Raw genomic sequence first — 72,089 nt, forward strand, 5'->3', positions numbered from 1 at the left:
CGGAGCCTACCCATACTTCTTGACTTGATCGAAGGGATATATATAAGAAAAGTCTTTCCAACGTCTATAGACGAAATTGAATAGTGATTTTACCTACCCTCATCACCGTCCAAATTTCATTGCGCGATCACGATTGTTTGATAGTGTTTTATTTTTCTACAAATCAAAATGACCTGAAATTTGAAAGATATATACATCTTACTGAAACACATCTAATAAAAATATAAAAAAAAATTATTCACAAAAAATAAATTGACCAAAATACCCTCAAAACTTTTCGAAGGTATTTTGGTCGATTCTTTTCATGTAAAATATTTTTTTTATAATTATCGAAGATTTCTCTATTTTTGATGAATGCACACTCTAAATTTCAAGTCATTCTGATTTGTAAAAAAAAAATGAAACACTACCAGACAACTGCGACCGAACGATGAACTTTGAACAGTGATGAACATAGGGGAAATCACTGTTCATTTTTGCATATAGGCGTTGCATAGTATTTTCCATATACCTATATGCGAAAATGAACAGTGATTTCGCCTATGCTCATCACCGTCCAAAGTTCATCGCACGGTCACAGTTGTCCGGTAGTGTTTCAATTTTCATTTTTTTTTTTTACGAATCAGAATGATCTGAAATTTGAAGCGTGTATTTATAAAAAATAAGAGAATCTAAAAAAATATAAAAAAATAATTTACAAAATATTAATTGACCAAAATACTTTTAAAAATTTACGAGGGTATTTTAATCAATTTATATTATACAAAAGATTTTTTTTCATATTTTTAATAAGTACGTCTCACTGTACACACGCTTCAAATATCAGATTATTCCAATTTATAAAAAAAAATGAAAATTGAAATACTACAAGACAATCGTGACCGTGCGAAAAACTTTGAACGATGATGAAAATGAAAGAAATCACTGTTTATTTTCGCCTATAAACATTGGAAAGACTTTTCTTTTATATATATATATAGATGCATCAAAGGACGCAACCATCCATCTTTAAGAAGGATTGCAGAAAAGGTCCCTCCAACAAAAAAATTAAAAAGATGGGGCAATAACTTTATAATTTTAAAATCTAATATTTTTCTTATTTAGACTCATGGTTGTCATGGTCATCAAACGCTCATGTTTTGGATCCAAATTCATCTCTACGATTGATTTTGGAGGTGGGATGCATGTGAAAGATGACCCAGTTGATTCAACAACACCATATCACACACACACACATAATTATATCATTAATGAATATACAAATAAAACTACCCATCACAGACATGTAGGAGCAACTTGTGGAGTGGTAGAACGAGGTTTTTATTCGCCATGTCCCCAGTTCACGCATCCAAGCTTGAACTTCTTGATATATTTTACTATAATAAATTCTACCCTTGTCTAGAGATGTTGACATGTGTGCACATGCCCTGTGGTGGAATGTCGAGGTAATAAAAGGGGAACTTAAAAGCCTGGAATCTGAAATTCTACAATAAGAGGACGAGGGAACATTTGGGTAGGAGATGCTCAGATGAGGGGCATACAAGCTTTTTGTTTTCAAGGGTTCAGATGGTATTTTGTTCATCCCTAAAACAAAATCCCAATTCAACTTTGCAACTGGAAGGAGCAATTAAAACACACCAGTCAATGTTATGGGAAGCAAATCAAGTGCGTTTGATGACAAAATCAGTAACTCTTACAATATATGAATTTCTAAAACCCCACAACAAACTGATGTGATATTCATCTCATACTGACACATGAAGTCTTAGCCCCAAAAGAGCATTAGAATCATCGTAATGATATTTGCAAGTATAAGAGGATACCTCCAATATCGACTAGAATATATGAACCCGACAACCTGGGCTTTTAAAGATTTTGTCCTGCCACCCATGACTTCTGACGGGGTCCACCCCCGAGGTGCAAGAAACCGATCTTCATTGAGTATGGCCACCGCATTTGCAAGAAGTAGACAGCCTTCAAGCAAGGTCCAAAGACCCATTCCTGTATAAAAATTCAGATGGCAGCTTTAGAATTCCACATGTGTAAATGGTTTCTTTACATATAAGCTAACCATCATCGAATAATGTACTAAATGACCTCATCAACTGACATGGTATTGCAGGGTGTGTGTGTGTGCATATTCCTCATTTGGAAACCCCCATTTGTTCAATGGTTCCTGATAGAGAAATTGACTTCAAAGTCCAGCATTGAGCAGAGTCAAAAGTAAAAATTTTCAAAATAGTTTTGGAGCAAGAGAATCTATGATATAAATAAATACAATGCATGTTCCTCATTGAAAGCCCAGAGAAACCCATTCGTTGAAAGGTCCTCAAGAGAGTGGAATTGACTTCCTACTCTGCCCAGCAGTTAGCAGTGGGTGATAGTAAAGTTTTCGAAATTGTTTTGAAGCAAGACTTAAAATTACCTTGAAAAGCATTAAACCTTTAAAGAGCTAAAGTTTGAATTTCCACGTTTCCATTGTTTTGAGTAAATGGTTTTGCATTCACAAAGGCAAATATCCTACTCAACTGAAAAGTAAACAGCTCCGAATTGGCTGCCCAAGTTCAAATCTCCAAATACCTGTCAGATGTGCTTGAACAAACTTCTCAGAGCAGCTGGCGAGATTAGTTTACACAATTTGGGTAAAACTGCCTGAAATGATAACACAATATCCATGAGTAAAAGCAACATGACATGTATACTTACTGACCAGAAAAAGAAAAGCATGATATACATAGTTGTACATAGTTGCACTGAGGATTAATTCAATCAATAGCAGGACAGACAACTCTCACTCTCTCTCTCTCTCTCTCTCTCTCTCTCTCTCTCTCTCTTTCTCTCTCTCTCACAGCTTCCTAATTCTTCAGAAAGGAGAGGCCTATAAATATTATCAAATATTCAGTTTCAGGAAATTCAAATGCATTCTACACCATAGGGGAGTCTAGCACTATGCACCCAAATTCCAATGTGTGTGTGTGTGAGAGAGAGAGAGAGAAAGAGAGAAAGAGAGAGAGAGATGAACCATTTATATTTGAAAAAAAAGGCTGTAAGATGGGAATGTAATATCTTATAAATTAAAAATATACTATGGGTTAGTATAGCGTCCACATTATATGGATGCTCAAATGATGCACAAGAACACTCCAACAGTTCAGATTAGAAGGGAAGAAAATGGACTGCTGTGATTATATGAAGTCTTTGAATTTTAGTTTTTTCCTTTTCTTTTCTACATATGGATTGACATGAGATTTTGAAGGTGTGTCCACCATGCTTATGCACACCTAAAAAATACAAAGAAAATGATACAAAAAAAATAAATTGATCAAAATACCTCTGAATGTTTTAGGGGTATTTTGGTCCATTTATGTTTTGTAAATCTTATTTATTTATTTATTTAGGTGTGCCTGATTGAGAAGTGTGGAAGCCCATAATTTAAAGTTATTCCAATTTGTAGAAAAAATAAAATAAAAAAATAAATGTATTTGTGGTCGTCGATATTTTTTCCTTCCTAATCCAAACCATTGGAGGGTGCTTGTGCATATCTACAAGGCTATCTAATTGACGGCTAGGGTTTCGTTCCTTAGCTCAAATATATTGAAAATCTAAATAGATTTTGAGTAGAGGGAACGACAACTCCCAACCATCCACTACTGACATCACATGGTTGAGGGACCGGTTAATAGCTAAGTATCTATACAAGATATAAACAAGTATACGATACAGACCGGACCCATTATTGAATAGCTCATTCAAAGAACTTAATTTGAGATTAAATAGCTAATAGAGTTCCGAGTGTCTCAAGATGTAGGTCACAACACAAGCATCACAAACGCCTCAAAATGTGAGGATGAGAGGCACAAAGAAACATAGACGATATGTTACATACAAAGTTTTGCCTCATGCCTTTAAGGCCAAAGTGCGCGCCTTCAACTTGAAAGAAGAAATAAGAGTAGTTTAAAGCTTTTTCTTTTGATAAATGGCCAATTATTAAAATGTCAGAGAGATGGCAAGAAAAGCAGCTCATTGACGACAAAGGACCGCCCCCCAAAGAACTCAACTAATGATCTTATCACCATCATCTCGCTTTAGCAAAGGACATCTTAAACATCGATAGCCTCAAATTGCCGCAATAGCAACAACCAAAGTAGAGCTTCGAATACCCATGCAGCCAAAAGGTTCAACCTCAAACCAAGGCAAGGAGAGGGAAAATAGCTGAGCCTCTAAACCATCCAGAGATCTGTCAACCAAATACTAGTAAAGTCTGGCTCTATGGAACTTGGACATGCATTGCTCAATCTCACTTTCAATCCCACCTCCCTCCTTACCATGATGTCAGATGCATTACATCAAAAAGAGAAAATTTTGGGATTAGCATTTCTAACACTTGTGCCTATGTCGAACACCGATGCATATCCATATTGATAACATAGTTCTGAAAGGGAAATTGACTCACTGATCCTTATGCATCTCCCTTAAATTGATCCCTTTGAAATTATAATTATTGTGTTCCTTCCACATGCCCCAAAGGATAGGGAGAAAGCTCATTCTCCATAAAAGGAAGCATTTGGGAGTCAACAGAACGCAAGCCCGGCATGCCGAAAGACCTCTAGGAGAGATTGTCGTACCTCAGGAGAAATCATGCAACTCATGTAAGACTAAAATAACCTGGCCACCCTACAATTGGGAGTAGAAGATGGCTATTAGATTCAGCATCCTCTCGTCAAATAGCACACATTTTAGGGATCTGGATTCCTCACCACCAAGATATATTGCAGGCTCAACTACACCAAAGCTTATGCTACTTGGAGTAACAGGGATCTGGATCCCTTACTCTTAGTGATATTCACTGTCAAGATATTTTGCAGGCTCAACCCCACAAATGCATGTACCATTTGGAGTTACATACCAAGTGAACTATGGAAGAATGATTGAATCCTAATATCAAGCCCGTATAGAATGATCCCGAATTGAACATGATGCGATTCTTCCACACCCAAGTTCTGTATCTTTTTTTTCTTCTTAATAATTGAAGTATGCTATCTATTTCCCTCCTAATAATGTAAATATCCAAAGAGCTTGAAACATAGTTACCAGGATCTCCCAAGAAGGTGGTCGCTCCAGTTCCAGAAGCTCGATCTTCCACTCTGGGACAAGGGATCTCGATTTCAGACATTTTCTGAATTTAGGGATCTCAATCTGCAAAATTGGGGATCTAGTTCCCTGGTTAATGGGATCCAGATCCTCTCATCCAAATCATAGGTCCATGAGTAATTGGAATCGAACCTCCACCAACATGGAATTGAGTTTCTTTTACATTGGCACCGAAGATCACTAGCACATTTTGAGTCTCATGCACTGAACAAACCCCTCTTTCCCCACCTATCCACTCTCTAACTCACTAGCCCATAATCTCTCACCCCCCCTACCTCTCTCTCTCTCAGACAATAGTTCTCCAAAAATTCTGAAATCTGAATTGGCTTTCAATATAGAGATAACCAATTGAGAAACAATTCCAATACCTACAACGGCAACCACGGTTTGAAGCTTGAAATATGAACTTTGAACTTGTAAGTCAAGAAAATAAACACCAAAACATACAAGCTGTTGCGGTATTATGTTATGGAACCCGAAGATGATGAAGGTGACCAGTTGCAAAGCTACAGCTTCGCCATGTCCTACCCTAAATGAATTTCATTCATTTATTGGAAGCTCTATAAGATTAGACAATTGCTCATTGTCTCTAATGCCCTCTTATTGACCATATCCACCACCGCAGAGATCTTTGCAGGTTGAACCTTTCTTTGCTTCTAGACCTTTTTTTTTCCCTTTGAATCTAGAGAGCATTTGACCAGTTGCATGCCTAATCACATGTAAGGACCCAAACGAGGGAAAGCAAAGACATTGCATTTTCATGAAACACAAGAGCTTCTTTCATGCCTGAGGACTGAAATTTAAATCCTCACTTTGGGCTTTCAATTTTACTTCTCACTGAAGAAACACACTCCAATGATAACAAAAAATTAAAAATGTTTTAAAAGTAGGATTCTTTGTATTTAATGATACTTTGGTTTTCGAGTTCAGAAAACATATTTATCAAATTGTTCACAGGATTTCATTCCCAAGCTAGAGTCCCTAGTTAAGTGCTCTTGGGGAGCCTCGGTTCTGAGTTCAATGGATCTCAATCCCATATATTTTATCATTTGATCCTGGACAAATTTGGACCGCACTCCCTTCATATTGGGATCACGAACACTTTAAGTTACGGTGTATGGATCTCGATCACTATCCCATGGATCTTCATGCATCTCTCAAACTCGCAGTTCCCGATCCCGATCTAGGATCTAATCTCACTACCAATCACATTAACTATGGCTCAAAACACTTTATTTGAGGTTTCAATGGAAGTGCAAACACCAAATCATACCTATCTTGTATATACCCTCACACTAGCCTCTAAATTGTTGCAAATTGCAGAATGTTAGAAACTTAACCCCAAGTGCTGATCTGAAACGCAATCCATTGCCAAAAAAAAAAAAGTGACACTACTACCATTTCCACCAAAAATATAATAGCTCCGGAGTTCCAAACCTAGCAATTATTACCACCTGTTCCAAACCCCCACCCAGATGATTTCTGGAGAACTCATTGTAACAGAGTGAGTAATTTAAATTTTACTTAAATTGAACTTCAAACACTAGCTTCAAATAACAAACACCATATACCGCCCACGCTTTCAACATAGATCAATATAACTTTCAAGTGTTAACAATTAAAGCGACCACTCAATCAAGGATTCCTCAAAGTTTTAGTGGCCCATATAAGTTAAAATTCATAAAATAAAGGTTTAGAATTGAAATCAATCTTTTCAATCGGCCCTTAGCCCGATCTCGCATTCTCACTAGCTCGGACACTATAATTTATGGGTCTCTACAGTATTTCTCTTAGATCTTTAATGATTATATTGTACTCTTTGATACATGATGAATTGATTGATAAGACAACTAATATATTTCTAGTTTCAATTTGTTCACAATGAATTTCTTTTGTTTCACAATAAATTTTTATGGAAAAAAAATTATCAAAATGGTACATGGCAAAAAAAATAAAAATAAAAATAAAAATAAAACTAAAAAGAGCCAAAATAATGGCATGGACACCCAAAACACATACGATATCAAGTGGCATCACTCTAGCACGATAACTAACTTTGTGATGAGCATTCCATGGTTTTCGTCAACTTTGATTTCCTAAAATTCATACACCAGCCTCCATGTAATCAGTCCCTCATTGATGGCCTATTCATTGAGTTGTCTTCAATGAACTAAGGCAAATAGAACCTGAGGAAAACCTACTCCACAAATTAGAGCTCTGGCATCTGCCTTACCGGAATTTACACACCAAATAGCCTTCTAACGATACCTGATTCATGCTTAGTTAAACCCCCCCTTCCCACCCCACTCCCCCACCAAAACTGACATAGAAAAAAGGTAGTCAATCCCTCATAGGACCAAAGATAGGACCACCTTCCAAGAACATAGGGCCAAAGATAGGACCAGGAAAAACCTACTCCACGAATTAGAGCATCGACCTGTACCTTACTGGAATTTACACACCCAATCATTCATGCAGAAAGCCTTTCAAAATGACACCTGCTAAATACCTTGTTGAACCCACATACTCTTCCTGTTTTTTTTTTTTTGAAAGTTCCACATACTCTTCCTGTCACAAAAGAAAAGACCAATCACTCTTGGATTCCCCACAAAGATCCCACAAAAAGTAAGTAGCAACCTCCTCAAAAACAAATAAATGCTTCCAAAAACAAATGAATACTTCCCCCAAATCTATCATGAGATAATTCACTCCCAAAACCTAATATCTTCACAATATGACACCCCATGACTGCACCCTAACCTGAACACTTTTAACACATATACATTCTCCTCTCTTTCCATGCCACTGATAACCTAGGAAACCTTCCCCTATCACCAATCATGCCTCAGTTGAACCATACTAAACCCCAATGGTAATTCTCCACAAAACCATTTCCTATACTCAGAATCTCTGTTAAAGCTCAAATCTCAAGTTCTCAATTAGATGCTTACCTTAATGCAAATGAACCATATGTATGTAGGCCTAAGCTCTTTATTTCCTTATTCATCCATCCCCCTTTGTTCTGAAAACCCATTCGCAACTGCACAAATGATTTTGTGAAGCATCCGTCCCCGATTCAGTCCAACTCCCATAAATTCTAACTTCTCCATCATCATCATCACCATCACCATCTCAAAAAATGTATTGAATTGCTGGCCATTGTTTCCTAAATGAGCACCACATGATCTTCAAGAGAGAGATACTAGCCTTTCAAGAAGAAAACTTACTCCAGAAATTCTCAAACACTGGTTCCATAAAAACGTCGAGGGCTTCTAGATGCAACGCAGCAACCAAATCACAAATACAAAAGCTCTATGGAATATGAACAAATTGATTGAAGTAGATAAGTATTAGATGCCAATACAAGCTCAATGCTTTAAAGTAAAACCTTCTTGACATTGAATGATGGCCAAAGAAGTATTGTAAAACTTGAAAGTTGAAACAAAATATAGATAATGGAAACAAAAACCCAAAAAAGCAGACAAAGGTAAAATAGCTTATTAAGAATCCTACTAATAATAAAGCTGAGAAAATCAGCTCACATAATCATCCAAAGACAATCTTTCACCTTTTTATCAGAGAACAATCAACCATCCAAAAAAGGGTAAAAAACAAACCCCATCAATTGTCCATGAATTACAATCGTAACAGACATAAAATAGATAGGAAACCCTAAAAAACACCCAATTTCTGGAACCAAACAAAAAATGTATACCTTTCGTTGGTAATATGATTTTACAGAGAGAGAGGTGGTCGATCTGCAGCTTTGCTCTTTTTGTTGGTAATCTGATTTTAGAGAGAGAGGTGGTCGATCTGCGTCTAGAGAGAAAGAGAGGGGAGGGAGAGACGGCTTTATGAAAGAGAGGGCTTTGTGAGCGAGGCCAGACAAAGAAATGAGAGGTGCGAGAGAGCGAGGAGAAAGAAACAGGACTCGAAATCGGGTAATTGCTGAATCGGTTGACTTGCCGGTTCAACAGGCCATAGAATTGAATATGGGCCGGGCTTTATTAGATAAAATTAAATAAAACCAATAAAATAAAATAAAATAAGAGTCGGGTCGGGCCACTCATGTCTTGGCCAAGGACCTCGTTTTAGGGCCGGGGCAGGCCTCTCGTGCCTTGGCCTATGCCCTAGCTTTTTTGGGCTGGGCCGATCGGGTTGGGTCACTAAGCCCATTGCTACCCCTACAAGGCAAGTCCCGACTGGTCCAAAAAATGTTAAATATATATATATAAGTAATGATCCTATGATACCCTTTCACATCCATGTAATAATTTTTCTAGATATCTATGCTAAATTTAATCGGTCCATTAAATTTAACATAGATATCTAGAAAAATTATCACATGGGTGTGGGGCTTGACTCTTCTAAAGATCTGTGTCAAATTTAATAGTGATCCTTTCGGTCTTACACACATGGATGTGAGAGAGTCTCATAGGATCACTGCAAATATAAAAAATATATTTAAAATATAATTAAACAAAACACATCCAAATAAACTTGAAAATTAGTTAAAAAACAAATTTTTAAAAATTGATTTGTGCCCAAAAGTATTTTTAAATTTTTTTAGAAAAGATGGGAAATGTAAAAATAAGTTTTCATGGCCCAACAATTTTCAATCTTTGCCAAAATGATAAAAAAACTTTTAAAAACACATTACTAATAAATCCTTATTTTTTGAGATTTATATAATTTTCTTTTAAATTATATAAATCTAATTTAGCCCGGCCAACCAGATCAGCCCGTGCCTAATTCCGATTTGACCGGTCAGTTCCGAATTAGATCAGTCGAATTTGCAAACACTAGTTAAGACTAAGAGAGAGGGAGTGGGGAAGAGGTGTAGGTATTTTTGGATGAAGGTACAAGTTAAGAGAGAGACGTTTGGAGATTCGTTATATAATTCGTGCTTTCCGGCCGGATGCAGTCTCAAATGCTAGAACCGGGCCGGAAAATATATTGGTTTCATTTAAGCCCGAATATGTTTGCGGCTCCATGTACCCAAAAGGTATTGGTTTTTATAAAATTGTTAATGGTTTTTTCAATGCTCTAGGTGATAATGGAAGCTTAAACATTAGTAGAAGCACAAGTGGTGCTACCACCATGAACCCAACCCCATTCTCATTTCTAAGTGGTATTCTGATGTCCCATAATAAGAAGTCAATTACTTTCAAGAAAATATTTATATAGAGCCGAGGATCTAAACAATCAAATTAGAGCCCACCTCAAAATTTTCACTAGAAAACGTTGTTTTGATGCCCAAATACCCTCAAATTGATCATATTGACATCAAGATGCATGGACGTGAGAAAAAAATGGATTTCAAGATATGGAAATAGTACATCTTGTAACTCATTTTTGGACCATCAATTTTCAAAATTTTAAAGTTTTCATAGACGTGCTCGATCTACATTATTTTTTAAGCTTTAAATTTTATAATTAAAGATAAAAATATATTTTAAGGCTATCACAAAGATTTATAGTATTGAAACCACATTCCTCGACATTATTTGAATGTGAGCTTTACTTTGATTGTTTAAAGCATCATCTCTATACAAACGTTTATATCCATACATGGATTCGATATATCTGGGACTTAATATATATATCCGTACAAAGGTATTTCGATAATTTGTACCATTTATCTGAGACTTGATATATATTATTGCTATTGGAGGTTCATCAAGGGTTAAGGAAAAAACACAGATTTCTTTGTAATTAGATAAAAACAAAGAGGTGTGAGGAAGAGAGCAAATTGTAACCCTATTTTCCATTGCCATTAAAGAAGCTCTAATCTCCTGTGGACATAGGCACGTTGCCGAACGACGCATATCTTTGCGTTGTGATTGGTTGTCTCTTTCTTTTGCGTTTGTTTCTTCTTTCTTGTTTTCATATATTGCTTTTCGTTTGAAATATACACTCTTTTCATTCTAATGAACAATCACAAAAAAGGAAAATTTGAAAACGCAACCTAGAAAGTGTTTTTTTAGCCCAATTAACATAGGCTGCCTATTTTGGTGAGATGCTTAGATATAGGCTTTAGAAAGATTTTTTTTCTTTTTCATTTTTTTTAGATGGCTATATTATCGTTAGATGAACAATGTGAAAAAAGAAAAAAAATGATTTTGAGTTTGTAAAGGCTAAGATCTTGAAATTCAACAAATGAATGGTCTAGATTTGTTGTTGGAGGGGGCTCATTTTGACCATATCGATGGTTCAAATCGAGCTTTTATTGTTTTGAGATTGATTATTGAGATAAAGAGAGTGTGTATGCAAATTTTGGGGTCCTACAAATACCACAAACATAGTTTTCTAAAAGTATAGTTACATTATACTATGATACAACCATTGCATGAAATTACTACCCTATTTAGTTATTCGCTTTTAGAGAGCGAATAACTATTTATTTGAAGAAGTTTTTAACCGCACTTTCGCTCACTGCCAACCCTATAATGTCCTTTTAGTCGTTCAGTTCAAATTATGCTGGTAAACTTGTACAAGTAGGAGTAATGAAATGAATTGGGGAGCTGATTTTTCTTGTTTTAGATTTAGGTTTTGAAATTGTTGAATGGACACTTTGGGCTGATGCTTCATGTTTTAGATTAAGCTTAGGATTTGTTCTTGCTGAATAGGTATAGTTTTGAGGTATGGGATTATATACGATGAGACCATTTATCTTTGTTATGAGGATGTCACATTTACTTCTAGCCATTAGATATCAAATTGGATGATTTAGGGTGTGTCACAAAGTTCTATAATTTTTTTTTTTAGTCTAATCAATGACACTCTTACAACCACTTAATTTGAAATTTGACAGACAAGAGTGATAGTGACCTCTTTGAACTAAGAGTAAATGGTCTTTGTGTATACTTTTCCCTGGCATTATATGGCACCAGCTATGACCCTTAGTACTGCTGCTTATGCTCCAAAGTCGCTTAGGATTTTGGGCTTCTTTTCTAACCATGAGGATTCTTCTAAGCCATCATTTTCGATTCAAATTTGATATCTAATTTTAAATATGTGAATTATTGCTTTGGTAGATTGCTTATTTACCTATTTATATTTGGAAGCACAAAATAAGAGAAGAGAAGTTGATTGGGTTTGAAGAAAATGAGAGAACTCTTGGGTTTGAAAAAGGTGAGGAGAGAGTAGATGAAGAGTTCTTCCATGGAGATTCCATATACCATATTGGGCTCTGACTCAACTTCATCTTTGTTATTTACCAAGTAGAGCTGAGTGGTATTAATATATTTGTCGAGAGTCATCACTCTGACTTCTGCTAAGTTGAAATTAAGTATTATTTGTGCGAATCCAAAGCACTCATATTTTTATTTATACTTTGTTATGTTCTATGTTATTACTCAGTTTAGAGACATGAAAGCAGGCAATTCACTCATGCTATATGTGAAAGGAGATAATATGGGTGAAAGGAGGTAGTTCACTCACATTTCAAGTAAAAAGGAGGTAATTCATGAATAACGATAAAAGTAAAGGAGATAAATTCATGAGAAAAAGTGTTAGTCTTATATTCTCTTTTGACTTTTCTCTCATAAGTTTACATTGTTTTAGAGTGAGAAATAGTGTGAAAGAAGAAGAAAGTGGGAAAGCTTTCATAGGGTTTTGTTGTGCCCTGTTTTGCCTTACTTTGTAGAGAAAAAAAAAACAAAATTCAAACAAGATAGGAAAGTTGTATTGTTCTTTCCTTTTGAGAGGACAATGAAACCAGATAGGAAAGTGTCTATTGCCTAGATAGGAAAAGATTAGAAACAATTATGCCCCACACTAATTTGTGGTGGTTCTTTTCATTGTGTATGTAATGGTGATACAATGGTATAATATACAATTTACTATCTAGGCAATATACACTTTCCTATCTTTTCCTATCTAGGTAATAGACACTTTCTTATCTTGTTTCATTCTCCTGATACAACTTTCCTATCTTGTTTGAATTTTGTTTCTATTACTTTTGCTGGGTCTTTAAAGCCCTATTGTAGGCTTTGTTTTGGTGAGTGAGAGTCAAGGATCAACCCATTTTATGTGTGCTTTGGGTTCTGTATTAACAGAAAGAAGGCTGCTGTAAATTGAAGTATTGGGCATTGTATTCATCTTGTAGATTTTTTAAATTAATAAGTAAAGTTTCACATCATCCTCTTGTGGATGTAGGTAACGATTTGTGGTCGAACCACGCAAATCTTGTGTCTTTAATAGTTGTTTTTCATGATTGAGGTTTTGATTGTATGATGATGCACATTGTTTCATTGCTTGTTTGTGTGATGGTAATGCATAATAACTGTTAAATGTGATGCACCCTTGCTGTTTTCTCACCACCATTGGTCCACAACAACATTTAGGAGGATGTTAGTCCACTTGTTTTGAGCCAATTTCTAGTGAGAAAAGATAAGGTATTTTGCTTCTTTATTTCTTTGATCCATACAAAGTTTTGACAAGTATTACACAAGAAGTTAAAGATTTTACGGGAAAAAGATGTATATCCCCTATCTAAAAGTATATCTAAACTAACCCCTGGTCTTTGAAGAGCCTATGGACACCCTTCAAGTGAAAAGAAAAGCTTTTGTGCCTTTTTTATTGTCTAGATTACAATATTATTTTTTAAAATTTTTTTAATGACCCTTTCTTTTTCGAAACCCTGTTAAACCTCCCATGTTCATTCTCTCTCTTCCTCACTTGTGAACCTGTTAGTCCCTCTCTCTCTTTCAACCTCCCATGAACCCTCATATCGCTCTCATATCGTGAACTTTAAGTAGAGATTAAAAGAGGTATCTCAAATTTTATTTATAAGATGGGGTTATTGTTGGGTTTATGTGGCCTTTAAAAGCATTGTGAGAGCTTGCATGAGCATTTTATATAGTGAAACATAAAGTTAGTGGGAATGTAGTCATCTTGTGGGCCATACTAGGCAAATACGATTTACCGATACTCGGACTAAGCCCGACGTGCTCAGCCAGCCGAGTTTGGAAAAACCCAAGATACATGTGCATAGGAATCTACCGAGAAAAGTTTAGTGGGTTAACCCTTGATGAGGTTGGAGTATTCCCAGATAAGAGCCAAAGAATTGTGTGGCCCTTGCGTGTGATAAATAGTTTTTAGAGACAAGGCTAAAACCTCATCATTATATCATTGCACGGTATATACATAGATAGCCATTTTAAAATTCGCCAATGAGGGTGGAGCGTGTATATATGCGAGAGATTACCCCTATGCACCATATAGTCATGGTTCATCATGATCTTGAGGATCATGATTTTTTTTTCTCTAGGGGAGAACCTGAAATCCATAAACTGTGATTGCATCCCCTAGTCTATTGACTGATTTTGGTGGTTCAATCATGAGCCACTGCAATGGAATGTGTGTAATGGGAATTACTGGGTCAATTTGAAAAAACTAGGTGAATCGTGGTCCGCAGTTGAAGGTGGAGTGCTCCCGTATATTGATAAATTCTTAAATCTAACAGATCTGATTCCCATCAAAATTAATTAGCTTTAACTAATTTTATGATATATGAACTTTAGAATGTTTATTTGAATTTTTATGAATCTTTTGATATTTTATTTTTGTCATTTGGATTTATAAATTAAAATAAATTATTTTTTAAATATTTTAAATAAAATATAAGATTTAAAATTTTAAATACAAAATAAAACATTTTTTAAAATTATCTGGGACCCTCCATAAATATAAGTGCCCAATTTAGAACATGTGGGATTGGGTGGAGCTCACGTGTGACTACCAAAGGGTGGCACGCCCCACATAGGGACTAACTTGTTCTCCAAGATCCAAGATTGGGTGATAGTTATCCCATTGTTTGTTGGTTTTTCTTTTGGGTATAGCCAACTTATAAGGTTGAATATTTGAAATATTTAGTAAATATTTGAATCTTGATGGATCCAAGAAATAAGGATAGCATATACTAAAATAGAAAATAAGATATATAATTTCTTTATATAAAGATTTGATGCAAATATATATTGGAAATGAAAGATAAAGCTCTAGCTCATTTCTTTGAATATTAATGGTGGATTAAGACCCAAGGCATACAAAATCTATATAAAGAGGCTATCGCACCTCATAAAATCTCAACACCTATTATCTCATCTCTCTAAGGGTTTATCTCTCTCTCTCAAAGATCTCTCTATAAGTAGCACGCCCCCACCTAGGGTTTCAAGATCTCTCATAAGTTTTCAAGATATCCCCTAAGGCTTCAAGTTCTCTCCTAAATTTTCAAGATCTCTTTCAAGTTTTTCTAAATGGGGCACACCCCAACCAAAATATCTCTCAAGCCATAATCTCTCTCTCATTTCTAGGTGGCACGCCCCCAACCAAAATCTCTCTCAAGCCAAAGGGGAGCGCTCAATTAATCTCTCTCTCTCATTTTTAAGTGGCACACCCAAGCTAAGGTTAGCTTGTGGTGGTTTGATTTTTGGGTAGCTCGTTTCTAGGTGGCACGCCCAAGCTAATGTTGGCTTGTGGTGGTTTGATTTTTGGGTAGCAATATTTGATTTTAGGTAACAAAGGGGAGAATCACATTACTAAGGTTAGCTTATCGTGGTTTGATTTTTAGATAGCAAAAACGAGGATCACATTGCTAGTAGATCTCTTCCACTCTCTTTGGTAGTTGGTTCTAGATTTAAATCCATGGATCTAAAGATCAAACAAAAAGGACAAAAAAAAGCTTGACCAAGACTAAAGCATTGATGAGAGGCTTTAGGTAGTTGGTTTTAGATTGAGATCCATATGTCATTGAGAGGGTTTTGCCATATATAGGAGAATCAAGAGACCGATTATAGATCCCGAGGGTTTTGCCATATATAGGAGAATCAAGAGACTGATTATAGATCCCGAGCACCACGGGGAGGAAGAGGCTCGATGTGGGAAGGAGACTCAGTGTGGGGTGTAGTAAGCCTGATTGAGGCAATCTCTGACAATTTTACTTCTTTAAATCTTTATTTGTGATTTGATATTCTCTTCCCATAAAGCAATAAGTTAAGGTTTTGATTTAAGAAATTATATTCAATAGTGGTAGCAAGTGAGAACATGTTTCTTTTCTTTTATTTATTTGTTTCAAAAGTTATTTGTTTATAATTTAACATTGTGAGTGGTCTTGCCGGTATAAGTAATAAGAAAAATAAGAAAAAATTCAATTATATACATCGTGCTTGATCGCATAGTCCAACTTTCAGTTATTAGAAAAAGGAAAAAAAAAAAAAGAAGTTAAATATTATAATTTAGACAATAAAGAAAGTAATGAGTAAACATCTTTTTCTTTTTACTGGAAGGGGGTTTTTTGGGCTTTGGAATTATGATTTTGGAAAAGGAGGTATACTTATTTTTTCAAGATTTAAAATCTATAATCAAAATAGGCATAGAAAGATTTTAGAAATCCTTCTCTGTTATTGGTAATTCAGTGGAGATGACAGGGCCCTATCTTTTTTTTTTTGTCAGAGGGAATAAAATTCATAACATGCAACTAAAGTATGGGGTGGGCTACCACTACGACCTCAGCCCCTTTTCTATTCTAAGAATCATTTTATCATGAGATCTCATGTATTAGTAGTTAACATTATCTCTTTAGAAAGAGGAAACAATTGTACGTATTTAGCATGAGTGCTCAGAGTGTATTTTCTTGTATGCGCAATCCTTCTTTGGTATGATTCTATGATATTCATGATTACTTATTTATGTGATTATATTAATTAGTTAATTAATTTTTGTTTTTTCTCTATTGATTGATGATAGTTCCCTAATGATGATTTCTTTTGTTAAAAAGATTATAACCATATTAATGCATGGGATTTAGTTAAAAACTATCTTAAACCAATGTTTTTTATGATATGGCATTTTCAAGTGAGAAAAGTGAATGACTTCACCATCTTCAGTTATTAGATATTACACTGTTCTCAGCTTCCATAGGCAACTTTCACTTCTGGTGTTCCATTGTAGAAAGTGCCACATTTCTTTCGAATTTAACGAGAAATTGACAACAAAAAGGTGTAATGTTGAGGTAGGACTTCATAGTTATTTCTTATAGCGATTGTGTCCACCTTTGTTTTGCACTCTCTACAAGAGTGTACAGATATGAGATTGTATACTATCTGACTATTTATTTTTCTTACAAATAGGTCATAATTACTCCTAGCCATCATTTGTCAAATGAGAAGACTTGAGGAGTGTTACAAAGTTTGAGATTTTTTTTTTTTTAACTAAAAGTCTGTCAATAATACACATGCAACCACCTGATTTGTAATCTAAAGGATAAGAATAATTGTGACTTCCTTATATTAAAAGTCAATGGTCTCTTTGTATACTTTTTCTAAATATTTTGTCCCAAATTTTATCAAAACCTATCTTTAGCTTCTACCGGAAACTCTACTTGCCCATTACAAAGAGTATTGGATTTCGTCAGACTTCTATACTCTATAGTATGCACTTTCATGGTTCTTGTATCTCATTGATTTCATCCACTTGTGCTTACTAATGGCAAGTAATTATGTCTCAAAAACCTTTATAGAATCCATGATCAAACCCCTCCCTTTATGCTATTTTAATAATTTTGTTTTTGGACTAACTTATTTCCCCACTTCGATGTTACGTTTACATTTTTTGTTTCTTTCTTATTCTAAAACTACCTTCCCCCCACCCCGGGGTGGGGATGGGGATGGGGTTGTTGCGCTCTAAGTTCTTTTAATAATTTTTTTAATTACGAGATTGTCTACAAAGAGATCATTTATCTTTTGTACATGGATGTCACAATACTATTTCTTAAATTTCAAAATAGGCGGTTATACGAGTGTCATTGAATAGACACAAAGTTCAAAAAAAAAAAACAACTCTCAAACAGTTTCATTGAATAGACACAAATTTTCAAAAAAAAAATCTCTCGGACTTTGTGACTCACCCCAAGTTACCAAATTTGGAGTGGGAATGAATGTGTCATCTATGTATAAAAGATAAATGGTTTCTTTGTATGTGGATGTCGCAATCATTATTGTCCTTTAAATTTCAAAATGGATGGTTGTAAACGTATCATTGAATAGACTTAAAGTTTCATAAAAAAATTCTTGAACTTTGTAACACTACAATGGTTGCATCCAGGGACACAACTGAACCGTACCCAACATACAATAACAATGTTTGGATTTTCTTGAGTAATTATTGTTGTACTAATATTTTGAATGTGTATTAAATGGAAAGGAGATTTTTTAGTGTTAATTTTTTTTTAGTTTTAAAAATAAAATAAAAGGTGTTCAATAAGTAAAAACAACCCAATAATTAAAGGAAAAAGTTTATATAAGGTTGCAACCTTAAAATGTAGAATTATATATGCACCTAAAAAATCCATTGGAAAAAGTTGTTTTAATATTGAAAAACCTTCTAATTAATCATCTCGATACTGAGGTATAAGAATATGAAAAAAAATAAGATTTTGAGTGCAAGAAATAGTGCATCTTGCAACACATTATCTAGACCGTCTATTTTCAAGATTTTCATATGTTTATATATTTGCATGAGTTTAACTATTTTTAGAGTTTAAAATTTTATAATTAAATATGAAAATAGATTTTGATATCATCCTAAGAATTTTTACATCAAAATTACATATTATGATAAAAATTTGACGTGTGCTTTAATTGGATTGTTTAATGTTGCAACCTTATAGAAACCACACCCATAATTAAAAGGATTGTCTACAAAGAGACTATAAGATCTTTAGGTACATAGATATCACAATCATTCCCACTCATGAGATTTCAAATTGGGTGGGTTGGGCTGAGTTACAATGTCCAAATTTTTTTTTTTGGGAATTTTGTATCTATTCAATGACATTCTTACAACCACCTATTCTGAAATTTAAAGGACAATAATGATTGTGACCTCCATGTAAAAAAGATAAATGGTATCTTTATAGACAATCTTATATTTATCTCCTATATTTCATTAGAAACATTCATTTGACCACTTCAAAGATCATAGAATTTACAACATGGTTGATGCGGAAATGGACCAGCCTCATTTAGGATTTGTTTCAACTTTCAAGTAGAGTTTAATAATATGGTGTCAAGCTCGTACTCGTCACGGCCCCGAATTCCAGTCAGAGTCAGATAAATTCACATATTTTAATGTGACTCGGGACATTTTAAGAAGTAACAACAATATCCCTAGCCTAGAGAGATTTGCCTAATTTTTGACTATCTAAAATTCCTAAATATCATAATTTGGGCCAACTCGAACGATTTTGAATCTACTCAACAAGTGTATACATCCTCTCCGTCTTTTAGCCTCTCTCTCCATATTCTCAATAGGCCACACACAAGTTGTTATGATACATGCATTAGAGACTCATATTCACGCGAGGCATGCAAGAGGAACACACAAGGTTCACATGCCCATGCACCTCACACGTTTGTTTTTACAGCATTGTTGACTTCACGTGCTTCTTTGTTTGGTGTCAAAGTCGTTGACACGAGCGACCAAATATTCCCCCTCCCTCTATCCGATTGTATTCTCTTTCCGGTCTCCGGATATGAGTAGGGCGACAGCGGGTCGGGTCTGGATTGGGCCCGACCCATACTCGGACCCAAAAAAGTATTATGGGATTCGGATCAAGATCCGATCGGATCCGAAGTCACAGGACCTAGATCTGAAAGTATAATGTGGGACCCAGACCTGGATTTGATCAGAACCGACCCAAAAGATAAAATTTCACGAGAAGAGGTTGTTTTGATGCTCAAATATCCTTAAATTGATCATCTAGAAATCAAGATACATGGATACGAGAAAAAAATGGATTTCAAGCTTTGAAAATAATGTATTTTGTAATGCATTTTTGGATCATCAATTTTCAATATTTTCAAGTTTTCATAGATCTGTCGATCTACACTATTTTTTAAGCTTTAAACTTTATAAATAAAGTTGAAAATATATTTTAAGATTTTCAGTTTTGAAACCACATTTATCGATACTATTTGAAGTTTTGTTACTAGAAGGTCTAATTACTCGATATTAAGGTACTAACTCTGATTAATTGGGGTGGACTATAAAGGTTGAAAATTTTAGGGCTTTGACCAAGTTGGTATATCTTTAACCCCTAATTTCACATCTAAGGGCTGAAAATAACCGTGACTTGTATTAAAGTTAAATATTCTTATTGTATATATTTCTTACTAAAATTGAATTTTGGTATCGTTAAGAAATTTGAATGGCAATGTGACAGGCTTGGCCTTGCCTAGCCTACGGCCTACTTTGAGCCGAAAACAAATAAAAAAAAAAGTAAAAGCAAAAATAAGAAAAAAAGAGGGCCGGGTCGGGCTGGCATTACCCCTAGCCCGGCCCTCGGGTGACAGTTTATGGCCCAACCCTCATTTTTTAGGACCGGGTAGTGTCGACAATCTCGACCTCAAGATGTATGGACATAATAAAAATTGAATTTCAAATCTTGGAATAATCCATCTTGTAATGTATCTCGTTAATTTTCACGATTTTTCAAGTGTTTATAGATATGTGCGATCTACACTATTTTTTAAGATTTAAGTTTTATAATTGGATATAAAAAATAAAGTTTTAAGCCATCACAAAGATTTCCAGTACCGAAAAACATATTCCGACAATATTGAAAGGTACTTTATTTTTTGGGGCTTCAGCGTTATACAAACCACACCCTTTAAGAAACAGCCCAGAAGTGTTAGAGATATTTGAGGATACTTGCCGAATCTTTTCCATATGGGTTTCATCAAATGTGGACTTAAAGGCATGTGGGTGGCTACGGTTTTAGGGGTTTTCAAGCTTAAGATGGGAGTTCGTTAGGAACCCTGGTCTCGCGGACTTTGGAGGAGTGGTTAGAAATTGGAATGGAGATGTTATTTTTATATATGCAAGGCCTCTCGGGGTGAGGATTACAAATTATGCCGAAATCTATGGACGGTTACATAGCCTGCGATTTTTGGTGGCAAGGAATCTGGGTTTATTATTGAAGGTGAATCTTTGAATGTTATAAATTGGTGTAAAAGGGAGCAGAAGGCACCTTGGGAGTCGAGATCTGCGTTACTACAGATTTCGGACATTTCAAGACCATTTACTTTCACTTCATGCATGTTTATTGGGAAGCTAATGTGTTGGTTGATTACCTTGTCAAATGGGATACTTTCTTATATGAGACTGCTGTATTTGACTCTGTAATCTCGTTTTGAGTTAATAATATTGTGGAACTCCTTCAAAAAATATATATATATTTGAGGATACGATGGTGGTCCTAATGTGTTTTCATTTTATTTTCATGATGCTATTTAAACGCCCCTTTTGAGGGAGGTAGGAACCAGGGCTTGCATTGTTCTTAAATTTATGAATATTGTCCCATTTCACTGCTATGTTTTTAAATTCAAGAGGTCGTTTGTATGTTTGGAAATACATTTTTAGAAATGTGTTGCAGGGAGATGAGACATTTCTAATATTTGGATCAAAATTATGGGATTGAAAAGTATTTCAGCCCGTAATGATTTTCCTCATTTCAAACCAAAAATAAAGGAATCTTAATTGTGCACAGTTCGCTTTTTCAGTATTATGCGGCTGCTCAAATTCCTGGTACCTAACTACGCCTTGCTCACAAATCTAGACTTCACTTAACAAGTAGTAGAAAACAACGCAATAAAACTTGAACAAATCAATTTTCATTGCTTGTTTTTAATGAAAGCAAAGACGATAATAACTAATTTTTTGCTCTTAAGATATACCTAGTTACCTCAAAAGAAACAAGGAAAATATATAATTAAGGAGACAAATTTTTTAACAAAATCATTAGGGTCAAAAGATCACATTTACCACTTACGAATTTGCTTTTTAATTTTCATTTCAATCAGGTACCTTCTTAAAAAATATATTAAAAAAATGTCTCTGAACTAGAAAGCCTAAACAAGAAGGTGCGGTGCAATAATTTTGCCCACCTAAGAGACTCCAATGAAATGAGAGGAGTACCCTTGCTTGTTTTAGGTCAACTTTCATGAATGTCCTGGTTATTCAAGTTTCCCAACCATAGATAAGAGCAATTTAGGTATTTTTAGATATATTATTTACTTGATGCAAATAAAAAATTAAAAATAAAACCTATGATAGTAATTTAGATATTTTGGTCCCCCATTGTGATCCCACATAAAAGTTTTATCCCTTGAATGTTATTTTCTGGGACCTGAACCTAGGACCAAGAGTTAAATACATAGATATTTAAATTTTAGGTTGGGTTTGGGTGGGAGTCCCTTACTATATTTTCGGGTCAGGATTCAAGTCCTATATCATGGGTTTGGGTCTGGACTGGGACCGGACTCGACCCATTGCCACCCCTAGTAAAGCATTTGTTTTATACAGTTGTGTTTCAAATGTTGCTACAAAAACCAACACCGAACAATTATGATCGTGCGATGAAGTTTGGATGGTGATGAAGGTAGGCGAAATCACTGTTCATTTTCACCGATAGGCGCTGGGAAGAGTTTTCATATATATATATATATATATATGGGTGCAGTTTGCATACCGATGCATCAGTAGGTGTAGGGGTAAGGTGCACCTTCAAATTTTATCCTGGTATATAATTTTGTTGTAAAATATTCTTAGGATTATTTTAAAATCTATTTTTATATCTAATTATAAAATTTGAAATTTCAAAAATAGTTAAAATCAAGTAGATCTATATACATATGAAAATCTTGAAAATGGACGGTGTAGATAATATGTTGTAAAATGCACTATTTTTTAGACTTAAAATCTTTGTATTTTTCATAGTCATACATGTCGATGTCGAGATGATCAATCAAAGCGTTTTTTAACATTAAAACTTCCTTTTCCGATGGATTTTTGAGGGGCATCCGTAGTTCTACATTATAAGGTAGCATCTTTATATAAAACTTTTTCATATATATATATAGATATATATATATGGACCCGGTTTCTATGCAGCCAAGCTCGCATTGCTAGAAATGCGGGCCTATTAATACATCTATTTTTTAGATTGATTTTTGGACTTAATTTTTAAGGACATGTAATCTCTAACATGGAGGTCATGAATATGAAAAAATAAATAAATTTTAAAAATTAAAAATAATAATTCTAGTAAGAAAACATTTGGATCGTTAATTTTCATTGTTTTTAGATGGAACTTTTTAAATGGAACACCTACTTGCATCAATCTTTAAGATGAATGATTTATACTCTTTTGAATGGATGCTTTATACTTTTTGGACCGCATATGTAGTTATGTGGTCTATCCCGCATGAAACAATTTTCCTATATATATTCAATCATCACATCCTCATGAATCGTGGATTTAAATAAATAAAAAAATTAAGCTTGTCAATCTTGCTACCGCCTCTCTAGGTTGTTCATATCCACCATACATGACTGCTATGGAGCTTCAAGTTCTACATTAACTAAATCGCAGGCCATTTCAAGGTTTAGGTTAAGGGGACAGTTCGCACACGGATGCGTCCGTTGCTGTAAAGGTAAGGTGGACCTTCAAACTTTATCATGCCATATAATTTTGATGTAAAATATTCTTAGGATTATCTCTAAATCTAATTTTATATCTAATTATAAAATTTTAAATTTTAAAAATGATTAAAATCAAGTAGATCTATAGACATGAAAATCTTGAAATTGGATATTGTAGATAATATGTTGTAAAATGCACTATTTGAGACTTAAAATTTTTTTATTTTTCATTGTCAAACATCTCGATGTTGAGATGATCAATCAAAGGGTTTTTAAACATTAAAACTAACTTTTCCAATGTATTTGTGAGGTGCATCTGCAGTTCTACATTATAAGGTTACATCCTTATGTCAACGTTTTCCTTTTCGTTAAGGGAAAAGTTTGTGTAGAGCCTAAGCTCCAAACAATCAAATTCTACCTCAAAAATTTCATTTGAATAGGTTGTTTTGATGCTCAAATATCATTGAATTGATCATCTCGACATCAAGATGCGTGGACATGAGAAGAAAATAGATTTCAAGTTTCGAAAATAATGCATCTTATACTTGACCGTCAATATTCAAGATTTTCATATTTTCATAGATATACTTGATCTACACTATTTTTTAAGTTTTAAATTTTATAATTAAAAACGAAAGTATATTTGAAGTCTATTACAAACAATTTCAATATTGAAACCATATTTCTCGACACTATTTGATGGGGGGCTCTAATTTGATTGTTTAGAACCGCACCCTTTGGATTACGCAATTTCATTTTCAAGGGGAGTTGTAAGTAGGGGTGGTCCACGTGGCCCTGAATAGTTAGGGCTTGGATAAAAAGTGTGGTTTGAGGGCGGGTCATCACAAGCGAAAGGTAGGTCTGGCCAGGCATGGGCTTGGACTATGACATGTTTAGGTTGCACTGATGTCTGGCCTAGTTCAGCTCGGCCCGACACTTATTCTTTTCATTTATTTTTCTTTGATTCTATTTGGCTTGGATTGACCCTACCGTTTTTTTTTCCTTTATTTTTTATTTGATTCTATGTGGCTTCGTCCGGCCCTCATAAGCTAGGGCTAGGCTTGGGCTGAGGTTGCTTTGGTTAGGTTAAGGGTGGGCCAGTCTTGGGCTGCCCCCAAAGGGACTAGCTTGGCCAAAGGACAGGGGTGGCTGGGTCTGTAGCTACTAGCCCTAGTTTTAAGATGCGGCTTCATCAAAAGTATATAAATTTGCGGCACAAAAGAAATAGGGAAAAAAAAAGAAATTTATCAAACTACCTATGAACAATTTATTAATATTTTACACATTTATAAACTATTCCAACTCAAACTCATGTGTTTTGATAGATATTTAAAAATTAAATATGAGTATATAAAAAAAATTTAAATAATTCATCTTATAAGTATTTGAAATAATTAAATAATTCATCTTATAAGGATTTATCAAACTACCTATGAACAATGTATTAATCACTCTTGTTTATCGGATTTCAAATTGGATAACTGTGATTATGTCACTGATTATACTCAAAATTAAAAAAAAAATTCTCAAACTTTATAAGACACCTTAAGCCATCCTAAGAACAAACTAAGGACAATTAGCAATTGTGGCCTCCTTATAATAAAAGGAAAAGTTCATTTAAAGCCAACGTTCTAAACAATTAAATTTGAGCCTACTTCATAAATTTCATTAGAAGAGGTTGTTTTCATTCTCAAGTATTTTCAAATTGATCATCTCAACATAAAAGTGCATAGACATGAGAAAAAAATGGATTTCAAGTTTTGGAAATAGTGTATTTTGTAATGTATTGTTGGACCATCAATTTTTAAAATTTTCAAGTTTTCATAGATCTATCGATCTACACTATTTTTGAAGCTTTAAACTTTATAAATGAATATAAAATATATATTAAAGCTATTACAAAGATTTCCAATATTAAAATCATATTTCCCAATACTATTTGAAGATAGGCTCTAATTTGATTGTTTAGAGCCTGGGCTCTATACAAACCACACCCTATAATAAAAGATAAAATGCCTCGTGGTATAAAAACTAAGTATATTAGTCATTTTAATACTTTATTCAACACGCTTTTCAAAGGAAGCGGTCTTCTAATTCAAGAGCTACCATGAATGTGGATAGTGGTGGCAATGGAATCGGATCCAATTGTTAGAACCAACCCAGCTCCGGGTACAGGTTTAGGTTCGGATTCAAATCTTGGACCCAATTATTGTTTGGAATGTGGTCTCACATTTTTCAATTTATAAAAATATGAAAAATATTTAAATATATAGATATTTTAATTTTGAATCAGGTTCAATTGAGCCCGATTAAGTCCAGGTCCCACATAATATTTTCTGGTCTGGATTCCATAATATTTTTGGGTTCGAGTCTGGCTAGACCCGGATCCGACCCGACCTGTTGCAAACGCCTATGTGGCCTCACAATTGGGACATTTTCCATTTTTTCGAAAAATGTGAGGGGCAAACCGACCTGACCAAAAAAAAAGGGGGCAATTTCGACCTTTCCCTCAAACGAGGAGAGCAGGATGATTGACGCACAGCAGGATAACCTAACGAAAGGGACTCGACAAAAGGGCCGAAGTAGGGGCAATTTCGTCCTTTCTATGTCATGGAAGCTAACGCCCACACAACGCGACACGTGCCCCGTCCCAGCGTACCAATCGTCCTACGTGGAACTCTTTACCTATCTTCGAAGGTTTACAATCGATAAAACATTGGCGTTTTGCCGAGTAGGCGATGACATGGCCATTTATGCCACCTCATAGAGAGGTAGTTTGACACGTGGCGCTGGCGAAATGGCATTAAAGGCCAAGGAATCGGGTGTTCTTTGCATGTCCCTCTTATTTATTAGGTTTTTTTTTTTGCCCCCTTTTTTTTTTTTTTCCTTAAATCCTTTTTTTCCTCCATTTATTTTCGCCTCAATTTAGTTTATTTTGTTATTTTCCTTCTTTCCACTTCTTTAATTTTGGGCGATACTTACCCCACGATGGCGCTAAGACGCCTGCAGAAAAAAGAGCTCTCTCTCTCTCTCTCTCTCTCTCTCTAAAAAAACCTCTCTCTCTCTCTAAAAAAACCTCTCTCTCTCTCTAGATTTCTCTCTGAAGAACCCCTCTCTCTCTCTAGATTTCTCTCTGAAGAACCTCTCTCTCTCTCTAGATTTCTCTCTGAAGAACCTCTCTCTCTCTCTAGATTTCTCTCTGAAGAACCTCTCTCTCTGTGAAGATCTCTCTCTCATTCTGTGAAGAACTCTCTCTCTCCATCGATTTTTCTCTCTAAAGAAACTATTATCTGAAACTTTATGGCGGCCTTTGAAAACCACTCGAGAAAACCGCTTTTGAAGAAACCAACTTCTGCGAAGAAACCAGAGTATCGAAACCTAAGACGAAGCGCTTGATCGAGGAGTGAGGCGTACAAGAAATGGAGGAAAGTATCCACCAGAGAAAGGTAAGTTCTTCATCCGCTCAGTTCCTGGTTTCTGGTGCCGATTCCTGTGTTTCTTTCATCAAAGGCCATTCCAGTGCTCAAACGCACCTGAGAACGATCATAAGCACCATTTTGCTGGCTGGATCTTCTTCTTGTTCAGGGAATTTAACACAGCCCGAAAATTTCTTGGAAGAATCAAGTTCCCTGAAATTTAAGACTCAGTGGCCGGAAAACGCGACGGAAAATGAGTTTTATCGTCAGAAAAATGTTCTGGGAATCGACCTTAACCTAAGGCTAGGGTTCTGTGATGATAAAGGTGTCGGGATTATTGGAGAAGAGGGAGTATTATGTAGTGATTCAGCTTGGAGTGGAGTAGGAGGAGAAGAGAAATCAAGCGTCGAGGTCCATTACTCCTCTGTAGATTCAGGTCAAATTTCCGTTCAAAAAAGCTCGTCAGAAGGCGAATGCGATCCCAAATCCGGCCAAAAGTCACCGGAAAAAACGGTCGGAGAATTTTCCGGGGTCACGAACCAAGTCTCCAAACCAGTAATTGGAGAGAGCTTTAACGGAACGGATTCACGCCCCTGTTCTGATCAAACGGTCAGGATCGTTTATCAAGACGACCTCGAGCCTTCTGATATAGGAAAAAGCACACTGACTTTGACCTCTTCCTTTACAAAAGAGGGCTGTTCCCTTGAGTTTCAGAGAGAAGAGACTCGAGAAGAGGCCGATATGGCCGCTGGTTTCGAGTTCCAGAGTGAGAAAGTAAGAGAGTTTAAGAGAGAGAAAGTCCGAAAAGAAGCCATTAGAGCCTCTAGTTTCGAGCTTGGCAAAGAGAAAGTTAGTGAAGAAGGCTGTCTAGGGTTACTTTTAGAGGCTGTTCGTCTAGTTTCAGGTGATTTTGATGATTCATTGGACACCAACGACGGAGAAGAGGAGCAAAAACCAGAGGAAAACAGAGAGACAAAGGATCCTGCGGTCAAGATTGAAGCAAAGGCGTCGAGAAACAACAAGCGCCGTTGGATGGTGGATTTCTACTCTGGGTTCGAGGACTTTGAACTCGCTCCAGTCGTGAAGTCCAAAAGAGGAAGGAACCAGGTCCTTCCAAGAAAGTATAGAGACTCTGTTCTCGAGCCATGGAAGAGGCTCCCTCGCTAAGGTTTCAAGCTCAAAACCCTAAGGATCTCGCCTTCTCATTCTCCTTCAAATGCCGTCATATTCTGCGGATCCATTTCCGGAGCCGTACATTATCAGGTCGCCATTCTTCCTTTTCATTCAACATGTTATCAGTTAGGGTTTTATATTCTCCCCATAGGGATGGAGGAATTCGAGGACGCGATGAAAGAGAGGACACAGCTTTTCGTCGAGTTCAGTACTTTCAGAGGCCTGTCTAACTTCGAGGTATTTATTTTTTTACCCCTTTTTTAACCTCCGTTACATCCTTGCATTTCTTCTTTTTTACTGTTTATGTTAAAGATGATGTTATTGCTTTCGCTCAAAAGGCATGAATTCCTCGAATTTCTTCCGAAGAAACCCGATATTGCTCTCTCTCTCTCTCTCTCTCTCTCTCTCAGTAGCCTGAATTTCTCTCACTGTGGGTTTGAAACACAGACACTCTCTCTCTGCCTGCCTGAATTTCTCGTACTCTCTCCGGCCTGAAACACACATGCACTCTCTCTCTCTGCCTGCCTGAATTTCTCGTACTCTCTCCGGCCTGAAAACACACATGCACTCTCTCTCTCTACCTGCCTGAATTTCTCGTGCTCTCTCCGGCCTGAAAACACACATGCATTCTCTCTTCTCTCGCTGGGCACCTGAAATTCTGTCGCTCTCCTACTCTGTAGGCCTGAAATTCTCTCTACTCATCTCTCTGTAGGCCTGAACTTCTCTCTACCCATCTCATTGTAGGCCTAAATCTCTCTCTCACTCATCCTCTTCAGTCCTGAAATTTGGCACTCTATTCATAAACTGTCTTCTCTCTCTCTCATTCTCGAGTTTCTATTGGAACCTCATTTTTCCCTCTCTACGGCAGGTCTCTCTCGCTCTAGAAAAACGAATTGGTTGTTGGGTTAATATTCATGGTGCTATTTGTTATGAGGGATTAAAATATCTAGAGTTTGGATAATACTATTTTTAGTTTGTTAGACTGGCATATTATTTTTATTGAGGTCTTAATCCAAAAAAACGCATAATACAATCCAAAATTTTCGCTAATGCTTCAAAATGAATTCGCCATATTTAGTGGGATTATCAAAATAAATTCCAAATATTCCAACCAAAAAACAATAAACATGGTAACGCTATATTGAGATTTGGCATTTACATAGGTTTTTTCTCAAACGGTGAGGTTTGTATGAGGCGTAAACCTTATATTATTGACGTAAGGTGTACGCTAAAACTATGCTGAAAATGCGCTTTCGGTGTCACAAAGACTTGTGAGGATACAAAGATCTATTATTGTCCTTAATTATGAAATTTAAAGTTCTAAAAACAGTGACGATCAAGCAGATTTATAAACACTAAAAAATATTGACGGTCCAAATAATATTTTAGAAGAACTACTTTTAGGACTAAAAATCCCGTTTTTTCATTTATATGAATCTGAACCTGATCGAGATATTCAATTTGGGAGGTTTTTCAGCATAGGATCAACCTTCTCTCACCTTACTCGTACAATCTAAGGTTTGACACCTTATATAAACTTTTTCCTTTCCCAAAATGCAAGGGCTTTTGTTTTGGGGTGCAGTTATATGGTCAGATATTTTGCCCCCACTAATTTTAGCATTTTTCTTTTTGTAAAGTGAGTATCATACCAGGTACCCATTCGATATTTGGGGTTAAACACTTAAGGTCACGCGTGGGAATTTGCCTGTGTCGTTGCGTGTGGTACGAGAGAGAGAGCCGCGTTAATTGCGACATCTTGTTTGAAGTTTCTATAAGGCTCAGGATAAATTAAGGTATATTTTTTATAATATGTTTTTATGAAAGTAAAATAAAATCTCACCTTAAATCCTCATCTATTTTGTACTTTCAGTAACAAAAATATTTATGATGGATTTAAATCAATGAATTTAAAAAATGTCGGTACAAAATCGTTCGATCCGACCTAAAAATTTATGTCGGTACAAGATTATCCGGTCCGATTTAAGAATCAATCGACCTGTTCCGGTTATGCGTATATATAAAAAACTGCTGAGTTATTCAATAACGGAGTGCGATGATATGAAGTTTTCCAAGACACTTGTGTGAGAGAGCATTCACTTCACTTACTAACGAAGTGAGGACTACTATATGAATTATTCCAAAAAAAAAAAAAAAAAAAAGAAAAAAAAGAAAAAAAAGAAGAAGAGAGATGGGGATTCTTCTATAAGAGAGGGGGGAACGACGATTTTGAAGTTTTATGAGGAAATCCAAAAATTCGTTGCGAGAGAGAGAGGAGGGCCATATCGGTTTTCCAACAAAAAACCAAAAAATTCGTTGGTGCGACGACTCTGTATACATAGAGAGGGACGCGAGAGAGAGGATTCTTCAACAACGAAGTGATGAGAGAGACAGAATTCTCAAACAATGTGAGGAGAGAGAGAGAGAGAGGGAGAGAGAAAGTTCTTGAAAAAACGATGTGCGAAACCCATTTAAGCTGTCTTGTCTTGACCGCTTCGACGACGGTCTAACGTTCTCTCACAAGAAAACCACAAAAAAAGAAAGAAGAAAAAAAAGAAAGTAAAAAGTGGACATGGAGCCTCATGCTCTAACCAATCAAATCAGATCCCACCTCAAAAATTTTACTAGGAAAGCTCGTTTTAAAGTCCAAATATCTTCAAAATGATTATCCGTATATCAAGATGTATAGACATAAAAAAAAATGGATTTCAATTTTTGAAAATAATGCATCTTGTAATGTATTTTTTGGACAATCAATATTTAAAAATTTCAAATTTGTATAGACATGCTCTATTTATATTATTTTTGAAGTTTTAAATTTTATAATTAAAAATAAAAATATATTTTAAAACTGACACAAATATTTTTAATATTAAAACCAAAGTTCTCGATACTATTTGAAAGTGCACTTTACTTTGATTGTTTAGATCCTCGGTTCTATACGAACGACATCAAAAAAAAAAACCTCCCTACTCAAAAGAAAACAGCAAAGTTTCGCTCCAAGCAGAGGATACACGGTGGTTTCTTTGACTGGCCTATGTAATACTCTATAAGCTTAATTTAAGATTTTTTCCTCTCACGTGCAAGACAAGCACGTGCGATACAGGTTACATAGGGATGGGTGGGTAATGGCCCGGATCGACGGGCTTGGGGTCCAGGTCTGGGTCATATTTATGTACCCCATTGGTCTGGTACGGGTCCAAAAGTATGGACCTGACATCAAGTCAAGTCGGGTTTGGCCTAGCTTCGCCCAACCTGCCCAACTTGAATATTTTAGATGCACTATTGATTATAATAATACTGTATATTATATAATCTACTATTATTTTATTATAGATTATATGATATAATTTTTAATAAACATACTATTATATAAGGAAAATTTTTCCATGTGGGTTAGACCTCATCACTACATTATGCGGTCCAAAAAGTGTAAAGCATCCATCTTAAAGATGGATGCTTGAGATGGATGCAAGCAGGTGTTCTATCTAAAAACAATGAAAACTAACAGTCCAAATGTTTTTTTACTAGAATTATTATTTCTAGTTTTCAAAATTTATTTATTTTTTCATATTTATGATCTCCATGTTAGATATTACATGTCTTTAAAAATTAAGTGTAAAAATCCATCTCAAAAATAGATTTATTAATAGGCCCGTATTTCTAAACTAACAGTCTAAATGTTTTTTTACTAGAATTATTATCTCTAGTTTTCAAAATTTATTTATTTTTTCATATTTATGATCTCCATGTTAGATATTACATGTCCTTAAAAATTAAGTGTAAAAATCCATCTCAAAAATAGATTTATTAATAGGCTCGTATTTCTATCTATGTGGGCTTGGCAGCATAGAAACCGGGTCCATCGTATAATAATATCTTATCATCAAAAGATCAAAGGAATTCTTTTTAATAAATGTACTATTATATTATTTCTCACTCTTCGCTTTGATTATTTTTTTCGAGTTAGGGGTGAGAGAGAGAGAATTCTGAAAAATAAGCATTGACCTTGCTTGGTCCAGATAGGGTCTAGGTCACTTGACCTTGATTAACCAAACGGAATATATTACTATAAATTATTTATAAATACAATTAATTATATAATATAAATATATAAAATAATTTATTAATATTTTTTATTTATAGACTTGGATCTGGCCGAACCCAGCCCAAATCGTTGGGTCGAGTCTGAGAGCGGGTCCGAGTCTAACTTAGACCTAGACGGATCGGGTCTAGGTCCCCAACCTGATCCACCCCTACGAGTTATGCCACTATTGGGCTTGTGGATAGACGGCTACGATTCGGAGATTCGTGGTAATCAATAGGAAATGTATACAATTAGACCATTTACTTTTGATATTAGGGGGTCACAATTTTCATTGACTATTAGTTTTGAAATTGGGTGGTTGATGATGTGTCATTGTTTAAGCACAAAATCCAAAATAAATTTTTTTGAATGTTGTAACATATTTTTACCTATTGGATTTTACATCTAATGACACAAAATGATTGTGACCGCCTTGTGCTCAAAATAAATGTTCTCATAGCATACAATCCATCTTCACTTGTAAGCTTCTAAAATGATTTTAAAGGTGTAGTTTCTATAAACCCTAGGCTTTGGGAAAACATAGTAAAGCCTCACTTTGAATTCTCCTCTGGAAAACACTTTGAGTATTTATGAGAGCTATAAAATTAATTTTCGACACTTACTATAAAATTTGAAACAAAAAATAATACAGATCTTGCAAATCTATGAGCACTCATTCTTAGGGAGAATCAACGGGTTAGATAATGCGTTATAATATAAACTATTTTTAGTGCTTGAAATCTTATTTATTTTCATAACCACAATGGTCAGGGCCAAGATGATCGATCTGAAGATTTTTCGATGTGAGAATTGCCATCTTTGGTTAGTTTTGGGGTGAGCCTTTTCTTCTTATGATTGGACTACAACCCTCTCAAAACATTTTCCTAATTCTAAAGGATCAACTTTAAAACGTTTTTTATTTAAATTGCCACTAGGATTGTCATAGGGTGGGCCGCCTAACTCTAAGCTCGGCCCAGGCTAGGCCCAAATTCATGATGATGAGGCTTGACCCCCAAAATATGCAGCTAGCCTGGCATAAATATATGGATTTTCTTTAAAAAAAAAGTGTATTAAAAAATTGGATAAATATTAAATAAGGTTGCAGCCTTATACTATAGAAGTAAGGTTCCCTCAAATATCTAGTACAAAAGAATGTGTTAAAGTTGCAAAACCTTTAAGCGATCATCTCAACCTCGAGATTTATGGATATTAAGAAAAAGAATTTTTAGTACTAAAATTAGTGCATCTTAACAAGTCTTCTCTCTATTTCTAATTATTTATAGATTTGCTCGATCTTGAATGATTTTTAAATATTAAATTTCATAATTAAGATTCAACATGGATTTTCAGGCGTTTGCCACCTTATGCAAAACTCATTCTAAAAAAATTTGGGGTGGGTTCAGGCTAGACTAGAATGCCTAAAAATTACTTGAGCCTACCAAGGCCAACCTCGGCCCGGCTAGCAAGACTTAACATGTAGCTTGATCCTAGGCTGGAACTGGGCCCTGCCTAAGGGTGGCAATGGGCTGGGGCTAGGCTGGGCCGGCCCTGGCCTTGGTCCGGCTCTTATCCCTATAGGACTAGCTTTATTAGGGCCAGGTCAGGCCAAAAACAAATGAAGAAAAAAAAAAAAAGTTCAGGCTGGGCCAACCGGGCCAGCACTAGCCCTGGCCTGGTCATCGGGCCATGGTTTGTAGCCAAGGTCTACTTTTTTAGGGCTGGGCTGACTGGGCTGCCTTGCCAATTGCTAGCCCTGTCCCCAGACTTGTTAACAATCCTTACTGCGGTACAGATCAACAATCAAGTTTTATGGCTGAATCTGTTGGTAGAATTTGTGAGGAAAAATGCATGTGCTAGTGTGCGAGTTCGAGCTTGATTTTGAAACATTTTCTATACAAACTATATTCCAAACACTCTTGAATGCAAAAATATGTTTGTGGTTTTTTACTGGAGCAACTTTTAACTGCAGAAGAAACCTCAAGCACAAGCATCACGCCTTCATCTTTCACTTTAGACAAGTTGACATGATCAGTGATGCATGTCCTCTTACTGTGGATGGCTTTGTTGATTTTTGACATAGATTGAGTGAGCTCAAAAGTTGGCTTCATATGTAAATTTTCAGTCACTCAGTACTTTTTGTCAGTACTTTTCCTCTTAATACCTACCCACTTAAAGTGAGTAATAATGGAATATTGTGAATGCCCTCGCTATAAACAACTATCATTTCTGTTACAAGAGTCTTAGAGAAATCTTATTATAGAGAAGAAACTGTGTAGGAACTTGGACTCAGCTTGAAGGTTGAGTTTTGCAAGCTTCTCTAAGTTTTTTTTTTTTTTCGAGAAAGGATTGCTTAAATCGTTTGAGAACCTAAATCAAGATAGGCCAAGTCAAACGTATCCTTGTACTCCTAGAAGGTTCTCTCAAGAGCTCAACTCAGATAATACTTGAGTGAGTGAGTGTGTTACTCGGCTCAGTTGAATCTCGGGAGGTGATTCAAAATAAAGAAATGTGTTGCTTGTCTAGTCTTTTGTTTTTGTAAGTAGGTACTACAATACTTTTTCTCCATTTATTTGGTATTTTCTTTGTTCTCAACACCATGTTGAACAACTTGATCAGCCAGTCAATTCCAATCTCTCCATGTACTTCTAAACCTCTATTGGTATACCATTTGGTCTTACAACATTTCCTATTTTCATTCTCTTCAAAGCTTCTTTCACCTTTGATATCCTAATACTATGAATGCATATATGACCTCTACCATCATTTATGCCGATGGTTCCTTTTATCGTTTTTTTCCCATCTTGTTCGTCATTTAATAATTTTGTAAAATACACTCTTCACTTTTTGTTGGTCTTAGAAGAGTAAGGATTTTTAAACTTTTCTTTAACCCGTCCCAAGCTTGGGCAGGAGGTGGGTTGTGTTAGGTAAGCAACCAACATAGAACTTTGCCAAAACTTTCTATGAATCCGGAATCTACTTTATCTACTTATGAACATAGTCTTCTATGGTTTATAATTCAATTTGAGTTTTGCCTACAAGGCATCTCATATAAAACTTGCAGAAAGCAACTCTAGGTTATGAAAGTGAAAAACACCAAGCTGCAATTCCATACCATAACACTCAGTCTCCCGCTAACACAGCCTTCCACACCGCTCACAATGCTCAAACTACCTGTGCGCACATCAAATACAACAACTAGCTCTCGAGTTAGAGCTTTCGAAAATTGTTTTGATTATGCGTCAGGACAACTCATAAGCACACAATTGTCGATCCTATTCATGAGGTATTACATACCTTCATCTCGGCACGCCCCTAGACATATACATAATTGTGCGAACTATCGACAGTTCAAACTTATGAGTCACTCTATGAAGCTGTGGGAGAGAGTGATTGAGCAATGACTAAGGTATAAAATGAGTGTATCAGAAAATCAATTTGGCTTTATGTCAGAGAGGTCAAGAATTGAGGAATTTTCCTACTTAGACAACTAATTGAGAAGTTTAGGGCGAAGGAAAAGACCTTAGGTCTTTATTGATATATAGAAAGTTGAGATTTGATTTGGCGGGTGTTGGAAAAGAAATGAATCTTGATTTGGTGGGTGTTGGAAAAAAAAGGAATCTCCAAGCACTACATCGACTTGGTGAAAAATCTGTACGAGAGAGTGCTAACTAATGTACGATCCACTAGTGGAGAGATAAGTGAGTTTCAATAACAATAGATTTATATCAAGGGTCAACATTAAGCACATACGTCTTTGTCTTAATTATAGATAACTTAACTAGGCACCTACAAATGAGGTAGCGTCGTGCATGTTGTTCGCGGATGACATAGTTTTGATCGGTGAGACTCGAAACAACTTCAACACAAAATTAGAACTTTGGAGAATGCTCAAGAATCTAAATGATTTAAAATTAGCCGGACTAAGACAAAATATATGGAATGTAAGTTTTTGGTAATAATAGGAGTAGATATGAAGAAGTAGTTAAGATTGACGGCAAAGAAATACCAAGAAGAGTATAATTTTGTTATCGTTGGTCGATAATTCAAGAAAATGAAGAGATTGAGGAAGATGTTGTACATAAAATTACAGCTGGGTAAGCAAAGTAGAGATGTGCAAACCAATTTTATATGATTGCCATATAACAATGAAGCTGAAGAGTAAGTTCTATATGACAGTTATGAGATTAGCTTTGTTTTATGGGATAAAATGTTGGGCGGTTAAGATACAACATACCCATAGAATTGGTTTAGCTGAGATGGATGAGTGGCAAAGACAATAAGGGATAGAATTTGAAATAAATACATTCGGAAGAATTTAGGTGTGGCACCAATAAGTGATAAGATGAGATAAAGTAGATTTAGGTAGGCTGGCCATGTGTGGCACATACCCAATACAGTATTTCTTACGAGGTGTAAATTAGTTCAAGTAGAAGGCTCAAAAAGGGCAAAGGGTAAGCCCAAAAGGACATGGTTGGAAGTAGTGAGAAAAGATATGAAATCTTATATCCTCAGTAAGGGTATGACATTTAATAGAGTAGAATGACATACCATAATTTATACAGCTTACCCCAATTAGTTGAAAAAAAGCTTTAATGATGATGATGATAATACTACGATCATAAAGAGGTTTCGACCTAAATCAACTTCTCCTTGTTTTAGGCTTTAAAGGTTTGCTCTTACTATTTAAGAGTTTTCTCTCACCATGAATCCTCACTATTAAGTGAGTTTAGTTGCAGTTTATACCTAAGCAAGAGTGCAAGAGACAACTCTTAGTTTCTTATACTTACTTGTCTGGAGAAAGAAATGCTTGCTGGATTTTGACAGCAGACATCCTAGTTTCTCTTCGAAGTAGAACACAGTTAGCAAAGCACTGCTAAAGTTTTAATCATAAAAGATATTAAAGATTTTTTTTGTAGATCGCATATAGCACATTTATGTGAATTTTGAAGACATCAAACTGATTGGCTGCAACAGCTTGAATTTGCCACTTTCGACTGCAGAACATTTTGAACTTACATATTTAGCTTCCTACAAACTTCTAACTGAGGATCAATGACTCTGTAATTTTACATGGTTGATATGGTTAGTTTTGGAGGGTGTTTCAGAGTTGATATGGTTAGTTTTGGAGGGTGTTTCAGATACGCTGTTCAAATCGTAACCTCCTAGTTAGAGTGGAACTGACCTGTTTTGGTTTAGGCCGGTTTGGTGAAACGGTCAGGTATTCAAAAAATTTAAAAATTTAAAAATGATATAAAATCCCAAAAAAATAGGGGATTTTGTTTGTAATAGATATTTTCTTAATGTTTTTCATCATTTTGAAAAAGATTGGAAATTGTTTTGGCTATTAATACTTAATTTTACATTTTTCCATTGTTTTATAAAAATTTAAAAATACCCTTAGACACAACACTCAGGTTTTTGGGCTGAATTTGTTGGTAGAACTTGTAAAGAATGATGTTGTGCTAGTGCTTGGGTTTGGACTCATTCTTATAAAGGTCATCTTTATAGGACCCGGTTTCTATACAGGCAAGCCCGGGTATGTAGAAATGCAGACCTTTTAATAAATCTATTTTTGAAATGGATTTTAAGACTCAATTTTTACGGACATGTAATATCTAACATAGAGATCATGAATATGAAAAAATAAATAAAATTTTAAAACTAAAAATAATAATTCTAATAAGAAAACATTTGAACGGTTAGTTTACATTGTTTTTAAATGGAACACCTACTTGCATCCATCTTTAAGATGGATGCTTTACATTTTCCGGACTGCATATGTAGAAATGTGGTCCGGCAAATGTGGTCCAGCTCGTATGAAACAATTTTCCATATATATATATATATATATATAGGAAAAAGTTTATATAAGGATGCTACCTTATAATGTAGAACTACGGATGCCCCACAAAAATCCATCGAAAGAGATAGTTTTAATGTTGAAAAACCCTTTGATTGATCATCTCAACATCGAGATGTATGGCTATGAAAAATAAAAATATTTTAAGTCTCAGAAATAGTGCATTTTACAACATATTATCTACACCGCCCATTTTCAAGATTTTCATATGTTTATAGATCTACTTGATTTTAATCATTTTTTATATTTACAATTTTATAATTAGATATAAAAATAGATTTTGAGATAATCCTTATAAAATTTTACATCAAAATTATCTACCATGATAATCGCCGTACCCTAACACCTACGGAGGCGTCCGTATGCTTACTGCACAATATATATATATATATATATATATATATATATATATATATATATATATATATATATATATATATATATATATATATATATATATATATTGGAAATTCTTCCCAACGTTTATAGGCGAAAATGAATAGTGATTTCGTCTACGCTCATCACCGTCCAAATTTCATCGCACGGTCACGATTATCCGATAGTATTTTATTTTAATTATTTTCAACACATTAGAATGACCTAAAATTTGGAGGGTATGTACATCTTACTGAGGTGCATCTAATAATAATAATAAAAAAATTCGTAAAAATAAATTGACCAAAATACCCCTAAAACATTTTGGGGGGTATTTTGGTCAATTTTTTTCATATAAAATATATTTTTTGTATTTTTTGAAGATTCTCCTATTTTTGATGAATACATGTTCCAAATTTTGTCATTCTGATTTAAAAAAAAAAAAAATTAAAAATGAAACACTAACGGACAATCGTGACCGCGCGATGAACTTTGGACGGTGATGAGGGTAAGCGAGATCAGTGTTCATTTTCTCCTATAGGCGTTGCGTAGTATTTTCCATATATATATATATTCAAGCACTACCGGACTTCCATGATCGTCAAATCGGCCCAGATTCAATTTGGGCCATTGGTCTCATGTGTTCATATGAGCTAGTGGGCTAACCCCAGATTTTTTCATATATATATATATATATATATATATACATATATATATATATATATATATATATATATATATGTTCATATGAGCTAGTGGGCTAACCCCAGATTTTTTCATATATATATATATATACATATATATATATATATATATATATATATGTATATATATATATATGTATATATATATATCTATATATATATATGAGCAATGATCCAATGCAACGGTTGTATCATGGTATAATGAAACGACACTTCTAGAAAATAATGTTTGTGGTATTTGTATGACTCCAAATTTTGCATACATACTCTCTTCATCTCAATAATCAATCGCCCCCAAAAAAAATTTCAATTTGAACCCTAGATATGGTCAAAATGACTCCTATCCAAAAACAAATCTAAACCATTCATTTTGTGAATTTTAAGATCTTAGCCATTATAAACTCAAAATCATTTTTTTTGCTTTTTTAACGTTGTTCATCTAACGATAATAAAGCCATCCAAAAAAAATGGAAATGAAAAAATCCTTTTAAGGCCTAAATTTAAGCATCTCACCAAAATGAACGGCCTATGTTATTTGGGCTAAAAAATGGTTTCTAGGTTGTGTTTTCAATTTTTTTTCTTTTTTTGTGATTGTTCGTTAGAACGAAAAGAGTGAATATTTCAAAATTTGGATCAAACAAATGACCATAAGATGCTTTTTTAAGATTGTTGCATCATATTACTATACAATGGTTGCATGAAATCATTGCCTATACATATAGAGAAATGATCCTATAGGACGCTCTCCTACCTATGTGTGTAGGACCTTTAAAGGATCACCATTAAAGTTGGCACAAATATCTAGAAAAGTCAAGTCTCGCACCCATGTGATAATTTTTTTAGAGATTCATGTCAATTTTAATAGTGATCTTTTAGGGTTCTACACAAATGGGTGGAGGAGAGTTTTATATGATCATTACTTGTATATATATATATATATATATATATTTATTTATTTATAAGCATCCACAAAACGCCTATAGGTGAAGTTGTACAGTACTTTACTTACACCTCAACACCGTACAAAGTTCATCACATGGTCACAGTTTTTAGTAGTATTGAAATTTTTGTACTAATCAAATTTATCTAATATTTGGGATGTGTGTACATGTGACCAACTCTCACCAAAATAAAATATTAAAAAAATAATAGTCATAACATAAAATAACGAAATTACCCTTGAAACTTTGTAGGGGTATTTTACATAATTTTTATCATTCAAATTATTTGTTTTATATTTTATTTGGTGCATCTCATTAAGGGGCATACACTTAAAAATTTTCATATCATTATGATTTGTAAAAAAAAAATATTAAAATTTAAACAATGTCAGGCATTTTGTAATGTGGCTAACATGTGAACCCACTGTCCCCTGTTTCCCTATGCACTCTTCTTCAATGCTCATTCTTCCTCCTACAAATGAAGAAATAGAGAAGACCGTCAGTAGAAGCAAAAACATATTATACAGTAAGGGGTTAGTAGCCAATGTAAAATGGGTAGAGAGAGAAACTCACTTGTGTGTTGGATGTGTGTGGCCATTAAAGGCCTTATGACTCTTTGTACATGAACTTATTGATATAATGGAACATGAACTCAGTAGGAGTGTGGTCATATGTGGATAATATTAAACAAATGTTGTTTTCTGATATCAGGCCGAGCTTTACGAATTAGGTCAGTCTAGTTAGGAAAAACCCATGTTATCTGGGTATAGAGAATAAACCGATAAGAATTATAATGAGTCATCCCGTGATGAGGTCGGAATATGCTTGGAAGAGTGAGTCGAGACACATCATACACAATAATAGCCGTTTTCGGGAAAGCAAACCACTTTTCAAGGAGAAGCTTATGCATGTGCGAGAAATACCCCTATGCACCATAGAGCAATAGCTTGCATCAGGTATAGATGACTTTGGTTTTATTTTTAGGGGAGAACTTGAAATCCATAAATTGAAACTACAACCTCTTGCCTATTTATTAGATTTTGGTGACCCACTAATGAGCTCCTGTATGAATTGTGGATTATAGGTTACACTGAGTCGGTTTGAGAAAGCAAATGTGGACCGTAGTCTACAGTAGAAGATGAAGTGCCCTGATATATGTTTATTTTTAGAACATATGAATCATTTTCCTATCAAAGTATTTAATTATATTTGTTTTAATGTTACATGATTTTTAGAATTGTTAGTTGAGTTTTTTTAAATCTCAGGATATGTTATTTATTAAATTTGGATTTGTAAAAATAAAGATATTGATTTAATTATTCAAATATGATTTTATAAATTTCAAATGATCATAATATTAATTTTTAATATTTGTATTGCATGAAAGGCCCAATAAGATAAATGGACCCACCATGTCAATTGGGTGGGGCTCATAAAGTGCTACATAGGATGGCATGCCCCACCTTACGGAGCCTTTTAATATTGTGATATCAAGTATATGGCTTGAGGAAAAAGATATCTTGTGTTTTGAAAAACTTTTGTTTTAAGGAAGCTTTGAATCAAATTTATGTGTGAGAAGATTTGTGCATAAAATTAAAAAACACCATATTATCATATATTATTTTTTTATTTAAATTAATTTATGAAAAAATGGTTTAGAAAATGGGGGATAATGGCTCTAGCAATTTCCATATGATCTTGATAACCTATTTATGGAATGGATGACTTATATCGATCATACTACAAGTCACTCAAGATCAATAGTGCATATTCAATCTTACAAGAAGGGGCAACCCATGAAACCCTAAAACCTATTAAAGCACTATAAAAAATGGATAAACCCTACCCAATATTCTCTATACCATATATGTTATCTCACTCTCTTATGAAAAGCTCTCTCTTATAAGCCCACATAAGGGGCACACCCCTCTCTTAGAAACTCTCTCACCCCCTTTGCTAAACATAGGGGCATGCCCCACTTTTGGTCTCTTGGATTTCTCTCTCCCATCTTGTGATATAAAGGTAAGGGCCCCACTTTTGATCTCTTGGATTTCTCTCTCCCATCTTGTGATATAAAGGTAAGGGTATAGTAAAGAAGATGTTATCTCTTTTAACTATGTTATAAAGGGGTTTTACTTAAGCTTAAGATTTGATTGGAAAATGATTTTTTGTTCTATTCGAGGGTTTTGGCCTAAATTGCTTTCCCATGATTGAGATTGAAGGTTGACTATTGATCCCGTTTCATTGAAAGGTGGTGAATCGGTATGGTGTGTAAGAAGTCTGGTTGAGGTGTAATCTCCGTCACTTTCTTTTGTTTCTTGCATATTTATTTCTTGTGTCTTTTATTATTTCTAAGTATGATTTGTGTATTTCTTTTGGTTATTGAAAGAAAAGTTTTATGTAGTATCAAGTTTGGAGATCTTAAATTTATTTCTTTTATTTTATTTGAAATTAATTTATTGTAAAAGCCGTGATGAAAAGAAAAGAAATAAAAATAAAAATAAAAATAAAAAAATAAATAAATAAATAAATAAATATATATATATATATATATATACTCTAGTTAGATCATACAAATCCATCTTTCAGTATGGTGGCAAGAAACATTGAGAAGGGTGAGGAGAGAGAGAGAGGAAGAAAAGGGCTTTGGGTTTTCATGAGGGGTATATTAATGGCTACACGAGTTTTACGACCTTTCTACGTAATTCAGATAATTAGTAGGTGTGATTGCAACCACCACCTCTATTCTTTTTATTTTGACCCATTCCTCTCCCTACCCTTTTCCCTTTGTATCACAATTTCCTTATTTTCACGATGAAGTTCTCTCTCTCTCTACGTCTCCTCTCTCTCTAGACGAGCCATCGTTTTAATAGCTGAAATTTCTTTCTACATAATTTAGCTAATGGCTAAGGGTAACCGCATCGTAATAGCGGCAAATAGTCTCATAATATGCAATCCCACCTACGACAGTAAAACCGGTGTTGTCAAATTTGCTTTGTTTCGGCCGAAGAGGTTGAAGCGTTTGGATTTTAGATCTAGACTACAGTAAAGAGAATTCCAATGCTGTTAGCTTCGGTCAAATTCGGACTGCTTCTAGCAGATTCAATCGAAGCTTTAGCCTCTTCGGCCCAAGCAAAAAAAAATCTATACAAAATTATTTTTTTATTTCTTTGAAATTTTTATTTTTAATTTTTAATTTTTAATTTTTAATTTTTAATTTTTAATTTTTAATTTTTAATTTTTAATTTTTAATTATTTTCTTTATGTTGGCGATGTCGCTTTAGTCAAATTTGGGTTTGTTTTTCGGCCCAAGCAAATAAATATCCATATAAAAATATATTTTTTTTGGAAATTTTATTTTATTTTTTATTATTTTTACACACACATATATATATTATTTTTTTATTTATAAAAATCCGAAGTCTTCTTCCGAATTGGTCAAAGCACCGAATTGCTTCATTTTGTTCACCAAACCAAAACAAAACCCCAAAAATGAATCCGGCAACATTGAGTAAACCATCAAACCAATATTCGTTTTGGAAAAGAAAAAGAAAAAAGAGTCCAAGGCAATTTAAGTAGGGTGAAGTTTGTATAAGGTTGCAACTTTATCCTTAGTTATAAAATTTAAAATTTAAAAAATGGCATGGATCGAGCAGATCAATAAATATGTGAAAATCTTTAAAATAAATAGTCTAGATAACTTGTTACAAGAAGCATTATTTTTAAGACTTCGAATTTTATTTTTTTGTCTTTGTCTATTCATCTCAATGTTGAGATGATTAGTTGGAGGGGTCTCCTATGCCGGAACACTCTCCCCTGTCGGATTTTTGAGGTGCACCTTCCTTCGTTGCAACCTTATATAAACTTTTTCCATTTGCAACCTTATATAAACTTTTTCCATTTAAAGAAGGGTGTGGTTTCCATAAGGTTTCAACCTTAAACAATCCAACTACGGTGCACCTTCAAATTTTATTATAATATATATTTTTGATGTAAAATATTATTAGCATTATCTCAAATCTATTTTTATATGTATTTATAAAATTTTAAATTCCAAAAATGGTTAAAATCAAGTATATCTATAAACATATGAAAATCTTGAAAATTGACGGTGTAGATAATATGTCGTAAGATGCACTATTTTTTACACTCAAAATCCTTTTATTTTTCATAGTCATACATCTCGATGTCAAGATGACCAATCACAAGGTTTTTCAACATTAAAACAACCTTTTTTCGATGGATTTTGAGGTGCATCCGTAGTTCTACATTTTAAGGTTGCAACATAAACTTTTTCCTCAAACAATCCAATTAAGGTGGGCCTTCAAATTTTATCATAAAATGTAATTTTGGTGTAAAATATTCTTATGATTATCTGAAAATCTATTTTCATATCTAATTATAAACTTTTAAAATCCAAAAATGGTTAAAATCAAGTAGATCTATAAATATATGAAAATCTTGAAGATGAATGGTGTAGATAATGTGTTGCAAGATACACTAGACTCAAAGTCTTTTTTTTTTTTGTTATATTCATACATCTCGAGGGTTGAAAAACATAAAAACAACTTTTCTGATGGATTTTTTAGATGCATCCATGGTTCTACATTTTAAGGTTGCAACTTCATATAAACTTTTTCCTTTAGAGAATTTTCCTTGTCTTCGCCGACTTTTGTCCCCTTGTCCAAACGTTTCTGCCGGCACCCTGTTCCGTTTACTTTGGTCGCCTGAATGACCTGCTCAATCTAAAGGGAAATATTTCTATAGAACCCATTCACCCTGATCTCAGCCGTCAGATCTGAGTAGATGATCGAGATGGCTTGATTCATAATGTCTCAAACTTGCTCTTAATTATTAGATCTTGATCCGGTGGCTAAGAGTTTTTTATTTTTTATTTTTATTCTATAAATCATTTTAAATCCAAATTTGGAGCATGCATAGATCTGACACAGCTGTACATGATAAACATAAAAAAACATTATTTTTTGTGATGAAAAATTACCAAAATACCCCTAAAAAAATTATAAGGGTATTTTGGTTATTTATTTTTATGGGAAATATTTATTTTTATTTTTTTCAGGTTCGTCCTACTTTTATGATGTGTTGCCCCAAATTTCATCTAAAAAGGTTCAGTAGAAAAAAAATGAAAAATAAAAACAATATTTGACGTGACATTGTGATATGAACAATCATGGCCATTCGATTCAGATCAAACGGCTAAGTTACGGGGTCATATATATTGTTGGGGTCATATAGAAAGTCCCCCAATCTAAAATACCCAAAAAAAAGTTAGAGAAATTATCTTAGAGCCACCACCAATTATGTGATGAAATTTAGGGAACCAAGCTCAAAGATTCACTATTTAACATCTTAATTCATTCTCTTGTCCTATTTTCAAAAGCCACAAATTAGGAGGTCACTTGTTTTATAATTTCGTTTTACGGCATTTTGGTTTTAAATAAATGAGGTGTATATGCCTTTCTTTTTTTCTTTTTTTTTTTAATTTCCGGGTGAACGTTCATGCCTTACTTTCTAAGAGCAAATCTAGCATTTTAATTTTTTTCTTTCATTCTATTGATCGGATTGAGTTCAAATTTTGTGTCCCTGTACTTCTCACATGTATGCATCTGGGAAATATATAAAAAAATAATTAGATATTTTAAAGGTATTTTGATATTTTAGAATTGTTACTTTGATATTTTTAAAAAAGTGTATTATAATGAGAAGTATGAGCATCCAAAATTTGAACACAATCCGGCAAATAGAAAAAAAAGATAAAATTGAAACACTAGATATATTCTTGAAAAGTTGGACAAACATAAAATATAAAATACTTTTCAAAATAGGAGATATTTACATAAATTTCCCATAAAAAAATTAATGTAAGATGTTGATGTTTCTCAAATAAGAATATCTTACTTTGGATACCCCTATGAGAATTTAGTATTCATAAACACCAATGAGATGATTTACCAAGTGTAAGATATTCATATTACAAAAAACAATACTAAGATCCTCTTGGGGTGACTCTTCGGTGAGATTTGATTATCAAAACTAGGAATATTTCAAGATGTTTCCGAGTGATACACTCATTTTTTAACACAATTCAAAAATATAAACATCTTACGAGGTGACTTAGTGAGATATTGGCATTTAAGCATATGATTAAGTTGCAACATACATAGTGAAATATTAGTGTTAAAAAATGCCAGTATCTCACTGACTTTTTAAAGTGAAACAATAGTATCTCTAGCTCACTTGTCTTCCAACAATTTCTAACCCATTATTGATGGGTTATGAAATTGCATGGATACTTTTATCCATCATCGCAACACTTAGGGCGTGTTCGACTTTTGGAAGACCAACGTCTTCTAAGGTTCCACAATATCAACTTTTCAATGTTAAAAATAACATTAAATGGATACAAATACATTATATAAACTATAACACATTAACACTTCCGTTTCAAACATGAAACCAAAGCAAAAAGGCAAAAAAAAAAAAACAAGATTTTGGAGCTCATTGACTGTTTTACTCAGACAGGTGGGGTTCAAAATAAATAAATCTCACAGCAGTTTGTTAACGAAACAGAACTAAATGCACCTCCAGGCCAAACCAATTTCATTAGTGTGCTAAAGATAGAATAAAATGCATCATCCTCCCAAAACCACAAAGGACTCCTAAGTATAAATGAAATTGTCATAAGCAATAGTCACAATAGATAAAAAAGTATTTAATTTTTGGCTCTTAACAAGGCTTGTACATTCACTCTGTAATTGACAGAAACGTTCGGTCGTTGAGCTCTCTCTCTCTCTCAAAATCAAACACAATTAAAGCCGCAACAAGACTTGCAAAATCACCTTCGAAGAATCATGATGCCTTATTATCAGATACACTCCAAAAATACCAAGTACCAATTATTGAAGAAAATTTCAGGATCATTCCACAGGCAACGAAAAACACAGGTAAAAATAACTATAAGGAACAAAACAAGAGCCAGCAAATCAACAGCCAGGGTGGCAGGGGTCTGTATGTGTGTGTGTGTGAGAGAGAGAGAGAGCTAATTGGAAAGGACAACATTGAGTATGAGGTGTTCTAAAATTGAGCTAATTTATGTGTGAGAGAGAGAGAGAGAGAGAGAGAGAGAGAAGAATCAATTGAGCTTATTGATGCGGCAGAGCGAGAAGGAACGAGTCGAGTTTATCAAGAAGGCAGCAGGGAGGGAGAGGGAAGAATCAGTCGAGTTTATCCATGACTGCATCGACGACTTCTTGGGTGGTGCTGGTCCCACCGAGATCCTTAGTACAATACTTACCCTCCTCAATCACACGCTTAACCGCAGTTTCCAAGCGATCAGCAAAGGATGGAAACTGTAAATGCCTTAGCATCATGGCTGATGATAAAAGCAAAGCAACAGGGTTTGCCTTCTTTTGCTCTACTAGTTTCTCATTCCCCACATTTCCAGCTGATGCCCCTTGCTCAAACACTGCATGGTCGGCTCCTACATTACCTAAAATCCATATAAAAAAACAGAGGAAATGGTTCAAATTTTTGGATTTCATATCATCATTTTTTGGTTTTTCTGGACAAATTTCAAGTTCACCATTAGTGTGTTGTATTCTTAAAATAAACCTTCTACACACACACACACATACACACACAAGGAAATTGTTCAAATTTCCAGATTCTAAATCATTCGTTTTGGGCTTTTTCCTGGCCAAAATTCGAGTACGAAATGGCAGATTTCACAGCCTGAATTCAGATGGAAGTGCTATAAGACCATTATTCAAATTCTGGGACAAAAATTTCTTATTTGAAACGGAAAAACAAAGTCATCATTCTAAATAGGGACACGATTTTGGTGCGCCAGTGTGGTCTTCTTCCAAGATCCATCTTAGAGATGGAGGTCGGATCAAATATTTAACAGGTTGATAATATCACCCACAACGATCATGAATCTGGAAATAAATTAAATTTTAAAGTTTAAATTCCCCCTTTTTTTGGCAGATTCATGACCGTGGTGGTTGAGACAATGAACCTCTAAATTTTTAACTCTCAGATGGATTTTGAAGGAGACCGCATCTAAATAAGAAATTACCAAACTTTTTCCTTTAAATAAAGATGATTTTTTGGCAAGACATTGTCATGGACAGTATTTTAAAATTTTAAAATCAGTTTTGGCCAAACAAAAGTCCTCATTTGGTGCTGATTTGGGCAGGACAGGTGGTTTTTTTTCAGTTTCATTGAAGAAGCAAGGATTCAGGAGAACACTCCGAAATTTTAAGTCAGGCATCCAAATTTTCTACTTAAAACACTGAAAATATGGTAATTCATGCGAGTATAACCACTAAACATTGGTACGCAAAATAGTAGAAGTAAATGTTTCTCATTTTCAGACTGAACAAAATAGTAGTGATAATACCTCCAGGCATAACACCAGTACCCCCAGCAATACCAGCTGCAGTGTTTGCCACCAAATTACCATAAAGGTTTGGTGTAACCTGCAAATTTCAGAAAGCATGCATAAAAAAGCCATGGACAAGGGTAGTAATACATTAACATCAGTTAGCTAGAATTAAATGTACAAAGGAGATAGTAGAAGAAGCTGAAGAAGAGATACGAATGAAGGTAGAGAATTTTCTTTTTTCTTTTTTAAATGGGGGACCAGAAAAATGTTTTTTGAGAATAAGTGGACCAGAGACATTTCTCATTATACAACCAGAAGATTCTCTTTACTTGTCCCGGATTCCACTTAATTGGCATTGACGTTGAATTCCGAGAAAGCCTTACAAACCCTTAACTTAATCTTATCTTCTTTATCTTCTAGAACAACTATAGATTCTTATTCTATAGATATTATTTTATAGAACTATAGATATAGAACAATTAACAAGAAACTCTATAGCAATAACAATTAATAATAACAATTCAGCGATTTCTATACGCAAACTTAAACTTATTAGGTAAAGAATAAATGTCTTAATCATGTGCGTCCCCTATTTGACTCTTATAACGTCCTTTATTTTTTTTTGACAAATAAGCCAGCATCCGCTGACGTTTCCCCAGAATTTTACGCATACCTTTTTGGTCTTTGAATGTCTTAATCATATTTGCTGTGATGTCTTAATCAGACATTTCTCAGCGAGATTGAAGCATGGTTCCTATTGGTTTTGTTTCGAAGAGAGGAGGATGAGTTACTCACCAGGATGGTCAAAGGTAAAAGCTGAGCAGTGGTAATTCAACTTCGGGGATAAATTCAGATGCAAAAAAAAAAGCTTTTGTGATTTGATATACACTAAGGTTATTTTTCCGGTTTTGTAGGCTTTGATAAAGCGGGATTTAGTAGCTCCCTACCCTTTCTATAAATTTCAAAACGATAATTAGTACATAAAACTAGTGGGATACTTATGGGTGATATCGGTCAAGAAAAAATAAGTTATCAACAAGAAAGAGTTAATGTGGATTCACAACCCTCTAAGGTCTGAGGCATCCTACATAACATTTTCTCTTTAAAATTATTGTTCATAGGAGCATGTCACATAGTTGCTCATTTTAACAATGTTTTTTTGAAAAACCCAAGCTACAGAATGTGAAGGAAAAAGAGAAGAAACCATCATAAAAAAAAAAAAAACCCGAACATTCCAAACAAAACTAAAAAAGGAAAAACCTGCACATAAGTATACTTTATAATTTACAAGAGTAACCAATTACAAATTGAGCTACTCATATTGTTGCAAGCTCCGAAAGGCATTTGGGAAAACAAACCAGCACTATAAACTAATAGCATGCAACTGAAGCAAGCATGCTCTATGTTAGAAATAACGATTGCCAGCAAAAACATGTGGAGAAACAGACAGGAAGTTGACATATGTGATGCCCATATAGCCTTGTTGGTTCTTCAAAACTTCAAATACTGATATTGGATGTTAAGTAGCCATGAAAAATTTAAATTTGTCCACTATCCTGAAATAAATAAACAGATTCCACGGATCCTGTGAAACGAAGGTAACAGCATTAACCTTAAGCGTACAGGGACCACAGCAATTATTTAAATGAATTAAATATTATCATATGTAGGAAGTTGCTTGCCTAGGTGATCAATGAAATACCAAAATTCCATCATAAGGAAGTCAAATTATCCTTACTCAAATCTCCAGAAAAATCTTTAAGATCAATTCAGTCCTATGATGCCATGAACAACCTATTAGAGCAATACTGAATAAGTAAAGAAAATTACCATAACATCAAATTGCTCTGGCTTAGAAACGAGCTGCATACAACAATTGTCCACAATAATCTCATTGTATTTGATTCCAGGATACTTCTTTGCGATCTCACGGCATGATTCAAGGAACAGCCCATCTGCTAATTTCATAATGTTGGCCTTGTGCACAGCTGTTACTTTCTTCCTGTTGTTGAGGTAAGCATATTCAAATGCATACTGTGCAATCCTTTCTGAACAGAACTTGGTAATCACCTAGCAAAGTTGCTCAATGAGAATGTGCATACTTTCATAGAAAGCAGTTCAGAAACAATGAAGCGTATTTTCCATTAGATTGGACGCAAACCAAATGATCGGTAAAGTTTCAAGGAAGTTAAAGATTGTTCGCAGAAATCATGGTCGTTGCTTATTCATAAAATAGAAACTGTTGTTAAAACAATTGCCTATGTTATTCGAAAGATATGATTGACAGTTGATTAATGAAACCATGTATTTCAACAAAAAGAGGAAACCATCAGACCAATATCTAATCACCAGCTATAAAATCACTAGTTCTTTTTTCTAATCACCAGCTATAAAATCACTTAGTCCTTTTAGAAACTGTTAAAAGCAATTAGATGGCTCTTTCCTTTTAAATAATAATAATAGAAATAATAGTTGGATCTTTAGTCACTTCTTCAACATACAATATGCATGCATCTCTGCAATATATATCATGTAACTTGTATATAAGATTTTGAGTAAAAAGAAAAAAAAGCGTGTAATAAGATTGAAAAATTTACAAGTATGCAGGTGTGTATATTAACCATCAATCATTCACAATCAGTGAAACTTTACACCCATCACTTAATAAGTCACACTTAAAATGATAAATATTACAAAAGAAATCATTAATGTTAATATTTACATTTTAGTCTGGTAATAATACACATTTTCAACATCAGCCCCAAAATTTTAAAGGTCTCAATCCTAGTAAAGAATTACTGTCTTGTAAATCAGCACTCTACTTGCTTATGGAGACAATAAAAGTTAGAATCCTTGCTCAACGAAATTTTAACCCAAGACTACAACCAAAGACTCTGAATTGGAGTGGAGAATTATTTTTTCAAGTTAAAAATTAATGATCTAATCAATTTCCCCAAAAAAAACATCACCATTCTAAAGTTATAAAAGTAGGATACATGTGATTGGAGGACAATTTTTTACCTTGGGGTCAAATTCTAGACTCTGCACACACAAATACAAGCACGTGCACTAACATATACAAATCAAGTGGTAAGGAATGAGAAGGCAGTGGTATAAACAGATTTTTGTGCTAAGGATAATGAGAAAGAGAAAATTGCAGAGACAAACAGGAAACAGGGTGGGTGACAGAGGGAATAGATGTATGCCTGACACGAAATAAGTTGCAAAAAACGATTGCGCTGGCAGATAATTTAATTTCTAATATGAAGTCAAAGAAAATCCATTAGGAGGAAATATGGTTAAGGAGGAAAAAACAATGCTGGAATACTTGAGCCAGACTACGACTAAAGCGAGTGAAATGGTGAAACCAATTATCCAAAAGAAGCAAAAGGATGCCATTGCATTGTACTTGAGCAGAATAAGTTTAATTTGTACTATAGCTGGAGTTTGGACAAGGAAATAATGACAAGACGTTAACAAAGGATCAATAGCTAAGTTAGATGATATTGATTGCACTTATGTTAACCACGGGAGAAAACTCATGAGTTCATAAGGCAGCTAAGAATGGGAAGGAACAATGAAAAATAGAGTGATGCAAAACATCAGTGAAAAAAATAACAAGTCAATAAACTTGGAAAACTTTTTTCACAGTCCACTATGAGAGAGAGAGAGAAAAAGAGAGAGAGAGAGAGAGAGAGAGAGAGAGAGAGAGAGAGAGAGAGAGAGAGAGAGAGAGAGAGAGCGAGAGCGAGAGAGACAGATCAATAATATCATTTACTTTCTATTGGAAGAAGCAGGACCCACATGGATAAATAACCAAGAGAACTCCAGCATGACTAGTAATGACAGACATATGTATCTCCCTTGAATGGACTTGAAGATATTCGAAGGATCTCTTCCTAAACCATTGCTTCACCACCAACCACTTTTTTTACCCACTGACACGCACAAGAAGTAGGGAGTCGCAACATCATATCAAGCTAACATAATTGGCGTGGTTCAGGATTGGTGAAAATAGTGTCGAGTTGAAAGCCAGGAAATACTTTCAGATCATCTGAGTTGTCAAGGATCACGTGAATCCCTAAAGAGTTGGTTCAAATTCCTAAAGAAGCTTTACAAAGGGAATCTTAAGGCTTGAAATGGGAAAGAATTTAGAGATTGAAATTTGGAAAGCATCAACATTAAGCAAAGACTAGCACCTGCTCAAGACCAGGAGACAATGAGACATTCACCAAATAACACATTGTCCTTGGCCACCATGAAAAAAGGGGGCTTCATTTCAACTAGTTGTGATTTGTGAAAAATATGTCCTAACATGGCTATCCAAAGAGCTACGATGTCTCTTGCAATGAGCATCTTTACACCATTTCATTCTAGTCAAGAAAGTAGCCGAGGATGGCACTATAAGGATCATAGCCCTGAAAAAGTATGAATAAATAACTTTATTATAGTTCCATTTAAGGCCATATTTTGGAAAAAGCGTGGCTGATTACCCCTAGCTTACAAAGTGTAAGTGTGTGCAAGTGTGTGAGCACGAGCGCATGTGTGTGAAATTTTTTTTTTTTTAAACCCTGTTAACATTGGCGTGCGTGTGAATTGTAGTTCCTATTGTATGACACGAAATGCCAAAGCAAGGATAGACAACATAAAGAGCATCATGGTATCCCATATTGATGATGATCATCATCATCGTCAAAACCTTTTCCCAACTAATTGGGGTCTGCTACATGAATTCTAGTCCTCCATTCTGCTCTATTAAGGGTCATACCCTCAGTGAGGCCATAAATCCCCACATCTTTTCTCACTACTTCCAACCATGTCCTTTTAAGTCTACTCCTTGCCCTTATTGAGCCTTCCACTTGAACTAACTTGTACCTCCTAACAGGTGTTGTACTGGATCTGCACTACATATGGCCAGCCCACCTAAGTCTACTATTTGTCATCTTATCGTCTATTGGTGCAACACCTAGATTTTACCGAATGTATTCATTTCAAATTCTATCCCTTCTTGTCTTGCCATTCATCCATCTCAACATCCTCATCTCCGCTACACTCATTCTATGGATATATTGTTTTTAGACCGCCCAACATTCTGTCCCATAGAGCAAAGCTGGTCTCACAATTATCCTATAAAACTTGCCTTTCAACTTCATTGGTATGCGGTGATCACATAAAATTCTGGTTCCACATCTCCACTTTGCCCACCCAGCTCCAACTATGTGTGACATCTTCCCCAATCTCTCCATTTTCTTGGATTATTGACTCAAGATATCCACAGTCCGCTCTTTTTAGTATTTCCTGGTCGTCAATCTTAACTACTTTCTCGTCTTTACTCTATTATTACTAAACTTGCATTTCATATACTTTGTCTTAGTCCGGCTAATTTTAGCATATTTAGATTCTAGAGCATCCCTCCAAAGTTCTAACTCTGTATTGACATTGTTTCAGGTCTCATCAATCAAAACTATGTCATAAACAACATGTTTCACAGTACCTCATCTTGTAGGTGCCAAGTTACGTCATCCAAAACTACGATAGAGAGGTATAGGCTCAATGCTGACCCCTGACGTAGACCTATTGTCCCCGAAAACTCACTCGGCTCTCCAATAGTTGTTCGTACACTAGTTAGCACTCCATCATACATATCTCTCACCAAATCGATGTAGTGTCTGAACACTCCTTTCTTTTCCAACACCCACCAAATCAAATCTCGAGGGACTCTATCATAAGCTTCTTCTAGATCGATAAAGACTATGTGGAGGTCTTTTCCCTTCCCCCCAAACTTCTCAATCAATTTAATGATGAAATATTAAAAAGTTTGGTGAGTTAGCTACTCATGCGTCCACCCTGCTTTTCAAGGATTTTGGGACCCAAAACACATCCTAAATCACTGCAAAATCCATTTCTACCTTAGATTGATGAATTTGGAGCACCAAAAATAGTAAAGATATGATAATCTTTACAGAATTGAAATGGGTGATCCCAAAAATATAGTACAACATGAACTATTTCTTAAGGCTGATTTCTTTTCTTCATGTTCATGGCCTTGGCAGTGGAGATGATAGAGCTGTGAAGTTTTGGATCCAAAATCCATTTTCAAAATGGAATCTGGAAGGCGATCGCAGTAGAATAGGTGTGTCCTAGGATGCACCAACACCCTACCCAAAAACTTTATGTACCTGATCTAAATCTTGGCATACGTATAACTAACTATAGTAAGGACACTACTCTTAATGAAAATAGGCACAAATTCACTTTTTCCATGGATTGGTCCACTTGTCCAAACTCTAGTTAAAGGCCTTTGACTGAAAAACAAGCTAAAGGTGAATGGTGATGAGATTCATAGAGATCCCCTACAACAATTGCAAAGTAGTAGGATTTCATGAAAGAAAAATGGAAATGAATACAAAGTTTTTCATATCTAAAACCACCAAAACCTCATGAGATCCTCCACCCCACATACGTTTCTGAGTGTGGCCTAACAATTCATATGATGCCCTGAAGACCCATTTAAAATAATCCTGCACCATGTTCAAAGGAATAATGAACCAATTGCTGCTGCATAGTAATCACAATACAAGTCAAGTTACTTAATTTTGTTTTCTCAAATGAAGAATGGGCAGGCTATAAAGATGATAGAAAATCTACAATATGGTTCTGCCCTTTTTCAGGAACCAATTTAGTTTCTTGGAGAAATGCGAAGCAAAGTAATGCATCCATATAACTCACATGAACAATATAACCAACAAGAAAAAAAAAAGAAAAAGAGAGAGACATCAATCTCACCACCAGAGTACAAATACATGGCCACCACAGCAAAAACCATTTTTCTTAAGAGAGAGAAAGAGAGAGGAATGAGAATTATGCATACCTTGAGACTCTCGACAACACCTGGAACCACCTCATGCTCGAGCCCCGCATACTCGCCCTCTGTGTTCTCCCTGATCACCACAATATCAACATTCTCATGCCTGGTGGGAAGCCCGGGTAAGTTGAAGCAATTAACCAAAGAAGCATAGAGATCCAGCTCCTTTCGAAGCTGAACATTCAGAGAACTAACTCCTCCTCCGACTGGCGTGGCCAAACCCCCTTTCAAGCAAACCTTGTTCTTCTTTATCGAATCGATCACCTCTGGAGGAACCATTGTCATGTCTCCGTGGACCTCATATGTCTCAAAATACACAGGGGCGTGCATGGCCTCCATCACTTGCTTCACCGCACCAGTAACCATGGGCCCTATGCCATCACCTGGGATCAGGGTTACAGGTCGAGGAGCTCCATCGCCAGGTCGGGGCATATAGGTTACAGGCCTTCGAAACCCTAGAAATGGCGAATTCTGAGATGAAAGGCCTTTCTGAAAGAGCTCTTTGAGGAGCTGTCTGCGCATTCTGGCCATTGAAAACTAGGTCTTTGTGGGGATTGGGAATGAGATATTAGGGTTTCAGAGATGGTTTTTTTTCCTTAGCGGAGAGAAAAAGGTTTAGGATTTTGATCAAAGGGAAAGAGAAACTCCATTCTTCTAGGGGTTGATCCAAAAAATGCGAACTCTTCCTTTGCTTTCAGAGCGACAAGGAGAGGACATGAATGAAGGTCTTCATGGAAAATATGGGAGTAATTGACTTTAAAAAATTGCTGTACACAATGATTTTCCTACATAATAACTGTAAAGGCTTTGAGCAGTCCGATGAAAAATCGGACGGTTAAAATGTGCTATTTTGTCTGCAAAAAGACTAGGGATTGCCAAAAAAGGATTAGGCATTTTATATACTATGAGAGTTTGAGATTCTGAACGTTTCTATTGAAGGCGAAGTCTCGAATCATTTTTTTTTTACATGGAGCTGACCTCACCTCCATTTGGTTTATAATTGCAAAAAGATTAGGGATTGTATCCTAAGAGACCATCTAACTTTGGTACGAGGTCACAAATGATTCTAATTATTAGATGTTCAATTGGATGGTTTGGGGTGTCTCACAACGTTTAAACAATTTATCGTTGGGCTTTGAGTTTAGTCACAAGTACACTTACAATTGTTTGATTTGAAATTTGATGGAGAAAAAAAAAAGTTGTGACCTCTTTATACTAAAAGTAAATAATCTAATTATATGTTTTTCCAAAAAGATTATATGGTCAGGTGCACTACTTTAAATATCAGATCGGTAGGTCAAATGGGTATGAGTTGAATTAAGACATTTAGGAAAGTTAGCTCGACAAGACATGGTTGAAAGTAACAAGAAAAAATATGAGGACTTATGACCTCACTTAAGGTATTGCCCTTGATAGAACTGAATGATATATTAATATTCGTGCAGCAGACCCCAAAATAGTTGGAAAAAAACTATAATGATAATAATGATATTTCAACCTAATTTAAAATAAAAAATATAAGTAATTTTAAAACTTTAAAATTGTCAAGAAAAGTTTAGAAAATTCAAATCCTAAGCTTCAATATAATGAAACTTTTTTTAATATGATTTATAAATACTGAAATCCAATTCCTGGTTCAGGAGGGGCTTGGACTAGACTGGGTGCCTACTGGTTCCAATTTGACTTAGGCAGTTTCGAGCCAAATCAATTATTTTTGAACCATTGATCTAAAATGACTATATAAACAGGTGGTCTAGCCCGAAAATTCTGAGAAAACTTTTCATAGAAAAAATTTTAGATCATAGCAATTCCAAAATAATAATAAATAAAACAGGTACAAATCTCTAAAAGCTTTTGGGGTGAGGTTGAATTAATGAAATAGATGGATTATTAACGGGGAGCAAATGTGACCAAAGGAAGGGATAATATTAGGGCCCGTTTGGTTCTTTGGATTCATATTTTTAGAAGTTACTTTTTCTGGAAAAGGCCAGTCAATCATATTTGGTTCACTTAGAATTAACATTTCCATTAGAATTGAGATTTCTTTGGAATTCCTAAATATTTATTTTCGACCTAAATTTTGGAAATCTCAATTCCACCAAAATAGATGGAATTGACATTTCATGGAAACAACCCAATGTATTGTAGAACAAAATCATATTAAAATTTTAGAGAGGGAAACTATATCAAATTTTAGAGAGAGAAAAAAACATATTAAAATTTTAGAGAGAGAAAAAAACATATTAAAATTTTAGAGAGAGAAAGCATATAAAAATTTTTAGAGAGAGAAAATACATGAATTTTTTGAGAGAGATAAACTATCTCAAAATTTTAAATAGAAAAATTATCTCAAATTTAAAGTTATAGAGAACATCTTAAGATTTTAGAGAGAGAAACTATCTCAAATCTTAAATATAGAGAAATAAAGTATCTTAAAATTTTAGAGAGAAAAACTTCATCAAATTTTATGCTTGAAAATTTTTAGAAAGAAATATCTCAAAACTTTTAACTATCTCAAATTTTAAGTTTTATAGAGAGAGTACATTAAAATTTTAAATATTAGAAACTATATCAAACTTTAGAAAGATAAACTATTTGAATATTTTTAAAGCGAGAAACTATCTCAAATTTTAAGTTTTAGAGAAAGAAAATATATTAAAACTTTAAATAAAAACTATATCGAATTTTAAATATAATATGTACCTGTAGACACCCTGATATCGACTAGAAATGTTATTGATAGATTGAAATGTCTCAGGTATACTACTCGGGTATTTTGAACCTTTCACCCCAATAGTACCTATTCTCCATAAACCTAGCCTCCACCAAACCTATTGCTCAAATTGGACCAAGGGCTACAAGAGAATGAACAAGGCGAGGCAAACCTAGAGTGACCTGATTATGAAACATTCAAGAGGAAAGACTCTGATGTTACCGCAATGGGCAGCAAAGTCTTACCCAAACTCTGACAGCAAGGTACCAGATGTACCAATGCCACAATATAGGCGACCCGAGGCACCCAAGGTCTGACGCCATTCCCATTGGCGCCAAGTCCCAAGCTCCCATCTGCAAGCCCAAACAAATCCACTTTAAAGACCAGAATAGGATCAAAGAGACCTAGCCTAGCGCCATTTCAAATAGCCCCAGGTCCCGAGCCCTTCAACAGCCTAGACACAATGCCGCGGAAGTGACTAATGTGACGGGCTGACATGTCAGTCTGTACCCATCGCCTTGACAGACCCATACTGACATGTCAGCTGTCAGTACGGCGTGAGGTTGTCGATTTTCTATTGGATGATGGTCAGAAGCAAGTATAACCAAGGCGTCTAGACAACTGGTATCTGGCGACATTCTGAAAGTTGCTGGCGCTAGTTAGAATAGCTTCGAACTACGGATGACAAAATCAGGGCAATCAGGACATGCCAAGTGTCTTGAACAGTGCTAAGTGCCATTGCCAATAGCGCGAGAACCTGACAGGTCTTACAGGGCCCGCATTAATGAGCATTTAATCATTTAATTTCTATTGACATTCATTAATACAACATTAATTACATAACGTCATTTCAACTAGTGCTAGTGCCATTCCAAATGGCGTCAAAGTTTTGATGACCCCAAATTCCGCACAAAACTGGATACAGGTTATCATGGGCTCCTTTTGCTTATAAAAAGCCCCCTTTGCCTCAAGAAGAGGTCCAAGATTTTAGTAATTTTGTGCATAGACTATGCCCAAAAAAATTTCTTGATCTAAAACTCAAGCTTGAGCTTGAGAGAATATCTCCTTTGAACAATCCCCATCCTACCAAACCCCTTTAATCCAAAGCTACAAACACAACTCCTTTAAACCACACTTCAAACCAAAGGCGGTCTCGATAATCAGACCTTCCGGGCCCCCTTTTCCTATTTCTACTTACCTTGTTAAGAATCGAGAAAGTTCGGGTTGATTGTGTAAATTTACTATCTGAATCGGCGCCAATGCTGGGCGTCGGGCCTGGGGGCCCGACTCATATGTCGTTTTACCCTCCTTTCTCCTTTACATGTATTTTTCTTAATATTCCATTTCATGCATGGTTTATATTTATGATTTCCTTCTTGATGTATTTTCCCTTTAACTCCTCATGTACTTTGTATGTACTTCTTTTAATTGTATTTGCTTGTTTTCCCTTTGTTCTCTCATTTTCCCCCCTTTTTATGATTCTCTTATTTAATGTAGTATTTATGGTATTAGGTTAGTTATATTCACTCTCTTTTCTCCTTTTTAGCTCTTTATTCCTAGGATCTCTTCCATATCAAGATGATGTGTTCTCATTTCCCTTGATTAGGCATTTATTTATTTTCTTCGTTTCTCAACTTAATAGTATGGATCTTGCTCTCTTCTTCATTCTTGAATAATGTTATCTTTTCCTTTTATAAGCTTTGCATTTATCTTCTTTTAACTAGATTTGCATATTTTCTTCATTCTCTCTTATTTTTACCTCCTTTAATGCTCCCTCTCACTCACTCTCATTTAAGGTAGTATTTATTATGCTAGATTAGTTATATTTATTCTCATTCTTCATTTTGTTACATGTGTGAAAACAAATCACACATGTGGGAGTTTTATTTGACTTTTTTCTCTTTTATTTTGGGCCATTAGATTGCATCTAATCCAATGGTTGTAGTGTTGTAGAAACTTTACTCTTTTAAAGGGATTAAAACCATTTTGTTTAGAGAGAGAAAATGTGAGAAAAAGATAGGGAGATTGGGCTGCAATTGGTTTTCTCTTGAGGGCTTATTATACTTTGTCTAGATATAGAAAGTGAGCAAAAGGCTTGAACTCCATTGTGGGTTTACTATGTGCCAGGTTTTAGTAAAAAAAATGTTAAAGAGAACCCATTTTTGGGTGTTCTTAGTGCATTGTTTTTGGGCTCTGTTTAAAATGAGAAATAACAACTGAAAATTTATAGTTTGAGCCCTTGTAATCTTCCTAAATCAGTAAGTAAAGTCTCGCGTCATTCTCCCGCAGATAGGTCACGATTTGTGATCAAACCATGTTAAATCTTTGTGCTTTGTGGATTGAATGTTGCGAAATTTTTTATTTCATGTTGTTGAATTTTTTATTTTATGTTCTTGATTTGATATTGTGTAGTTTTCATTGCTTGTTTATATTGATATAAATGCACAATAGCTGTAAATGTTATAAACCATTACTGATTTTTCACCAATCGATTTAAGGGTAAAATGAAAATAGACTTTCTTGGGAAGCAAGAAAGTGATTATTGTATGATTCTCCGAAACCCCTAGCTTGCGGTGCCAGGAATCCCAAAGATTGGGATTCCACCCAAGATCGTGTACATGATTGACTAAATGCGAAGTAGAAGAATACAACTATAGATCGAGTGTGAGAAATAAAATAAACACAAAAAATACGCGACAACGACACAAGATTTATATGGTTCACCCCATAGGGCTACATTCACAACCTCAACAAGTAGAAATCTACGACCACAATAAAAATTATAGTTTTGGGTTACAAGAGATAATACTTATCTGTAAACATTGGTAAAAGACCACCATCGATCTTTCTTTCTAAACTCGTTCTTTCAACCGAGCAACATCGTCTATTAATATCTTATTTCCTACCGTAATACCGCTACCGAAAATATAATATCAAGAGCAACCGATAGACTTTATCTCTCTAGAAGTGAAAGTTAACTAGTTCAAAACTCATGAGAATACGTTTCTCTCTCGAAAGCTATGTTTCTCTCTCTTGGAAACCCATATCTATATTGGAAATCCATTCTTATAACCCACAAAGGGATGACTCTAAAAGGATGGGTATTATGTCCTCTTTGATTTCGTTATATAGATTTCACTTTCTTCCTTCCCAAGAAAGTTTTTTTTCTTTTTACCATAATAACTTTGAAAATATGGATTTAATAATTTAGCTATCACGAAACCCAACGCCCTTTGTTAGTTTATATTTATTCCTTTTGTTGTTATATTCATTATCTTTCTTTATCTCTTTGATTAATGGTATAAGACTCCTCTTTTCAACAAATTTTTTTATTTGTCATTCTCCACTAAGTAGTTTTCATTCCTTTCTTGAGAAGTATTTATTTCTAAGTATCTTTGTGTCTATTCCTCTTCCTCTCTTTATTATTAGTAGTGATGGGGTTGATCCCTCTCTCCATCCTCTTATTCATTAAATAAGGATCTTTTTTCCTTTTATAGTAGGTATTCTTCTTGGTTTGTCATATTGATGTTTCTCCTTGTTCTCTCCCTCTTACTAGTATAGATTCTCTATCTTCGCTTGGATTCTTAATTTTTTTTTTATTTGTTAATAGTATTTTCATGCCTTGTTTCACCCATTTCTTTGATGTTTTGTGATTACTCTTTTTCCACCCTCTCATTCATGTAAATGTAGATCTCTCTCATCTCTCATATGTTCTAACTTGAGGCGTATTGGTTATGATATTCTTTCTTAGTTAGGGGCTTTTCATTTTAATCTATTCTCTTTCATTGTACCTTATGGTTTGAATCCTGTCTTCTTCGTCATTCTCACCATCCATTCTCTTTTCCATTTATTCTACATTTTCCCTTATATTTTGTTTAATAGATTAGTCTTTTTCATTCTCTTATAGTTACATCTATCTTTTTTGTCTTTTATCCATCTTTTGTTGATAGTTTGGATTTATCCATATCTCTCATCCCTTACCCTCCCTTATGTTTATTTTCTTTTTTCCTTTAGGTTGTATTCAATAGCTTAATCTCTCTCTTCCTCTTATTGATTATTTACCGTTCTTTATCCTCTTTATTTTCTATTAGGGATTTGTATCTATCTATTATTCTCTTTCCCATTTATGAACTATTTCTTATTTCTCTCTATCTCTTTCATCTTAACCCTCTCCTTCATGCTCTTTCCTTTTATTTCTTTCTTTTACTTATTCTTATTATTCTTGATGCACATGTATTAGTATTAGGTCATCTTTCATTTTCCTTTCTTCTATTTTATTGTTCCTCATGTGGTATTTTTATCTGTACTCGCATTTTACACTTATATCTCTCTGTCTCATCAATGGGGGTCTTATCCTCACCTTTTTTCGCAACCAAGCCTGCATCTCCATAGTAATATCACTTTCTTTCATTTTATGTTATGCATGTTTAGATTAGTCATATTTCTTTACCTTCATGTTGTTTAATTTATTGTTTTTCTTGCATCTAATAGTTAGATTCATTACTCATGTTTAATTGCATCCTTTTAGTTTTGCTACTTATCTGTGGTTTTTTTCTTTTATTCTTTCTTTATATCTATTTTCCTAAAAATTTCTTTTTTACCTACGAGCCCCTTTCGAAACCTTCTTGGTTAAGTTCCAAGATTAAGATAGTTGGGAAATTGGCTTTGTCGGCGATCTGATATGGATAAGGTCTTAAAACCCGATTCTCCCTTGGAACATAATTTGATGAGACTCATATTCTACCAACTTATCGATTTGTTTGCATCTGAAATCAAGGCTTGATGTAGTCCCCTACTCGTAATTTCGAGTATAAACAGTATCTGAAATTTTTAGAGAGAAAAATTATTTCAAATTTTTTAGATAGCATAACTATCTCAAATTTTAAGGTTTAGAGAGAGAAAGTATCTTAAAATTTTAGCGAAATAAACTACCTGAAAGTTTTAAAACAAGAAACTAGCTCAAGACTAAAGTTTAAGAGAGAGAAACTAACTCAAAATTAAAGTTTCAAAGGGAGAAAACATCTTAAATTTTTTGAAAGAGTAACTATGTCAACTTTTAGAGTGAAAAAGTACCTGAAATTTCTTAGAGAGAGAAACTATATCAAATTTTTTAAAAAAACAAATTTTAAGTTTTAGATAGAGAAAGTAGCATCTTTGGCATCCTGGCGGCGAAGTCGGAACAACCGCTCGAAGATGAAGTTCCATCACTCTAATATCACCCTTTAGCCATTGGCTCCGGTCTTTTCCGTTGAAAAGAGTTTCCTAATAGAACGCTCGCCTCTTCCAACCTCTCCCTAGCAACGTCAAAACCGTCAACAAATAATGCTTTGACGAAGGCTCCTCAAGACAAGAAGAGTTCTTTTAACAGACTGCTTTACGGGTTCCAAGTGTTCCCCAGTTATACTATTTTTCCTCTCAGGTCTACCCCTAGGTTGAAAAGAAGAAAACTACAGGGCAGAGTGGTAGCTGCGAAGAAAACTACGTGTAAAATAGTAAACCAATGAATGCACTTCAGCAAAAAAACACCTTGATTTTTTAGAGAGAAATTATATCATATTTTAGAGAGAGAAACTATCTAAAAAATTTTATAAAGAGAAACTATCTCAAATATTAAATTTTTGAGAGAGAAACTATCTTAATTTCTTAGAGAGAGAAACTACATCAAATTTTAGAGAGAAAGTATCTAAAACTTTAAGAGAGAAACTATCTCAAAAATTTTAGACAGAGAAACTATTTCAAAATTTTTAGATAGTGAAACTATCTCAAATTTTAGGTTTTAGAAAAAGAGAGTAAATTAAAATTTTGGATAAATAAACTACCTGAAAATTTTAAAGAGAGAAACTAACTCAAAATTAAAGTTTTAGACAGAGAGCATATTAAAATTTTAGAGAGAGTACCTATATCAAATTTTAGAGTAAGAGAGTACCTAAAATTTCTTAGAGAGAGAAACTATCTCAAAATTTTTAGAAATAAACTATCTCAATTTCTATGTTTTAGGTGGACAAAGTACCTTAAAATTTTAGAGAGAGAAACTATACATATTTTAGAGAGAGAAACTACCTGAAATTAATTAGAAAGATAAACTATATCATATTTTAGAGCGAAACTATCTGAAATTATTTAGAGAGAAAAACTATTTCAAAATTTTAATAGAGGGAGACTATCTCAAATTCTAATTTTAGAGAGAGAAAGTATTTTAAAATTTTAGAAAGAAATTATATTAAATTTTAGAGAGAGAAAGTATCTAACGGACAAGAGTGACTATGACCTTCTTAAACCAAAAGTAAATAGTCTCTTTGTATAATTGTCCTATTATTAAAAAGATACGGTTTCGATGAGTCTATGTAGAAATGAGTTTCCTCTTAAAAATCTATTTTTGAGATGGATTTTTTGACTTAATTTTCAAGAACATATAATCTCTAACATGGAGATCATGAATATGAATAAATAAATAAATTTTAAAAATTAAAAGTAATAATTCTTTCAAAAAAACATTTGGACAGTTAGTTTTTAAAATGGACCACTTATTTACATGCCATTTGGAAAAACACATGTTTGGGTTTGAAACCCAAATAAATAGAGATGATTCCTTGTTTAGCTCAACTTGAGTCGAATGATTAAAATACTCTTATGTATTATGTGTTCCAAACACATGATAAAATAGTTGAAACCCTAAAGAAACAAAAATATCTTGGTCATTTGACTTGTGTTATTGGGGGAAATTATTTTTAATAATTTCAATAACACTCTTACAACCATCCATTTTGAAATTTAAAGGATAAAAATAAGAGAAAATTATAAAAAACACTCTAAAATGGACTATCTATACAACTTACCCACTCCAATCTTTTCTCTCACTTTTTCTCCCAAAAACAACTTTTCCTCGCAAAAACCCTCAAGGAAAAAAGTTGTTATTTTTTAGACATAAATGCCCTTCCCGTAAAAACCAAATCAATTCGCGGGTCCCAAGTAGCGTACTGCCGGAGCGCGTCTTTGCACTGTCAGAGCGCGTTCTCATAATGCTGGAGCGTTGTGGCTTAGACCGCACATTCAGAATGTTGGAGCGCTTGTTGATACGGCCATTACGTGTTCCTCCATTACCGGAGCGCTGTGGCTCCAAAGACTTTATTGTCGGAGCAAAATGTCGGAGCGCGTCTTTGCACTACCGGAGCGAGTTCTCATAATGTTGGAGCGTTGCGGCTCAGACGTGCATTGCCGGAGCGCACATTCAGAATGTCGGAGTTTGTTTGTACTGCCGGAGCACGTGTGAAAACAGGAGAGAAGGCTGTGAAAATAAACAAAGGTAGTTTAGTCTTATTTCATGCTACTTTTAGGTTGGGGGTTATTTGCGAGGAAAGGTTGTTTATGAAAAAAAGTGAGAGAAAAAATTTGGGTGCGGTAAATTGCCTAGATAGTCCATTTTAGAGTGTTGTTTGTAATATTCTTTAAAAATAATTGTGACCTCTGAGTAAAAAAAAAATTAGTATCTACGAGGACAATCCCATATTAAAATTGTCTCTACTCTCTTTGGTTTCTAAGTCCAAAATAGGCGTTGAAGCATTTTGTACCAAGTTACTGAGGATGTATGCAAGTGAAATAGTGTGTCAAGTAATCAATTTATTTGTAAATTCATTGACCTTTTTGACATTTTATTGATATTTCTCAATTGTATTTTGGCACCGTTACTGAAGGTTATAGTTTTGATCAACTTTTTAGACAAAGTGTCGCAGAAACCGACCGAAATTCGAAAGACGGTCGTGAAAGTTTCGGATTCTCAAAAGGATGGTAGCTCTCTAAATTCAATGGATCAAAGAGAGCAAGCTTGGAATGAGATCAGGCTTTCTTCGTTATTCAAGCTCCAAATCCCACCATCATTGGCGATTTTCAGAGCCTCAGTCCCATCAATCGAAGAGCAAAACCCTAATTTCACATATCAGGGAGGGCTCTTTACACAAAGCCTGCAAATTATTCGAAGAAATGGATCAAAGAGATTTATCGGCCTGGTCTTCTATGATCAGTGGCCACACAAAACATGGGAGACCCATTAGAGCTTTCTCTCTCTTCTCTGAGCTTCTCAAAAATGGGGTTTACCCAGATAACCATATAATCACAGGGGTCTTGAAAGCCTGCACAGTCACGGCTTCTCTGAGAAATGGTAAGCAAGTTCATGGCCATGTTCTTAAAGCATGCGTAGACCCTGATATCTATGTGTTCAATTCTCTAATAGAAATGTATATGAGTTGCTGTGCCATCGATCAAGGTGCTCAAGTGTTCGATGAAATGCTTGTAAAAAACACTGTTTCCTGGAATCTGATGATCTCTGGTTTTTCCCATAATGGGTTTCCCTTCGAAGCCATGGAAATCTTTAGAGAGATGAATTTTAGAGAGATGGGACCCAATCCGATGACTTTCACCTCTATTTTCCCGATTTGCACAGAGCTCCGACTGTTAAATCAGGGGAGGGAGATCCATGGCTGTGTCTTGCGATCTGCGTTCTGGTCTAATACACGTATTAGGAACTGTCTTATAGACATTTATGCAAAATGTGAGAGAAGAGAAAAAGCACAAATGGTGTTTGATACCATGTTGAGAGAGAAAGATATTTCTTCATGGAATTCGATCATAAGTTGCTATTCACAAAGTGGCCATGGCGACGAAGCTCTCAAGCTCTTTAGAGAAATGAAAGTGCAGTCTCTAGAGCCCAATGTGAACACATGGACTATAATAATATCACAATTTGCAAAGGATGGGAAAAGAGAGAAAGCATGGGATGCCTTTAATGCCATGATTAAACAAGGTATAGAACCAGACATTAGACTATATAACACTATGATTTCGAGCTTCTCAAATGATCCACTCCAGGCTCTAACCGTGCTTTATAAGATGAAAGCCACTGATATTAGAGTTAATCACTTCACTATAGCAAGTGTTCTACCTGTGTGTGGAAGATTAGGGGTTTTAGTTAGAGGAAAAGAGCTACATGCCCACACACTGAGACACGGGTTCGAGCTAGATTCGCACGTCGTATGCGCCTTGGTTCACATGTATGCTCAATGTGGGTGCTGGAATTTCTCTCTCTTAGTCTTTTGCATGGCTAAACACAAGGACTTAGCCTTGTGGAACTCAATGCTTGGTGCCTATGCCATGCATGGGCAAGGGCATTTGGCATTGGACTTGTTTGAGAGAATGAAGAGAGAGAAAGTGAAAATTGATGGGGTGACACTAACCAATGTGCTTTGTGCTTGCAGTAGGTCAGGTTTAGTGAGAGAAGGGCTTCGGGTGCTTGAAAGTGTAGAGAGAGAAAGTGGGGTGAGGCCTAAAGTTGAGCATTATGGTTGTGTTGTTGATATGTTAGGAAGAAATGGAAAAATAAGGGAGGCCTTAGAGGAAGCTGAAAGTCATGGGGTTGAGGCTTGGGGTGCTGTTTTGGGGGCTTGTAGGGTTTATGGGGAGTTAGAGATCGGTGAAGTCGTGGCGCAAAAGTTGTTTGAAATGGAGCCTAGGAACAGTGGGAATTATGTGTTGTTGGCAAATATGTATGCTGAGGTGGGAAGGTGGAGTGATGTTGAGAGAGTGAGGAGGATGATGGTGGATAGGGATTTGACGAAGGTGCCTGGTTGTAGTGTTATTGGAGTGAGATGAGAGTTGAAGAGACTCATCAGAGAGATGGTTTAAAAGAATTCTTTGATATATTTAGTCTAATGATGGGGTTAGGAGTTACTAAAATGTTTTAATTGAAATTCAAATCTTGAATTTCAAATTATGTATTGCTATACACATTTTAATCTAGTTGATAAGCATTTTACATTTTCTATTTCTATTTTTGTTAGATAGGTCGTTACAAGGGATTACAACTTCATGTACTTTTTACAAATACCCTATAATTGGGTAATACAATACATTGAAAAATAGTTCCAGCAGAAAGTGCTCCAAAAACTCACGTAGAGAGATTAAAAGGGCTCTCCAATTTGAGATTGAGAGAGTGGGCTGGGGTTGATTCTTTTCTTTATTGGTAAATATGATTAATTCTGGTTCATTGACGATATGGATTTCTGGTTTGGTATGTTGTAATAACCTTTTAAAAGTGATGTACAGGTGAACGTGAAACACACACTTGGCCTTTTTTGCACGACTGATTGAAAGTGTTTTAGAGACATTAGTGGGATGCTTTTAAGGTTTGGAAGCTTGTCATGGTTACACTTCAACAAAAAAGAGCTTATCATGATTAGGGCAACTCGACTTGGGTTTTAGGTCTACTTGGGAAATGGATCCGGTGGGTGGGGTTGGGGTCGTACACACCTAGACCCAAGTATGTTTGGGTCAAATATACAAGCCATGTTTGGTGGGTATCGGACCTGGACCTGACTTGAGCTGGCGGGATTCAAGTATGATAGACATGGGCGGGGTCGGGTCCTGGTTTTGCTATGGTCTGGAACCTGTTGGGGGGTCAAGCTGACCCACTTGCACCTGTACACATATACCATTTCGTTTGGTACCAAAGGTTAGAATCATCTTTGGTCGTAGAGTGTGAAATATGATAGTATGGGTGTAAGACAAGAAAGATTTTTTTGAGAATATATAGAGAAATGGTACATCGCGGTTTGTATAAAACTGGAGCTCTAAACAATCAAAGTAAAACGCACCTTTAAATAGTGTTGAGAAATGTGGTTTCAATACTGGAAATTTTTGTGATAGCTTTAAAATATATTTTCATCTTTAATTATAAAATTTAAAGCTTCAAAACTACTGTAGATCGAGCATATCTATGAAAACTTGAAAACTTTGAAAATTGGCGGTCCAAAAATGCATTACAAGATATACTATTTTTAAAACTTGAAAACCATTTTTTTCTCATGTCTATGCATCTTGAGATCGAGATGATCAATTTAAAAAAAAATTGGCATCAAAACGGAACCTCACACTTAACTTTTTTTCCTTTTATATTTGACAGCTCAAGGTGTTACATTGTGCAATATGCATGGGAATAATACACCGCAGCCATCTATACAGCTTGATGTCTTTGTGACCTTTGTGCACAACAATTTCATTGTATACAGCCCTAATTTTTCCATTGGTGTATACGAAACCCACCATTTTCCTTTACCTACTGTTTGAAAAAACAGATAGGTTGGACGGATCGACTGCCTTGAAAACCGGTTTGGATTCGCGGATCAATTCGGCCAAACGTATTAGCCAATAAAAAATTTAAAAAAAATAAAAATTTTAAAAATAATAATAATAATAATAAAAAAATGGGGCCTGATCAGCTCTCCCTGACATAAACAGCTGTTACGAAACCCGCTGGTTTTTAGTGAAAATTAGTTGGTTTCCGATACATGGTAGGAACTAGAGTGGTCCCAATAATTCTCGATCCGAAACATATATAGATCGGAGTTTTATAAAACCCTGCCCTTATCTATTAATAAAAAAAGAGCTCTTCCCTTTCAGTAGAGCCAGAAATGGAAAGAGAAAAGACTAGAAACTATAAAGAGGAAAAGTCGGTGGGAACTTAAGGCATAAGACAACTTAAAAATGGAAAAAATAAAATAAAATGGCAAAAGAGAAGATAACTTAAAAAAAAAAACTTTAATTAAAAGGCAAAAGAAAGAATAAAATGGTGAAAAAGTAAAATAGGGTTGTTATAACCTAGAACACTTAGGGGTAGGATGTTTCCCATATTTAAGTGTGAGCAGTCGGCATAGCGGTAGAGGTAAGGTGTACCTTCAAATTTTAACATGGTATATAATTTTGATGTAAAATATTTTTAAGATTATCTCAAAATCTATTTTTATATCTAATTATAAAAATTCTAATTTAAAAAATGGTTAAAATCAAATAGATCTATAATCAAATAAAAATCTTGAAAATGGATAGTGTAGATAATATGTTGTAAAATGTACTATTTCTAAGACTTAAAGTCTTTTTATTTTTTATGGTCATACATCTCGATGTAGAGAAGTTTTTCAACATTAAAACTACCTTTTCCAATAGATTTTTGAGGTGCATCCTCAGTTCTACGTTATAAGGTTCTATCCTTGTATAAACTTTTTCCCATAGCCAATGTTATGTGTGTATCTCATGTTTTGACAAGGCCGTATGCGGTTTGTTGACTAGAACATAAGTTAATGACTATGTGGAATTGGTTGTGGAAATTGCTAATTAATTTGCTATCAATTTTCATATTTTTCCTAGAAAATGTTATGATATCTTATTCAATTTTAGGTAATTAATTATTAGCTAGTGGCATGTTGCATGCTCCAATGAAAAAATTGATAGAAAATTATTTTTAATGTTTAAATAAGTAAATAAGGACCCGGTTTTTATGCGGTTAAGCCCGCATATGTAGAAACATGGGCTTATTAATAAATCTATTTTTGAAATGGATTTTTGCACTTAATTTTAAAAGACAAATAATATATAACATGGAGATCATGAATATGAAAAAATAAATAAATTTAAAAAACTAGAAATAATATTTCTAATAAGAAAATATTTGGATCGTTAGTGTCTATTGTTTTTAGGTGGAATACCTTTTTGCATCCATCTTTAAGATGAATACTTTACACTTTTTGGACCACATATGTAGTTATGCAGTCTAGCCCCCATGAGACAATTTTCCAATAGATAATAGTGTGCTACTTCAGTAATAGTTGGTTCTCGTTTTGGTGCTTCAAGGATTTAGTTGTTGGACTGTGTGCACTTGGGAAAAAGGGTGGGGTTGTGGTAGTAGCACCTTGTCAATTTAATTACCATATTGTGGTTTCTATTCTCATTGACATCACCCCACCAACACTTTAAAAAAACTAACTCCTAAACTATTTAAAAAATCGGGTAGGGGTATATATCTTCTCCATTTAATTAGCTAAAAAAAAAAATTGTCCTTAGCGTATATACCATCCATTTACAATGAATGATGTAGATTGTTCCTGAAAATCAAGGCACCGTACCCTTTTTTTTAGTAATAATAATTTTATGGCAATTATATAATACATATATAACAATTAACTATAGGAAAAGTTTATATAAGGTTGCACCCTTAAAATGTAGAACAGCAGATGCACCTCAAAAATCCATTGGAAAAAGTTGTTTTAATATTAAAAAACTCTCTAATTAATCATCTCGACATCAAGATGAATGATTATGAAAAAAAAAAGGATTTTGAATCTTAAAACTGGTGCTTACAACACATTATCTAGACTATCCATTTTCAAGATTTTCATAAATTTATAGATCCACCTGATTTTAATCATTTTTGGAGTTTAAATTTTTATAATTAATATGAAAATAGATTTTCAGATAATCTTAAGAATATTTTACATCAAAATTATATATCGTGATAAATTTTGAAGATGCACCTTAAATGGATTGTTTAAGATTGCAACCTTATGGAAACCACACCCATTAACTATTCTATTAATTTTTATTATTTAGATTTCCTGCACTGTGATTATTTCCTATACAATTTTGTTTTCAAAATTTATTCTTAAATTTCAGAGCCAAATTCCATAATGCAATTCTCACGCTCTAATTTCTTCTCCCTACTTTACCTTATATTTTACAAGTAAGACCCACTTTTAAATTTTGTCGAAATATGTAGTACTGGTGTCAAAAACTTGCTATGGCTTGAAAATTTATGTTCAACCCTAATCATGAAATTTAAAATTTAAAAAACGGTACAGATCGATGAGGTTTATAAACATTTAAAAATCTTAACAATAGATGGTCTAAATAACTTGTTACAAAAAGCACTATTTTTAAAACTTAAAAATTTTATTTTCTTTATATTCATTCATATGGAGGTTGAGATGATTAATTAGAAAGTTTTTCAACTTCAAATCACTCTTTTCTACATAATTTTTGAGGTGCAGTATAAAGGTACAACCGTAAATGAACTTTTTCCTTTTTAACTTTTCC

At 34.7% G+C, this 72,089-nt stretch overlaps 4 protein-coding genes across 8 annotated transcripts; 2 read left to right on the plus strand and 2 right to left on the minus strand.

The window, feature by feature from the left end:
* Window positions 1–1,647: 1,647 nt before the first annotated feature.
* On the minus strand, window positions 1,648–9,107 carry LOC18441413 (uncharacterized). Of its 4 annotated transcripts, none has more exons than XM_088851929.1 (4): window positions 8,867–9,107; window positions 2,581–2,652; window positions 2,111–2,176; window positions 1,648–2,001 (listed from the first exon to the last, which is right to left on the minus strand). In XM_088851929.1, exon 4 carries the CDS (start codon window positions 1,997–1,999, stop codon window positions 1,766–1,768), a length of 234 nt encoding a protein of 77 aa, XP_088708055.1. In that variant the 5' UTR covers window positions 2,000–2,001; window positions 2,111–2,176; window positions 2,581–2,652; window positions 8,867–9,107; the 3' UTR covers window positions 1,648–1,765. The 4 variants fall into 4 exon arrangements, with proteins under 4 accessions (XP_088708055.1, XP_088708054.1, XP_088708056.1 ...); XM_088851928.1 differs by having other exon boundaries at window positions 2,098–2,176; XM_088851930.1 differs by lacking the exon at window positions 2,111–2,176 and having other exon boundaries at window positions 2,530–2,652.
* Window positions 9,108–26,470: 17,363 nt separating this feature from the next.
* LOC110007848 (hypothetical protein) lies at window positions 26,471–34,623 on the plus strand. 2 transcript variants are annotated; one of them, XM_020671578.2, is made up of 2 exons: window positions 26,471–28,463; window positions 34,280–34,623. In XM_020671578.2, the coding sequence occupies exon 1, from the start codon at window positions 27,057–27,059 to the stop codon at window positions 28,218–28,220; it is 1,164 nt and encodes a 387-aa protein (XP_020527237.1). In that variant the 5' UTR covers window positions 26,471–27,056; the 3' UTR covers window positions 28,221–28,463; window positions 34,280–34,623. The 2 variants fall into 2 exon arrangements, with proteins under 2 accessions (XP_020527237.1, XP_020527236.1); XM_020671577.2 differs by lacking the exon at window positions 34,280–34,623 and adding an exon at window positions 29,095–29,322 and having other exon boundaries at window positions 26,477–28,463.
* Window positions 34,624–46,910: 12,287 nt separating this feature from the next.
* LOC18441411 (isocitrate dehydrogenase [NAD] regulatory subunit 1, mitochondrial) lies at window positions 46,911–56,163 on the minus strand. The gene is made up of 4 exons (XM_006851644.4): window positions 55,469–56,163; window positions 50,428–50,667; window positions 48,613–48,691; window positions 46,911–47,700 (listed from the first exon to the last, which is right to left on the minus strand). Exons 1-4 carry the CDS (start codon window positions 55,991–55,993, stop codon window positions 47,426–47,428), a joined length of 1,119 nt encoding a protein of 372 aa, XP_006851706.2. The 5' UTR covers window positions 55,994–56,163; the 3' UTR covers window positions 46,911–47,425.
* A 9,989-nt stretch (window positions 56,164–66,152) lies between these two features.
* Window positions 66,153–67,817, plus strand: LOC18441410 (pentatricopeptide repeat-containing protein At1g15510, chloroplastic). The gene has a single exon (XM_011627679.2). It carries the CDS (start codon window positions 66,153–66,155, stop codon window positions 67,815–67,817), a length of 1,665 nt encoding a protein of 554 aa, XP_011625981.1.
* The last annotated feature ends 4,272 nt before the right edge of the window (window positions 67,818–72,089 follow it).

The sequence above is a fragment of the Amborella trichopoda genome, chromosome 11 (genome assembly GCF_054954075.1).
Source record: "Amborella trichopoda isolate Santa Cruz 75 chromosome 11, AtrichopodaSantaCruz75HAP2 v2.0, whole genome shotgun sequence".
In the NCBI taxonomy this organism is placed as follows: domain Eukaryota; kingdom Viridiplantae; phylum Streptophyta; class Magnoliopsida; order Amborellales; family Amborellaceae; genus Amborella; species Amborella trichopoda.

Excerpts from the sequence above, each read along its gene's own strand:
- LOC18441413 (XM_088851929.1), bottom strand. The coding sequence starts at position 1,999 with ATGGGTCTTTGGACCTTGCTTGAAGGCTGTCTACTTCTTGCAAATGCG.
- LOC110007848 (XM_020671578.2), top strand. The coding sequence starts at position 27,057 with ATGGAGGAAAGTATCCACCAGAGAAAGGTAAGTTCTTCATCCGCTCAG.
- LOC18441411 (XM_006851644.4), bottom strand. The coding sequence starts at position 55,993 with ATGGCCAGAATGCGCAGACAGCTCCTCAAAGAGCTCTTTCAGAAAGGC. Across the intron at positions 48,692-50,427 it reads CAGAGCAATTTGATGTTATG|GTTACACCAAACCTTTATGG; the intron begins GTAATTTTCTTT and ends TGAAATTTGCAG. Across the intron at positions 47,701-48,612 it reads TACTGGTGTTATGCCTGGAG|GTAATGTAGGAGCCGACCAT; the intron begins GTATTATCACTA and ends TATGGATTTTAG.
- LOC18441410 (XM_011627679.2), top strand. The coding sequence starts at position 66,153 with ATGGATCAAAGAGATTTATCGGCCTGGTCTTCTATGATCAGTGGCCAC.